This window comes from Canis aureus, chromosome 20 (genome assembly GCF_053574225.1).
Source record: "Canis aureus isolate CA01 chromosome 20, VMU_Caureus_v.1.0, whole genome shotgun sequence".
In the NCBI taxonomy this organism is placed as follows: domain Eukaryota; kingdom Metazoa; phylum Chordata; class Mammalia; order Carnivora; family Canidae; genus Canis; species Canis aureus.
The window spans coordinates 37359612-37430230 of record NC_135630.1 but is presented as its reverse complement, the minus strand read 5'-3'; the positions used below and the strand labels follow the sequence as shown (position 1 = coordinate 37430230).

At 51.0% G+C, this 70619-nt stretch overlaps 1 protein-coding gene and 1 long non-coding RNA gene across 3 annotated transcripts; one reads left to right on the top strand and one right to left on the bottom strand.

Moving 5' to 3' along the window:
- Positions 1-18722: 18722 nt before the first annotated feature.
- Positions 18723-23115, bottom strand: LOC144291706 (uncharacterized). The gene is made up of 2 exons (XR_013359084.1): positions 19527-23115; positions 18723-18964 (listed from the first exon to the last, which is right to left on the bottom strand). It is a non-coding gene; the product is annotated as an uncharacterized LOC144291706 (long non-coding RNA).
- Positions 23116-23303: 188 nt separating this feature from the next.
- On the top strand, positions 23304-67897 carry STEAP3 (STEAP3 metalloreductase). 2 transcript variants are annotated; one of them, XM_077861418.1, is made up of 7 exons: positions 27940-28100; positions 28888-28975; positions 29629-29946; positions 47830-48329; positions 49390-49917; positions 57210-57374; positions 65090-67897. In XM_077861418.1, exons 4-7 carry the CDS (start codon positions 47838-47840, stop codon positions 65369-65371), a joined length of 1467 nt encoding a protein of 488 aa, XP_077717544.1. In that variant the 5' UTR covers positions 27940-28100; positions 28888-28975; positions 29629-29946; positions 47830-47837; the 3' UTR covers positions 65372-67897. The 2 variants fall into 2 exon arrangements, with proteins under 2 accessions (XP_077717543.1, XP_077717544.1); XM_077861417.1 differs by lacking the exons at positions 27940-28100; positions 28888-28975; positions 29629-29946 and adding an exon at positions 23304-23383.
- Positions 67898-70619: the final 2722 nt, after the last annotated feature.

Genomic DNA, 70619 nt, shown 5'->3' with positions numbered 1-70619 from the left:
TTTCTTTGAGAAGATCAATAAAATTGATAAATCTGTAACCAGGTTGACCAAAAAAGAAAAGAGAGAGAGAGAACAAAAATTTCTAATATCAGGAATGAAAGAATGAAAGCATAGATGAAAAAAAAAAATCTGGGATCCCTGGGTGGCGCAGCGGTTTGGCGCCTGCCTTTGGCCCAGGGCGTGATCCTGGAGACCCGGGATCGAATCCCACGTCGGGCTCCCGGTGCATGGAGCCTGCTTCTCCCTCTGCCTGTGTCTCTGCCTCTCCCTCTCTCTGTGACTATCATGAATAAATAAAAAAAATTAAAAAAAAAATCTATGAAACATTAGCAAATTAAATCCAACACAATATAGAAAGGACAAACATGACCACATGGCATATATCACAGGAACACAAGACTTGTTCCACATTCAAAATCAAAGTAATTTACCAAGTAAAAGACTAAAGAAGAAAACATGTATGTTAATCAAAATAGATGCAGGACAAGCATATCACAAATTTCAACACTTACTCATGATAAAAAGAAAACTCTCAAAAGAAGTGGGGGATCACCTGGGTGGCTCAGTGGCTGAGCATCTGCCTTTGGCTCAGGTTGTGATCCCTGGTCCTAGGATCAAGTTCCACAATGGGCTCACCATGGGGGTCCTGCTTCTCCCTCTACCTATGTCTCTGCCTCTCTTTCTGTGTCTCTCATGAATAAATAAATAAAATCTTTAAAAACCTAAGAGAGAGAGAGAGAAAAGAAAACTCTCAGCCAACTAGGAACAGAAAGGGATGTCTTTAACTTGATTAAAGGCATCTGTGAGAAACATACAACTAACATCATGCCTAACAGTGAAAGACCGCAAGTGAAGACCCTGAATTCAAGAGCAAGGAAAGATTGTCTACTCACCACTCCCACTGAACACTGTTTTGGCGTTCCTAGCCAATCCAATTGCTTGTGTATACAGACATACAAATTCAAATATGTGTGTCTATATACATACATACTCTCACACATTTCTTGTGTGTATGTACACACAAATGCAAACGTGCATACATATGCACGTACATACTCTCATACTCTGCTTATATATATATGTATACATACAAATACGTGTGTATATACAGAAATATTCTCACACATTACTTATGTGTACATGCATACAAATACAAATACGTGTGTACCTCTATATATGCATACACACAAACTCTCACTCATGTCTTGTGAACCATTCAAAATGGTTCAGCCACTGTGGGAAAGAGCTTGGCAGTGTCTTACAGTGTTAAGCATAACTCATCACATGGCCCAGCAATCCCACTCCTTGGGACTTATCCAAGAGAAATAAAACATATGTTCACACAAAAACCTGTATACAAGTGTTTATAGTGGCTGTATTCATAATCACCCAAAGCTGGAAACTACCCACCATGTCCTTCCAATGGTGGATGGATAAGCGAACGGTAGTCCAGGCAGACAAGAAATTCCTGCTCAGTAATACAAAGGAGCGAACTGTGATGCCCAAGCAGCAACACAATCACTCTCCAACGCCTTACACTGAATAAAAGAAGCCAGACTCGGAGGGCTGCATATTGTATGATTCCATGACGTTCCAGGAAATGTCATGGACATTTTATGACATTCTGGAAAAGACAAAATTATAGGTACAAATCCTCGGTTGTCAGGGACTGGAGGCTAGGGGAGGAAAGGGCTGTCCTATAAATTGATTTTGGGGGTGAATACAGACCTACATGCATTTGTCAAAATTCCTGAGCCATGAAAAGTGTGGATTTTCCTGTATGTAGATAAGTGTTGAACACAAAGATGAATAAAAGGAATGTGGATCCTGGGAGCAAAGGGGCAAGAGTTGGGTCAGCAGGACTTAGGAGGGTTAGGGTGACAGTTCAGGCCCACCATACGGAGCAGCTGTAGCAGGGGGGCTCAGGCTGGGCGAGGACTAGGCAAAAGGACTCATCGGGGCTCCGCCGGAAAGACAACCTCAAAGCCTGAGACAGATCTCACACGTCACGTCCACGGCTTCCCCAACTTGATGTGTCTCAGAACCAGCTGGAGAGCCCATTAGAGAGACAGAAGCAGGCGATGTTGCTCTGGTGCTCCCCTGGTGCAGAGGAGGAGGTCCCAGCGCAGGCCACAGTCCCTGAGGACAGGGACAGTGTGAAAGGGGCAGGAGGTTCTACAGTGAGGCTTTCAGTTAAGAGGCACGAGGTTCTCAGTTAAGAGCTTTACTGAGCCTGGGTTCAGGCTCAGACGGATAAAGGAGGTGGAAGAGGCCCAGCTCACCCAGCTGCCCAGGGAGGGTGTGCGCAGAACTGCGACATCCCAGCCACAGGCAGGAGCTGTCTGCCACACGCTGATGCCCCTGCCATGTGCTCTCTGCCCCTCCACTTCCTGTGTGGTACCGAAAGCCAGTAATGCACTTGCACAAGCGCACTGCGCTTTTTCGTTTTTGCTACGTGGCCAGCGATTTGTTTGGATGGACATCGAACGGACACGGGCGGGGAAAAACTGTTACTGGCTGGCTCGTCCTGCTTTTATCTTTATTTTTCAGTAAACTGTTTTTGCTCCTGCTGTTTACCAAGAGCGGACCCTTGCATATCATATTTGGAGAGTTTCAATGTTTTTCACTTCTTCCACAAAGCCAGCGACGATTTCGCCCCTTTTTGTGCGTGGGGCTGTTTCCTGTAGGGTGTGTCTTTAGGAGGGGACACAACCCTCTAAGCAGAGACTTTCCCCTTAAGTCAGGCATATAGTTATTTAGCGACAGTTCTGGTTCTGGGGTTCCAGCTCTTGGCCCTGGGGGAGGCCTAGTAATCTGCATTTTGAACACGTGTACATGAAGTGAGCCTGATGCTGCAGAAGCCCATGAGCCCGAGGGACGTGCTGGTCTAATCTAGAGATGGAAAGACTGAGGTAGGGCAGCCCGGGTGGCACAGTGGTTTAGCGCCGCCTTCAGCCCAGGGTGTAATCCTGGTGGACCCGGGATCGAGTCCCACATCGGGCTCCCTGCATGGAGCCTGCTTCTCCCTCTGCCTGTGTCTCTGCTTCTCTCTGTCTCTCATGAATAAATAAATAAAATCTTAAGAAAGAAAGAAAGACTGAGGTGTAGTACTGCGTGTTTGACTAAAGTTGGAAAGCTCTGCTGGGGGCAGCCCCTGACTTTATCTAGAGGGAGGAACAGAAAATATTTTAAAAATTTAAACAGAAAATATTTTAAAGATTTAAACAGAAAATATTTAAATATTTAAATTTATTTTAAATATTCAGCACTTGCTGACACAAAGGCCTTTAACAATTGGAGGTGGGAGCAGAGAGGCACACCAGAGTGGTTATTCTCTTACAACAGGAAGGGTTCCTCATATAGGATTTGGGGTCCTGGAAAGGGAAGGGTTCCCATCTACCTTCCGAGCACCCCCTCGGCAAGGAAACCAGTTCTTCCTCCGAGGGCTGTGTTGTGGATAATCATAATGCCAACTTTCTGTCCACAGTGCCCAAGGAGTAGCTCTGGTTTGGTGCGTGTGCCGAGAGCAGAGCACGGGGATCAAAGTTTCAGGGGCCGAGAGACAGGTACATTGACTTGTGGGCCGAGAAGCCTAAGCCACCTCCTCCAGCCCCACCCTGCCCCCATGGCCTGAGTGCCTCCCTCATCCCAGCCCCCTGGCCACCCCCCCAGGTGGGGTGGTGAGCACTGCCTTGCCCCGACTGGGAGAAGTTGTGGGGTTTCGGTTTCACATTCAAGCACTCCTTATGGCCATCCTGTCCTCCCTTCCCTTTCTTCTCACTCCAGGAAACACTCAGGTTTGTTTGGGTTTTTTTTCTTCCCCCTTCATTCTGTGCAGGAGACAAAGGCTCTTCCATTGTCACGGGTAATTTCAGGCTCTTTTCAAGGCGGAGTTTCTCATCACACCTAAGCCTGACGTCCTTACTTGCCTGGCTTTGCAGATTACTCAGAGGGCACAGACAACAATAGCACAGAGAACAATTCTACTCCTTCCGGGCAGGGATCCATTTTCCAATTATTTCTTTATCCCATTTACTTAATGACCAAATCCAGTGTCATCCCATATTTTATGGCTATGAGCAGACCCATGATGAGGGGAAATGGCTTCGTGCCACTGCCAACAAGGGGCCCTGCTTCCTCCGAGCCCAGAGGAACCCAGGGATGCTTCCAGGCTCTCCCTTCACTGCACCTGTGCCTTTGCCACCCCTCAAGGATCAGCTGCCCCTTCCCACCTTTGATTCTTCAGCTCTACCCTCTCCTGGGCCCCTCCCTCGGTGTAAACAAAGCCTCCAGCCATTCTCACCCTGGTCCCCTTTAAAGTATCCTCACTCCCCACCCCTACACTCCCCAGAAGCTGCTCTACCTGCAGTAATGCCACCTGCCAGTGACTGCCACTCCCCACAGCAAGGTTCTGTGCCAACTGCTCTCTCAGCTCTGGGTCCTTTACTCTGCGTGAGTGCATTGGTCTCGAACGGAGAGCAGAGAGGTTAGATGATTTGCTCAGGTCACACAGGCAGCAAGTAAAGAAGATACAAGCTGAACCCAGCTCTGATTTTAAAACCCGTGCTCTCAATCACTGCCCTAGCCAGCCTTCCAAAGGCCACCGGAGGCCTCCCCAAATCAAACCCCTGCTCTCCTTGGCTTCAGCCCCTTGACATACAAGCAAAGTTTGACCCTTCTGACTTTGGACACCCCTTTGGCTGTCCTCCTCTGTCCCTCTTCTCCTCAGCCCTCCCTTCTTGGCCAACATCACACTCTTCCTCCATCTCCTCACCCCAGGTTGGATCTTCAGGCTTCTCCCCTCACTTGGATTTATCCAGTTGGCTTCCTGAGTTTTGGCTTTTATCTCTACCCCTATGCCCGTTCAATCTGTGAGTCCAACTGTTCCCGAACTTCTCCTCAGCTCCAGAGGTGTGTTTGCAAAGGCTTCACCCACTGTCCCACACATCCTCTACCAGAAGCTGCACTGGAGATAACCACGTGCCGATCTTCCCACTTAAAAGGTGGGACACCCTAGGGTCAGCCTGCCTCCCTCCACATGACCAAACTTTTCACTGTGGAATCGACTGTCCATGCTTCTTGACCTGTGAATTCTCATCTACCATGTTGCAGCTTAGAAGGCACCAGGAGCTTGGAATCACCACCCTCTTCAGGAACCTGCAGCACCCAATGGGTACCATTCCTGGAGCTCCTCACCTGAGCTGAATCCTCTGTACTTAGCTGGCTAGTCAAGTTGGTACACATGAGGTTGGCACTGGACTCAGCTCAGAAAATGCCACCCCCTGGAAGGCAATCCTCTTCTGTGGGCATGTTCTCCAGTTTTCTAGACTGAGGCAAGAGGACTGGCCCACTTTCATCCCCTAGAACGTGGGCTGCTCCCAGTGAGGGTGTGGGCTTGGGCAAGGCAGCTGCCTCTCACTGAAGGCAATTGCCAGAGAGAGCTGCTCCACTGTACCATTGCAGCCCCTACTCATGGTGGCTGAGGAAGCAAGTGCCTCTGTCCGAAGGGTACAACCACACCCCCCCCCCCGCCACAGCATCCATTCCAGGGTATAAGATGCCTATAGAGGGGTAGGCCAAGTCTAAGCTAAAACGAAATAAGGGATCAACAGGAGATCTTCCCATTTGGTCTGGGTCCTGAATTACACATTAGGTTTTTGTAAAGTAGACGTTCAAACATCATCAGTTCTTTCCACCCACCCCCACCTGCCTCATAGAAATACATTAATAATGGCTAGTGTTTCCTCTGCATGTATGATGTGTCAGATCCTATGCTAAGCTCTTCACTTGCATAGCTTACTTAATCTTTACAATACCCTAGAGATGAGTATGGTTATTGCCCTCCACTTACATAAACAGAAAGTGGAGCTTAAAGAGGTAAAATTACCTGCCCAAGGTCAGGTAAGACAGGCAAGCCTCACATAGGAGATGCCGAGGGAGGCTGAGCTTAAATCCTGAGGCTCCTGACCTTGGTAAAGACCTCCAGCTTCAGCCTGCATGGAAGCAGAGGGACCACACCTGCTGGAATGGGAATTTAGCAGAGTAACCAACGGGAGTGTAAGACCAGAAGGCTTTCTCCTGAGTCTCCACCCTGGCTGAGGCCTGCCCCAAACACGACAGATGGGATTTCTCATCTATCCTGATAAATGGGGACTTGCAGCCAGTTTAGTCTGATTTAAGGCAGATAAAATAATATGACATTCTTTCGCCACCAGCAAGAACTTATTCCTTTCTTTAGTGCTCCCACAGCATGGAGTACATTTCCCTGATAATGGTCTTTAGATGACTGTCCTTCCTTCCTAGGAGACCCTGATCTCTCCTTAGGAGAGAGATGGCAACTTTTTCACCATTTCTGCATCCCGTGTACCTAGCAAGGGCCCAGCATACTGTGGATCTTCAATAAGTGGGATCTATTGGAACCAACTTTCCTCCATGAAGACATGACAGCGTTGTTTGCATTTGCATTTCTATCTCCTCTCCTCTTCCCCTCCCCTCCTGGCTCTCCAAGCACACAGGACAGTGCTTAACCCAGACCAGGTGCTGCATGGTTGCATGTGTGGCTGCAGGCATGCATGGCTGGATGCATGTAAGGGTGCATGATGCATATGTGCATATGTGGCTACATGGATTGGCAGATGGAGCTAGTGAGCAAGGGGAGGAACGCCGGTTGTGGCATCACCTGCCTATTTCTACTGCTATTTCCTGTTGGCTGAGCAATAAGCTTGCCACAGGGCCAATCAACTTTAAATACAAGACCTGGATGGCCAGAGGAAAGTTTTGCTTTCTCTCCATCACCCTGACAGCCTTCACCTTGAGGGCTAACAGAGGCCCTCCAGACCAATTCTGACATCGGGAAGGAAAAGCCCTGACAAAACAGCTTGCATTCAGAAAATTAGCATTTATAATGCAGCCAAAGAATTATGAAATATTTCCCCAGGCAAACACAGGACAATGCCATTTTGGTAGGGTCTGAGGAGCACTAGCAAACTTACTCTACCTTCCCTACCTCACCCACATTCCAAATACCCCTGGTGTGGGACAAGTGCTCTCATTCTTGTGTGTTGCTCTCGGGCATGCACACTGATACCTCTACTCAAGAGCAATTTGACTATATCTAGCAACATTTCAAATGTGCATACCACTTGATCCATGCAATCTATTCCTAGGAATTCATCCTGCAGATAGAGTCACATATAGGTATAAAACAAACAAACAAAACCCAAGAAACCATAAACATTGTTTGTAAAAGCAAAGGATGGAAATCATTGAACTTTCCATCAAAAAGGAGATAAATAAATAAGGCATATTTTGCAGCCACCACAAAGAGTGAGAGTTTTACTGCCCTAATATATGGAGCTATCTCCAGTACTCAGTGCTAAGAGGGGGAAAGCAAGGTGCAAATCCATACACATCATTCGACAACATTTGTGATGGTCTTATTCAGCACAGAGGAAGAGAAGGCACTGTATGATTTTTCAGGCCCTCCAGTGATCTAGGGTTCCTCAAAGGTTCATTGGAGGGTTTGTGGGTGGAGTGAGCTCTCCCCTACTTTGTAGCATGTCCTTCTTTCCTCATGAAGTTCTTTTTGGTCCTGGCCTCTTCTGGATGCTTCAGAGCACCAAGGTGAGAGCGCCCATTGAGACACTCTCTGGAGATGCACTGAGCCACCCTCCCCTCTCCAGTGCTTCCAGAATGAAAGAGACCAGCCCAGTGACCACGCTGGTGTCTCCTGGGGACTCAGTCTCAAACTGCCTTATCATGGTCTGTGAGCTCTGTGAGGCCTGGATCACGGCCCACATAGGTGGGGATAGGGAGGCCAGGAATGGACAGAATGCACAGTAGGATGGACCTCGTATCTGGACCACTTCCCCATGTGCCAGGAATCGGCTGCTGGGTGAGTCCTGGGGAGGGGTGGCCCTACCTCCTGCAGAAGAGCTTCAGGGGTCTGAATGTGCTCTCCTTAGCCTGGGCAGCTGGACAGCAGCAGGTGCCTCAAGTTCAGACAATGGATGCTCCTACCAGCAATTTAGGCCTAGAGTGAATGACACCCAGAAGCAGGTCAGGGCAGAAGGCCTACTGCCTGAGGTGGCATCGCTGCCCCCAACAGCAGAAGTGGGCCAGTGGTGGCACCTGGTGTCCACACTGATGACCACATTGTCCTGTCACATGACCTTAGCTCTCTTCCTGGCAGCCCATGGTCCCTGCCTTTTTCTTCAGCTTCCCTAGATGCTGTGAGGGCCCATATTCTGCTCTAGATGTTCAGAGCCCAGGTCTATTGTAGGCAGTGTAAAACCATGATAGGGGCGGGGAGTGGGGAGGTGCATGGAGGGAAGGAAGAAGGAAATATGGTGGGGCAGATCCCTCTGTGGCATCTGGGGAGATTTAAGGCTGTTTTTTGCCCAGTTTCCCACCACCACCCCGTCCCAAGCAGCCTGGACAAATTGCATCACGCCTCTTACTGCTTGCGTTCCTGGCACACATGTCTGTCCTAACATTCATCACCTCATACTGGTTAAACATCAGCCACCTTTATTTGCTTGTGGGTGTTTGGAGGGCATTTTGTTCTCCCCCTCCCTTGGCCTAGGTTTCCCATCTTTAAACAAGAGAGTGGAGAGCATTAACCCCAAGGCTGCTTCCACCGATCATTTTATGGGTTGGTTCATGCATTCAACCAATCAGCTCTCCTGGAAGACTCTGGCTGGGTTAAAAACTTGGGGAAACTCCCCAGAGAGAGGAAAAACAAATCATCCAAGGTTAAACAGAACCAGAAGTGCAGACCAGAGTATTCATATTACCTTAGGACTCTAAATTCTATAAGAATTGATGCCTGTTCTGTAAACAGAGCCCTCTTCTCTTGCACTTAAGCATTTGTTTGCAGATCAATACCCATTAACAACTGGGGGAGATGGGCAAAGACTCTAACAAGGGCCCCAGGTCTCCCTGGCTGTGTCCAAAATAGCAGGGAATCACTGTCCAGCAGAGGGGCTGTCGCTCTCCCAGCCCGTCCTCTGGGACCCCCTCATTGGACCCCTCCAGGACCTCACGGTGAATCACTGAACACATAGGCCACCTTCAGAGGTCACTTAACTCCTCTATAACAAAGATGGCATAGCTGTTGACTGAATGAACAAATGAACCTCAATCTTTTCATCTCTAAATGAGAAGGTTAGACTAAAATAAGACTCCTTGAAATTCCTTCTGGCTCTAACATTATCACCATTGATAAGTGGCTGTGAAACTGGTTTATGCAGGGTCTTCTGGCCTTACCAACTCTTTAGAACAATTTTATCTTTTCCCTCAGCTAGGTAATGATGTGCCTAAGGGCAGGGAGGGTGTGTAGGCCTGCTTCAGTGTCTGGGAATTGTGTGGTGGGGGTCCCAGCGCTGGCCCACAGGGTCTGTCCCTTGCTGTACCTCTAGTGCCCATCTCATAGCCGCTCAGCCTCTCCTTGGAGCACAGCTGTGCTGGCCTACACCCTGCAGGTGTTCACTCCCTCTCCTCTCTCAGGGCTTCCCTGACACCATGACATGAGTCACCAGGAGAGCCTGCCCCACAAGCAGGCATGCACAGTCCAGAGGCACAGGGCACTTAGGGATCCTCAGAGCAGCCCTGGGCCATAGCATGGGGGTGGCAGGGCACAAGCAGACATACTCCTCAGGGGCTTCCAACAGACGGGAGACCAAGTCAACAATGTACCCTTGATTTGGCTTTTCCTCCTCATACCCCTACTCAGCTCCCTGGGCTCCCTTCCCAAATAACACATGCATACACAGTAGGCCTGAGGCTCTGCCCTTAGTGGAGACTCCAGGCTGAGAAACAAGCCCTGGGGATCCGAGGAGAGCCAAGAGAAGGTGGGAGGGCAGTGTGCTGCCACCAAGGAGGGCTTCCGGGGTGCTGAGTAGAATCTCAGGCAGGAGAGAGGGAACCTGCCATGGAGTGAGGAGAAACACTAAAGCAGAAACAATTGAACGAGGAATTATCTCAGACAGCAGTAGGGGGGCTTTGGTTAATCCAGGGTTTCACCACCCATGGATGTCTATAAGAGGACATATCTTTGTTGTGGAGGGTCTGTCCTGGGCATTGCAGCATCTCTGGCCTCTACCCACCAGACACTGGTAACACCCTCCCAGTCAAGACAACCAAAATTATCTCCAGACATTGCCAAATACACACACACACACACACACACACACACACACACACACACCAGTGGGGGGGTGGGGGGGCGGGGAATGAGAACCACTGGGTTAATCAGAAATGATTCAAGAAACACACTCCAGGGGGCAATTTGAGAGCTATTTACTAGGGAGAGTGGGTAAGCCCATGCATTCTGGAATGCCTTGTTTTCTTCAACTACAAAATGAGGGTGATAGTAATGGACCTAGCTCATGAGTTGGCCAGTAGACTTTGATGAGACCCTTTATATATATTAGGACACACATGACAGAGTCTGGTACATGTAAGGGTCGTGGACCTCTCATTATTTGTCTGTCTTTCAAGGAGAAAGGACCCTAAGGCAAAACAGGAGTGGGAGCTTCTTGCAGGGAGATCTTGCTTTCTCCTTACTGATTTCCCAGCCTAAAGGAAACACGGAGGCAGGGGAACCAGGGTGGTGCAGTTGGTTGAGCACCCAACTCTTAGTTTCGGCTCAGGTCGTGATCTCAGGGTCATGACATTGGCCCCTGTATGGGCTCCGTGCTCAGCAGGGAATCCTCTCTCCTTTCCCTCTGACCCTTACACTGTACTTTGTCTCTCTCTCCAATAAATAAATACATTTTTTAAAGAAAGAAAACACGTAGGCAGAGTTAGCAAACAGTGAGCAAAGAACGATGGCAGGCTATTCTGTGGGAGGCAGCAAGAGGCACGGTCACTTTAAAAGTCTGACTAGAGAGACAGCCACAAAGCCAGAGGTGGGCCACCTGATTGTTCAGGGACCAGGGCTTCTTGGATGTTTAGAGGCTCATGTTTTCCTGGCCAGTCCACCCAACAGCCTGCCCCCAGCCATCACTGGGGCTATTCGCCTCAGTTTCTGTGTCCTCAGGCCCCAGGGACACACATAGCCTGCTCTCTTTTCTGAGCCTCCAAAAAACCTGCCCCCCAAAAGTAGCTCCAAAGGCAGGCATTCCAGACAGGCACTCAGTGAGGTCTGGGAACACTGGTGCATTACCGACATGTGGGGCTGGAAAAACTTGTAGCAGAATGTCTCACAGTGCACTCTGTAGAAAGAAGCTCCTAGGTCCCACCTTGTTTCAGGGATCCCTTTCTTTCCAGATCTTCCTCCTATCCAGCTTGGAGCGCTGACTTCTCACCCTTCCCTTCCAGGTTGCCTGAAATTCAAAATCCCTTTTAAAGGACACCTGGGTGGCTCAGTGGTTGAATGCCTCCCTTTGGGCCTGGGCGTGATCCTGGAGTCCCAGGATCAAGTCCCATATCGGGCTCCCTGCGTGGAGCCTGCTTCTCCCTCTGCCTGTGTCTCTGCCTCTCTCTGTGTCTCTCATGAATAAATAAATAAATAAAATCTTTAAAAAACACACACACACAAAAATCCCTTTTAAATAAAAGATGGGACAATTTATCTCCCATGAGTCTGGTCCCTCTGCCCCTGGTGGGGGTGGGGGGTGGGGTTAGAGGGGAGTTTGCCTTTTGTGGCAAACTAGGTCCCAAAGGAGCAGATCTCTCTCTCTCTCTCTCTCTCTCTCTCTCTCTCTCCCCCCCCCCCTCTCTCTCTTAGAGAAGTTTTGCTTCCTCCTAGCCCAGGTGGTTCAAATTATTGCCTGTCTCTAAAAATAAGGTAATTCTTCTCATTAAAGAAACATTCTCATGTACCAATAGAAAAGAGATGGATCTCTAAGTGGTGAAGAGCTTTCAGAAGAGCAGGGTGAGCTGATCTGAAGCTCAGGCCCCAGCTTATGATTTAGGGACATAACTGGCTTCTGCATTCCTGCATCCTGGAGGTCGACGTCTAAAGGGCTGCAGAAGACCTGGCAAAAAGGAGCAGCGCTAGTAGCATGGAGACCCCTCCCCAGCAGGCAGGTTTTACACCTGCAAAGCTTCCTAGAGTGCTCAGAGCAACAGGAAGAAGCCTCAGGCCCCTCCCCTCTCCCACCACCTTCCTTCCCTGTCCTCCTTCCTCCCACCCCACCCAACCCCCCAGCCCTGCTGCATCTCACTGGGCCTCTGGTGGCTCAACTCTCCCTGGCTTTGGTCTCTAAGAAGCAGGATTTTACAGACTGGGAAGCCAAGTGTAAGTAGGGGCCGTCCCAGAATGTCCAAGCTGCAAAGCTCCGTGAATGTTTTCAGCTGTAAGCTCAGTGCTAGGAGAAGGAAATGGGAGCAGGGAGATGGAGATGACTAAATCAAGGGCACATGGGGTGGGGGAGGGATTAGGGAAGTCTGGTCCCTGCTGGATGCAGAGTAGATCTCTGACCCCAGCATCGCCCTCTAGTCCTTGCTCCAGAGGGTGTGTGGCTGGGACCATCCTCCACGTGTTTCTCACTTACTGGGGCCTCAGTGTACAGATCCCCAGAGGCCACAACCCACCAGATTGCAACCACCATGCACTGGCGGCACCACATCCTGACCCTGCACATGTGGCCGCCAGCCAGCGTTTGCAAATTTCAGTTTACAGCTTTATTAGAGAATTGGGCCAACAAGCTTTTTTTCCTTTAATGAAATGGAATAGAATTAAATTTAAAATATCAGATATTACCACGTGTCACAAAGGTAAGTCCTGTCTCTTAACGCTTCTGTTTCAGTTACGGATCGATGATCTATATTTAAGTGTGTATGTACTGGGTCAGGCTGTACAACCCTGCACAAATGCTGGAAAGCCTTTGCATTGTAGCCATCTGACAAATCAGACACCCAATAAAAGCTTTCAAAAATGAGTATTTGCCAACCGAAAGGAGACACTGTGAGCCTGGGAGAAATCTACTCAAGTGCCATCACCGAAGCAAGAAAGGGATCGGGGCCAGACTCCCACTCCCACTACACTGAGCTGAGTTGCCCCTAAAACACTGTCCACCGCACAACTTGGTTTGATTCCTCTTGTTAGAGGATCAGTGTTCTCATCAGAGACACGGGCAGATGGAAGACCAAAGAAGTCAGAGGCAATGGAAGTGGAGAGCCTGCAACCAGCCAGTGTTCCACAACAGGATAGCAGCTGGCAGGGGAGCAGGCCCAAGTGAGGCAGAAGGAACTCGGGAGTCTTCTTGGCCCAGCAAGGTCTCCTGCCCAGGCTCAAGCAAGACCTCTGTGCAGCAGTGTTTGAGACCAGACTTCTGTTACAAGAAAGTGCCTTTGGGACTGATAGGGAAATGAGGTCCTGCTCTGAGCAGGTGCAACAGTGAGACGCCCTCAAGGAGAGGGCAAAGCCTTGGAGTAGAGTCAATGGTGGGAACCCCAAGTGGGGACCGTGCAAGAGACACCTCATGGGGGTCACTGCCTCAAACACACTGAAGGAGGAATGTGTGGGGAAGGCTCCATGCCTCGCTCTTCTCCTTTTTTCCAAAATGCCCTGCCTGCCTCCAGGCCACCTCTCGGGTCAACAGCACGCATTTGAGCACCTGAGGGGATGCTCCTCTCCAAAGTGCATTACCGAGCCCTGTGGTTAATTTTTCAGTAGCTGCTTGCCTCGCTAATGGTCTGGGAAACCAACTGGGCCTCCCCTGCTGCCTAAGTGCCCAGGCCTCCCCCACCCCGGCCCTGATTGGGCAGGAAGCCTGGCGCTGCCCTGCAGCCAGGCTCACCACACCGCCACCGGCTCCCCTTTGTCCTCTACCAAGGACTTGAGCCTCTGCTGTGGGGCCTGGCATCATATTTTACCGGAAATTTTACCTAGTCCCTGCATGATAAGCCTGGGAGAGTGAAAAGTTGTGTCTTAATTTCACCTGGAGAACCAGTCACATTCGGAAGTAACGGCTGCGTGGGAAGAAATCCCAGGGCTCCCAGGTTGATGGGAAAAGGAAACTGGCTTCCCGGGTCTAGAGACTCTGCACTGTCACCAGTGCCATCAGGATGCCTGGCCCCTGACAGCTCTGGCTATTTCTTCTGCCGCCACCACACTGGCCTCAGTCGGGGTCACCATACTGTGACTGGCCAGGCCCCAGGCCAGAGACCAGGCTGGAGTATGTAGGTCTCCAAGCCTATTGTCCTGTGACCCCCAAAAGAGAGCACCCTTGGTTTCTTGGCTGCAATCATTATAGTATAAGTCCCTACCGCCATCTACCCAAAGGTACCTGTCCCACCCCTACCACTGTTTTTTTTAAAGGGTTCCCAGGAGACCACCTGCAAGGGCTCCCGACTAAGGCCCCTCCTCCAGTGTCTGGTCTTGCCACCATGTTGCAATGACCACATGAGGTGGCCATATGCCCACTTGTGCAGGTCTGGCTCTCTCCACAGAAACCTCTGATGCCTCCACTTGAGGGGGAACAGGATCCCCAATGGCCCACAGCATAACCAGGCCCAAGCATCCCTGGGCAAAATGCCCCACAAAGCTTGTAATTAACCCAAGTCCAGCCCTCTGGGCTCACACACACCTTGGTCTGACCGTGCCACTCCACTGGTCATGCCTGTGCCAACGTGATTCCCTGGAATGTAAGGGTGGATCAGGGTGAGGGGTGGGGTGTTGCAGCTCAAGCTGTGGGAACTCTGAGTTTTCAGGCCAATGCTCTCCAGGTCCAGAGGGGATCTCTGTGCCCAGTTCTGAGGCCGCCTCATTTCCCACCCGAGGGGAATGAGCAGCTACTAGAACATCCATGCTCTACAGCAAGAAACCTCCAGGGTGTGGTCTGGCCTGGACACTGGCTGACTTAAGAACAGTAAGTACCCAGGTAGCTGACGTAAACTTCAAGTACCCAACCTTAAAGGTAACTTTCAGGCCTCTGTGAGAACAGTTGCAGAGCACCTGCCACGCCAGGCACTGCGTCTGGGAATGGACGAGTGCCCTGGGGCTTGCATGTTAAGTGGGCCTGGGTCCCGCTGCAGGGGTCTGGAGGGTCCACGCGGCCGCATGCCCCCACAAACACACACAGCAGGGCATTTAGTTCTGGCGGTGGGGGTGCAGCACTGGAGCTGGCCGTCGTCGTGGGGAGAGGCATGGAGTCAGCATTGGGCTGGCTGAATTCTGTCCCTTCCTATGGAGCGAGGACACTGACCCAGACCAGGCCGTCTGTTCCTGGAACCTACGTCTCTGTGTCCCCTCAGTTCCCCCTGGTGTCTTCCTGCACAGTGGGGCCTGGGCATGGGGACAGCCGATCACTGCTGGTCTCCTGCATACCCTGCAGAGCAGAGGGAAAGCGGTGGGCTGCTCCCTGTGAAGTCCTCAGGAGCCTTAGGCAAAGTCAGAAGTGACAAGGGCACCCCATCCCCCACCAGCCTCTATCCCAGGGCCCCCAGCCTAAGGCCAGCTGTATTTGCATTCTATTTACATAAATTTGCATAAGCACCACAAACGTGTATCTTGTAGCCAATTATTTCATTCAGGCGTCTCTGCATTCCAGGAAAGGGCACCAGGAGAGATGTGGCCCTGTGGGCTTCATGTCAAAAGGGCACCCAAAGTCCCTGCTCCATCCCCAGCCCCCCTCCCGCACAAAATGTCTCCGGTGGGCCTGCACCTTCCCTCCCCCATCACCTGCTGACCCTGAACCCTTCTCAGGAGCTACTGTCTCCTGCCTCTGGCTGTGGCCACCCGAAATTCCAGTTTCCTGGGGAAGGCTGAGCCTTGACACCTACAATCCTCCCCTACTCTTCAGTGGCCCTAATTTAACCAATCAGGAATCTTAGATGTGGAGGGGACTTTTGGAATATCTGACACAGGGATGGTCAACTTGATCCCACCTACAGATAGTTAAGAGGGCAGCTGCTCTGGATAAGGGGAGGGTGGGGCATGGAGGCCCACCCTTGATCTAGGCCCTCACAAAGGCGTTTGTAACCCACTGCATTTCACCTCTGGGAAAATGGAGGTCTGACGAGGGGAAAGGTCTCAGCCAAGGTCACAGTGGCTGCAGCAGAGCAAGGACCAGAACCCAGGGGAGCTGGGATCCTCATGCACGCAGCAAGAGTGGAGAACATGCCCAGGAGGCTGCAGGCCTCACAGAGCAACTTCCAGAATCAGAGCAGCCAGATGGGCCTGGAGGAGAAGTAGAGAGACAGGGGTCCCATACTCCCTTCCACCCAGGGAGAATGAGGGTTTCTGGAACTTCAGGAAGACTGTGATCCTGAATGGGAGAATGCAGGAGAGACTGGGCCTGGCAGCCACCAAATCAGGCCCTCCAGCCCGGGGCCAGTCCAAAGGACAGAGCGCACCCAGGGTCCTAGGACTCTTTCCAACCCACCTTGTATACTGCTTCTAGATAGGGGTAGGTAGGGCCTGCAGGTGGCAGTCCCACTGTTGGCCTAGGCCTAGGGGATTGATTGTGGCAAAGGACAAGGAGCCAGGGGAATCTGAATGAGGGGAGGCAGGGGGTTAACATGAGTTCAAGTCTCATTGTACCATCTGCACTTCTGCTCTTGCTTCATCATCCCATTTCACAGATATGTTGAGCTGAAAGGTGTAGGAGGCCCAGCAAGGCAGAAATTTGATGGTCAGCTCCATGGCCAAGTCTCTTGACTCCCAGACTAGGGTGCCATGGCACCCACAGACCTCTGGGACAGGGGACAGGGGAGGGGTGGCGGGCATTCATTGCCCACTGGTCAGAGCAGAAAGAGTTTCCTAAGTGTTTCTCGGGGAAGGAGGACACAGGACAACAAAGAAGACTTTTCCAAGGGGGAAGACTTATGGAACTGGCTTTTTTCAGTGGTCTGTCTTCCTCCCCCTGAACCCTTTTCCTCTCAGATTGGCTGGCAGTATTTTAATGAACACCTACTAAGTGCCAGGCACTTCCTGGCAATTTGTCACTTAATTCTCACATTACCTGAGGCAGTATATTCTCTCAGATTATAGCTGAGGGGATCCAGGTTCTGTGGGGAGACCACAGCTGAACCCAGGTCAGTGTGTTTCTTTAGCCTATGGATGCCTCCAGAGCCCCAGCAGGGCCCCCTCCTCCTCCCGGGAGACCCCGTGCCCCGCTGACCGTGGCTCCTGGCCCTTGGCACAGATCACAGCTCTTGCACCATTATCCACCATAAGGTTATCCTTTTCTGCAGGGACCCTGCTTTTTGCACGCCACCAGGGCCCAGCAAACCTTTGAAGGTAGCTCTGAGGATGACAGCACACTGGCTGGCAGGTCGGTGAAACCGACCCTACTTCAGATACAAGCAGGCTCTTAGAGGCCTACCTGGCAGTCCACAGACCTGCTCCGGACAGGACGAGGCAAATCTCAAGTGAACAGAGTCGTGGGGCTGCCACTGACGTGGAGGCTGCGGACAGCCGCGAACCTCACTAGGCTCGGCAGGCAGGCACTGTGAGGAGTGCTGGGGAGGGAACCCCGCTCCCCAGCTCACGTCCCCTCTGGTCACACCACGCAGACTGCCTCTGTTCCTCCCTTGCATCACGCCGGCCCCAGTCCTTGGCACTAACGGGGGTCACAGGAGCCTTCCATTAGCGAGGCAACCCCAGCAGAAAGGCCTAGGAGCCAGGCAGACCTGGTTCAAATCCCAGCTCTGCCACTTGCTCCGTGCATGAGGCCAAGCAGGTCACCTTCCCCATCTGAAAAATGGAGCTGATCCCATTTACCTGGCAGGGGCCAGGGAGGCTTGGGGGGGAGGGGCTGATTTATTTTTTAATTTTTTTAAAGGTTTTATTTATTTATTCATGAGACCCACAGAGAGAGGCAGAGACACAGGCAGAGGAGGAAACAGACTCCTCGCAGGGAGCCCGATGCGGGACTCCATCCCGGGTCTCCAGGATCAGGCCCTGAGCTGAAGGCAGATGCTCAACCACTGAGCCCCCCAGGCGTCCCAGGGGGCTGATTTAAATGTGGCACAGTGCTGGCCTCAAGGTGGGACCTCAACAAATGTCACTTCCCTTCCCCGACCCTTCCTGGAGAGCCAAGGCTCCCGGAACAGAACCAAGCAGGTTGAAACACATGGGGGGGGGGGGCAGGGCTTATCTCAGCTGCTGACCAGCCTGTTTGTAGACGTGCCTGAGGTCAGTGACCCCACCTCTGCCCTGCGGAGCTGTGACTCCTCTGTCCCGGGGCCGCCTCAGCTGACTGTCTCCTCCGCCCACACCCTGCACCAAGTGAGCTGGGCACAGACCACCTGCCTGGGGACCCAGCAGAAGGAGCAGCGCATGCTGAGATGGCAGCGGAGGCCTCTGGTGAGCAGGATCCCTCCACCCCAGCCTGCGGAGAGTCCCCCAGCATGAAGGAGAATACCTTGCACACCGGATCAGGTGAGACATGCAGATAGACATAGGGGAAGCTGGGAGGGGCAGGGTGTGAGCACCCCATCATGATTTCCCCCCTGGTTACCCCTAGCTGGTTGGATTTCCCTTCCTCCACAATGCCTGCTGGAGTGCAAGGGCATGTCCTTCTCCCTACCCCTCAGTCTTCTTAAAATTCCAGCAGAGGATATGCCACGACCCTGCTCTTGCCATGAAAGGGCGATGGCCGCCGAGGGGGAAGAGAGGATTGGCCACTGTCGCACACCGATGTTTCCTATTTAGTTTGCTTACACAATTGGCTTTTTCCAAAAGCAACTTAAGATAGCTTATAGTGAAAAGTTGAGCGACAACGCTAATTGTAAACCTGACACACATAAGATCATGGACTGGAGGGAAATAAAGTAAAACTTAAATATATTCAGGGAGGATAATATAGTCATGAATATGGGTCTGAGTATCCGAGTCACCACGGTAAGAAGAGAAATAAGGTTAGTTCCTGGAAAGGAGTAAGCACACTAACATTTTTCTTCTCAGAGCTCTGTAGAACAGGCATGGAGTGTCGTGAAGGACAGTCAGTGACTTCCTATTCATAAAAATTCAGAAGCAGATCGAGTCAGGCTGTTTGGCTCATAAGAACCTCTGAGAAAGCAAAGGGTAGAGTGTTAAAATGCCACCCCAGTAGGGTGAGTGTAGTCCTGTACAGACTTCTGATCATCAGCCGTGGCCCAGGTGCTCAAGGAGTTGCTGGTTTCATTTGGACCTCAGACCAGTGCTTCTCGAACTAGAATGTGCACATTATTTCTTGTGGATTCTTGTTAACATGCACTTCTGATTCATTAAGGCTGGCTGGGGCAGGAGAGACTGCAATCCTAAACCACCCCCTGAGGCCATCACATGCACCACAGTTGGAGCAAGGTCCTGAAACCCAGACTTCTCTAGTTGTGTGCCTTTGCAAACTCCCCCAACTTAAAGACGATGTGATGCTACCATGGACCTACAGGGAAGACCTGCTTCTGGGCTCATTAAATGCTCCCTGGAGGTACTGGGCCAGCTTCCTACATTCTCATTGGCCACCGGTGGTCTAGTCACAAGCCGACACCGGATCTTACACAGAGTTAAGTACCTGCTATGTGCTAGTGAGCTCCCTTAGGGGAATGGTTGCTCCTGCCCACCCCATCCCCAGTCCCTTATCCACACCCACCTTTTAGCACTTGCCTTTAGAACCTTCTCCGCACTGTTGTGCTGGTCACGGTTAAATCTCCTGTGGATCCACAGTTCATTCCAATGAGCTCAGAGAGTTCTTCCTCTTGGGAGAGCTCATGTTTCTTTTCTTTTTCTCTCTCTCTCTTTTTTTTTTTAAGATTTTATTTATTTATTCATGAGATACACACACACAGGCAGAGGTGCAGGCAGAGGGCGAAGCAGGCTCCATGCAGGGAGCCCGATGTGGGACTGGAGCCCTAGACTCCAGGATTACGCCCTGAGCCGAAGGCAGGTGCTAAACCGCTGAGCCACCCAGAGATTCCTCAGAGTTTCAACAGAGGACTGAAAGAAGGGCAGCCTTATGCCAGAGTACCGAGCTCTGGGGTGCAGGGGCCCCAGTGCCCGCGAAGCCAAACCTTATCACATCATACAACACTGGTTCAAAATAAGGTGCCAAGTGGAGACAGAGTTTGCAACTCCAATCCCAGGCCCCAATCACACTTTTGCCAGCCTGCCTCCCCACTCGGTGGCTCGTCCCCACAGACTATTCCCACAGTCCGCTGCCACCTCAGCTCTGGGTGGTTCCGACAGGCTTTTACCCACGAGGTCACCACAGTGGCAGGGAAACTCCTCCATTTGCCGCACCAGGATCACCTGCGGGACTGCAGCCTCGTTACCGGTGCACCCTCCAGGGCCTCAGCAGCACTAGATCCAGGCGGCCTGGCTCCCAGCTGTCAGAGTGCATGGGCACATGGCTTCTCGTGGCCATCTCCTCATAGTCAATGAGGGTGTTTATTCTGGAAATGGATGTGTTCTGTCCTAGCCTATAAATGTCGGATCAATCCAAGAAACTGAGAGTGCACAACGGTTCCTCTCCTCTCTGGCCCAAGGAGGAGATGAACCTATATTTTCTTCCTGGATACTCTTGTCTTCTTCGCCAAAGGGCTAGCCTTGTCTCCAGAAAAAGGGGCAATCTCAGGAGGCTGACACCAGCGGCTCCATAAAGAGAATATTTGGCAACCCTAGGCCCAGACATCCAGCAGTGCATGCACCAGGCACATCCTCTGTCCCAGCACCACGCCAGCTCTGGGGCAGGCAAGGATAGCAGAGATGGTCAAGAGCCATGGGGGAAGCTTCCCGGAGAGGCTGAAGTTGGTGATGAAGGGTAAGAATGAGAGTGCGTTCACTCAACTGTGTGCCAGACACTGCTCTAGGCACTGAGAATACAGCAATGAATGAGACAGACCTAGGCCAAGGGGGACAGTCCTTGCCACAGGGGGGCTCACATTTCTGTGGGAGCGGACAGTTAATATGCAATAAACAGGAAAGTGGGTTTACGGCATGTTAGGAGAGAAACACTTCTAAAAAAACAGAAAAGAAATAGGACATGGTGCATGGATGAGGGATGAGGGATGATGGGGTGGGTCTCACAGAGATGATGGTATTCAGCAAGTACCTGAGGGAGGCTGGGAGGGCCACAGGGATGCCCAGGGTCCAGGCAGAGGGAACAGCAAGGACGGCCGGCCAGCTGGCCTGAGGACCCCGCCTAATCTCTTTGAGGGGAAGAGAGGAGGCCACCAGGGGAGAATGGCGGTGGGGTGGCATGCTGAGCAGAGAAGTAACACGATCTGCCAAATCTCTTAAAGGATGGTTCTCACTGCTCTGCCCTTGGCCTGATCAGACACGAGGCTGGCAAAGAGAAGGCACTGAGCCAATGTCAACACACCATCCTCTCCCCTAGATCAGGACGGGGCCCATCTGCTTCCAAAAGTTTGGCCCCCAGAGTATTCAGGAGACATTTTTTGAGCCCTCACCCCCACGAGACCCCTTGCCAGATAAGCTTCCACTCAAGGCACTCCCAATCCAGGGGGAGACAGACCAGCAAGCCACCGAGGCCAACAGAGCCGGTGGGCCTCTTGGACTTCAGCAGGGCATTCACCTGCCTACTTCCCTGTCCCCATGAGGGCTCCGATGTTCTCTTGCAGAAGTTCATGCTCCCTTTAGAATATTCTTTCCACTATAGTCTTTGGTCAGGTCAGCCTTCATCTCTCTTCAGTTCATGGGGAGCCCCACAGAGAGGCCCTCCAGGTCTCTATGGAAGGCTGCTGGATGCATCCAAGGGTCCTTCCAAGAATGCCACAAGATCTCTGAGTGCCTCCATTTTTCAAGCTCAGGCTCCTTGTGCTGCTTGCTGGCATGGCAGGAAGGAAGCTCAGAGATCACCATCAGCCAGAGACATTCAAAGAGCACCTAGTGTGTGTGTGTGTGTGTGTGTGTGTGTGTGCGTGCGCGCGCGCACGCGCGTGTGTGAGAGAGTCGGTGGGGGGCGCCAAAGGGAGCTAGGAACTGGTTCTGTCTTCCTACAGTTTATAACCCACTGCAGCAGCAACCCACCATCCAAGGACAGGGACCAGGCATTGGGCCCCTTGCTCCCTGGCACTCAGAACGTTGTGTGGTATTCCGTGAGCATGGAATGGAAAAAGGACCCATGAGAACTGCCATGGGAACTCAGAGAGGGTGTTGCCCGTGGGGCAGGGTGGAGCTAAAGGAGGCAGAAGAGGATCTGGGCCTTGGGGACAGGCAGTGGAGAGCTGGGGACAGAGGGTATTCTAGGCAGGAGGAAACCTATGGAGGTGAGCAAGCACAGGTGCTCATGGGTGGATCCCCTGGTGGGGGGCAGGGGGAGTGGGGAGAAGAGGCCCTTCACAGCAGCAATCCCACCCCGCTGTTGTGCTCTTTGGGGTCCATTTAGTAGGGCCCAGTCCCCTGAGTCTGGCCTCAGGGCTCAGATAAACCTCCCTAGGGCTTATCTCCCCTGCCCAGTTAGGCTCCCTGGGGTAATCTGAAGCTCTTTATCGAGGGCTGCTGGAATATGCCCCCCAGGGCATTTTCTAGATGGAGTCCCAAGGGTATGGGAACCCCCAGTCAGTCTCCCAGAAGATGAGGGACCTTAACACCAACAGCACCTCACCTAACCAGAGCCTCCTCACCTGTAAAGGGAGGGGAATAACTCAGCACCTGTTGTGAGGCTGCATGTGAGAAAGGGCTTCAGATGGGCATACACCCCTCTAGAGAGACACCCCAAACATGCTCACCTTAGAGCCACCTCACTGCTGTGCTGTGATGCCATCCACATGGGGGTGGGGGGCAGCAGTCAGTGTTGGGGGCCACCTTTCCCGGGGGCAGGGTAGTGTCTGGGGGCCTAGGAGGCCTACACAGGAAGGCGACCTCCAACGTCCTCAGCAGTTCCTCCCAAGGGCTCCCCACCAGCTTCCAGGCCTTGGAACCTGAGGCTCTGGGCAGGGACCAAAGGTCCTCCCTGTGCGTGGACAAGGGACAGCAGAGGACCAGGACCACACTGCCTGGATGCTGCCTCGTGTCGCCCCCACTTCCGCGGCAGGAAAAGAAAGAAGCCGTTTTCAGCCTGACAGCTTGGCCTCTCACCACCTGTGCACGTGTCGCCGCCACTTAGCCTCGGTCATAAAATGGCAGCGGATCTGGGGTGTCCCTCGGATGAAGGAAGTCACCGGCCTGCACGCCCTCGTCCCGGCTCGGCGGCGGCCCCGGAGCCCGCACGCTGGGGCGGGGCGCGGCGGGGCGGGGCGGGGCGGGGAGGAGCCGACACCGGTCGGGACGTGGGCGGGCGCGCTCGGAGCGTGGGCGGGGGGCGCTGCGGCTCCCCGATTGCGCGGGGGGGGGGGGTGCGGGCGGGCGGCCACGTGCCCGCAGGGCGGTCCCCGCGGGCGGGGCGGGGCGGGGCGGGGCGCGGCGCGGCGGGAGGAGGGGCCTGCGGCCCTGCGACCGCCTCCAGCGCGGACCTGCCGCCGCCGCGGCTCCGAGCTGCGGGCCGCCTCGGTGAGTGACCCCCAACCCGGCCGCCGCCCGCCGCGCCCCGCCCGGACCCCCCGCCCCGCGGCCGCAGCCGCCCGGACCGCGGGGGCCGAGCCACGTGCTCCCGGCTCCCCCGGCCCCCGGCTCCCCCCGGCACCCCCGGCTCCCCGGCCCCCCGGCCCCCGGCTCCCCCCGGCACCCCCGGACCCCCGCTCCCCCGGCTCCCCGGCTCCCCCGGCTCCCCGGCCCCCCGACCCCGCGCCCGCCTGCCCCGGGGACGCCGGCCGCGTGCGCCGAGGGGAGGCCGGGCCCGGGGCCGCGCGGGGCGGGGCGGGCGGGGGCGGGACCTGCCGGTCAGGCCTCCCCGAGCCTCGCAGCCCCCGCCGGGCGGGCCGGGCCGGGCCGGGGGCGCCGACCTTGAGCGCAGGAGGCCGGGCCGACCCCTGCCCGCCACTGCCACTGCCACTGCCACTGCCCGCCGAGCTGTTGCCTTAACCCTCTTGACCGTTTTCCCCGAACTCTGGGGCAGGCCGCCCACAGGGGTGCGGTTGGAACTTTGGGCGCTCTGGGTGGAGGAAGGGGAAGGTACTAATGTCCTCCGGGGGCCAAGGGGCCACAACCGGGGAGGAAATGCGGGCCCGTCCTGCTGGAGCCCTGACGGAGGTCACCCAAAGGCCTCCCAGGTGTCCAGGGCCGCGTCTGAAACAGGCTCTAGAAGTGGGGCTCTGGAAGTAGCCCCAGGGAAGTATTTCTGTCCATCAGAGCGCCGTGATGATATAATTAATAGCAGACATTTATTGTGCACTTATCTGTGCCAGGCAGCTTGCTTTGCACACACTGCCCTGGTTAACCCTCAGGGCAGGAAGGAACGGCTGTCATCTCGTGACAGATGGGGAAACTGAGCCTCGGAAAGCATGGGTAGTTGGCAAAGATACACAAGTAGCAAGTTGCAGAAATAGGGATTTGTATCCAGATTTATCCGACTCGGGAGCCCAGAGGAGCCAGCTGATGGGACAGAAAGGACATGTTCTCAGAGGTGGCAGCCTAGAGAATGCAGTGTTGGGGGCCAGGATATCCACAGGACCAAAGGGTCTCACGTGGGTGTGCCCCTTCAGTCACCTGCATGGCTTGTTAAAAGTAGAGATGCCTAAAGCCTACCCGTGGCTGACTGAATCTGAGTCTGCGTGAACCCCCGCCCAACACCCAGCCAGGAGGGCTGGAGGACTAAGCCTGTGTCTGTCCATCCTGGCATACGGGGATGGGGGGAGGGGTGGGAGGGGCAGCTTGGAGCAGGTGTTTGATCATGGTCTGATGGAGAAATGACCTACCTTAGTAGGGCAGGGGGCATCACTGGGTACAAAAGGTTTCCTGAAGGAGGCCTTGAATGATGGGCAGGTGGCCTCCGCCAGGCAACCTAAGAGGAAGGCCTGGAGTCGGCATGGGGTGACGCTGGCCTCAGAGCCCACAGGGAGCTCAGCCCAGGCCACCTGTTCACTATCAGGGAGTTCAGCCCAGGCCACCTGTTCACTAGAGGGTCAGACAGCTGGTCCCAAGCCTGCTGAGTTCCCCAGGACCTGTGGTCACTCTGGGACCACAGGTGTGCCCCCTCCAGCCTAGAGATGCCAAACAGGTAAATTACTCTCCAGCTCATGTCTCCTGTCCTTGCCCCATGGCCCTTCCCTCCTTGCGCTCATCAGAGTATTGGGCAGGGCTCCAGATAGTAAAAAGTGAGAGTTAGGGACTCTAGTGCAAAGCCGCATACCCGAGCAATGGAGCTGCCTGACTGTAGGTGAGAGCCCCCGGCTTTGCAGTCAGATGCAACCGAGTGGAATCTCAGCTCTTTACCATGTGACCTTGACCAAGTCCTCAACTCTCGCACTTGCTTCTTCATCTGTAAAACCTTGCTAAGGACGCTGCACCTGATATCTCTATCAAACAGTGACAGTAATGCCTGCCTGGGGAATTAGCTGTGTGAAGTGCTGAGTTTTAAGAGTGCAATAAATTAAATATCAGAGCCCTCTCTCTTCCCCCATGATTTGAACATTAATCAGCTGGGGACCTTCTAGGTTCATTGCTCTTCTAGTCCAAGCCCCTCAGTTCCCTAGAGAAGGTAGGTAGCTAAGGCCCAGGGAGTGGCTTCCACCACCCTCTTCTCTGTTGCAGAGCTGGCCATGGGCCCAGGCCTCGAGGCTCCCTGCTTGTTGTCCTGGCCAGTGCCTTCCAGACTGGGAGAAAAGTCTGTGCTCCTGCTTTATTCCCTGGCCAGTCTGCAAAAAACACCTCAGGGGCCGGAGTGATTTTCAGGCATGTTGGGACAGGCCAGGGAAGCAGGTTATGCAGTGATGTCCAGGCTCCCTGAGGCTGGATCTACCCCTTCCTGCCCTCCCCACCAGTATAGTGGCCACGACTTCCTTGGCTGGGCATTCCAAGCTGGGCCTCAAATGGGCGCCCCATGAAATTGCTTTCTAGCATCTGGACTGAGAATGGGCCTCTCAATTTAAAACAAGGAAGCTTGCCTTTATAAGCAGTTATTAAAACTTAAGATCAAGCTGGTTCTTTCCCTCCCTCCTAGGGGCTGGAGGGGTGTGTGCCTCTTTTTCTACTCATATTCTGACGTTGCCAGCCCAGTCCCAATCCAGGGGGCTGTGGAAATTATAGGACTTGGAGAGAGGAATGAAGGGGTGGGGATAGGCCACTCTAATGTGGTTTTCAAACATTCGACTACAGAATTCTCTTTTTCTCTCTCTGTCCTCTGCAGCTGGGCCTACCAGCTGTCTAACCTACCCAGACCTCTGCACATCAGCCCTTCACATCCTTGGCATGCCACAGGCACCTCATGGATCACACCTGATATGACAGTTATCGTCCCTGAACGTTTAGTTCCCCACATGCCAGGCCCTGGGCTGAGCACGTTAAGCCTGTGAGCACATCTGAAACTTCAACCCCCTTAGGAGGTAGATAATATTGTTCTCCCAACCATAGGACTTTTCCAAGTAAACATGAGGCTTCAATCCATTCTTCCCACCAAACTGGAGGCTCCTAACCACTAACTCCAAACGCTTGTCCAAATTCTGCCTCATTTACTCATTCAACAAACATCTAGGGAACACCAGTCAGGCGCCAAGTACTCAAGACCGAGTCCCACTGCTGGTGGGATGAGGGTCCATTGTCATTTTTTTAAAAATATTTTATTTATTTATTCATGAGAGACACAGAGAGAGAAAGACAGAGAGAGAGAGAGAGAGGCAGAGACCCAGGCAGAGGGAGAAGCAGGCTCCATGCAGGGAGCCCGACATGGGACTCGATCCCAGAGCTCCAGGATCACGCCCTGGTGGAAGGCTGCGCTAAACCGCTGAGCCACCCGGGCTGCCCTCCATTGTCATTTTTAAGCTTGTGCGAACCCACAGCCTCCACTCACTTCTGAAGAGAAGTAAGGGAATTCAGCAGCACTGAGGCCCAGGTTCCTCAGCTAGTGGGAGCCAGGGCAGGTGTGTGCATGCGTGGGGCTGTCAGGGCGGGATCGATGACTGCTGATATCAGGGATATCAGGGTTGTGGCCTGCATTGTCACTTCATCCCAGGGCAGAAGGTTTCCCTCCCCCTCAGATGTGGACCGCAGTCGCCTGGGAATTATTGGCACCAGCTCTTCCCAATCAGCCTGTCCTCATAACTCACCACAGTCCCTTGGCAGAAAGTGCAACAGGTGGGCGCTAATTGTCCTGCAACCAGGCAGTAACTTCCTACCTCCCACTTCCGCCTAATGCGAGCCAGGTGGGATGTAAGCAAACGATTCTTAAGCCTTCCAGAGCTATCAGATTAGGAGATGAAACTGGAGAAGCTACAGGCCCCAGATGATAAACTCATTCACAGGTAAACATAAAGGAATTTGCAGGCCATCTCGGTGCCCTGGGGGACAGCAGGTCTCCCAAAGCCCATGTGCTGGGCTTTCCTGTTACTATAACATCCGCTGTTTGTCCTAAGGCTGTCAGGCTGTGAGGAGGGTGGGCTCGGGGGGTGCCAACATGCCCAGCAGTAGTGCTGAGGGTCCCGCTAAAGGTGAATCATTCAGGACACACAGTGGGGGGGTGGGTGTTGGCTGTGACATGGGCCCTACAGGTGGAGTCTGTGTGAAGATAGGGTGACCTGCACATCGCCAGGGTAGGCTTTTTGGGATCCAAGGGGCCTGTGCTGGGGCAGGGTGACCAGCGAGCTCTGTGCATGGGACACTGGGGCAGGGAGGGGGAGCCAGTGACCACTGTCCAGTGAATCAGCCACGACCTGGGCGTGGGACCGAGCAGCTAAAAGAGGTGGGCCAAAGCCCCTTGTGGTTGGTCCGTGCAGATGGCTTCAGGCTGGCCAGAAATAAAGTGGTGCCTGGAGCTGGAAGGAAAGGGAAAGGGCCTGTGCCGGGCGGGGCAGCCAAGGATTGTGTTGGGGGTTGGGGACTTCTGTCCAGGAAAGCCCTGCCCTCCCGGTGTTCCTGGATTGGAGGGCTGACAATGCTCTGTTGTGTGTTGCCTGTTGGACCTGTTTGTCTTCCTCTAACCTTTGCTACAGTTCTTCTTGAATGTTCTGATCTAGCATGGCTGTGTGTGGTGAAGGTAGAGGGGGAGCTCAGGGCACAGTCGAGGGCCCATTGAAAACCCCAGGAAACCGGGAATCACAGCCGACCTGGACCCCTCTCGGATCCATGGGCATACTCTTGTCAGCTCACACCTGGAGGGTTTGCATTCTTACAGAAGGTGAGGTCCTCACAGTACAGCTTCTTCAAGGGGATGGGAGACTGCCCAGAAGCTTTGATAGGGACAGAGAATGCTGAGCCCACCCCAGCTACTGAATGGAGGGCTCTGGCTGCCTGGAAACCTGGGGTCTGAACTCCCCCATGATCCCGTGTTCACTACCGTTTGAGAGCACTGCCTGAGCCCCCATGGGCCCAACAGGCACCTGCGGCCTCACGGTGAGCAGAGTACCATGAGCAGGGCCTTGTGGATGCAGAGGGGTGGGGGGCACCAGGTCCCTGCCCTCAGTGAGCTTGCAGTCTCATTGGGAAGCTGAGGGACAATGCAAGGTACCACCAGGCAGCAGAGGAAGAAGATTCCAGGACATCATGCAGTGGGTGGCTCACAGCAAAGCACAGGAAATGTGTGAACCAAAGCAGTCCGATGATGCGGTTTGGGGGGGCTTTCACGTTCACCATTTAGCTGAATCACAGAGAAGGACAGGAATCCGTGCAAGGTCACACAGCTGGGGTGCTGCCAAGGTGTGACAAACAGCAGCCAAGGTGAACTTGGTCCCAGGAGAAATGGTTGCGAGGCTCTGGGGGCTGGGAGGTGTCTTCAGGGCCCGAGGAAGGGATTTGGCTGGCCAGGGGGATGTCAAGAGGGATAAGCATTGGCAAGTGGGGAGTGGCAGGGAATGGAAAGAGGGGAGTGGGAGCTGAGTGGAGGGGAGGTCGGTCTGCGTGCTCACCTCTGCTGGACTCGGGAGATTCGAGAATACCCTTGCCCACAGGAGGTTTCTCTCTGGCAGAAGAGACAAGACACCATGCTGTGGTCTGACCGCAGCACAGGCTCTGTTCTGCTGCTTGCAACTTTGGAACAACCTGCCGAGCCTGGAGGTGTGTATTCTGGTTATGAGAATGAACAGGGTTACTCAAAACTACCATTTTCCAAAACCATCAGTGTGCAAACACGTGGAAAGCAGTTGAATATACTTGTTCTAAGACGGGACTTGGCATAATTAACTTCAACGATGAAAAAAACCTCCAAACCTCTGGCCTCCCTTTGTGTTGCCTCCAGGGTCACTAGGAGAGCCATGGGCAGCAGGCAGGCGCATGCCCATCCATGCTTTGCCCGTGTGACAGTGCTGCCTTCTGCCTGTGGGTCCTTCTGTCTGTCTGTCTCCCCTACTATGGGCACCGACTAGCAAAAAAGATGACCATGAAGCCTTTGTTGGCACAAAAATGCTGAGAAAGTGATCCCTAAGCCAATGACAGCCACAGTGATGGCAGTAAATCACCCCCAGAGCGGTTGATAAATTGCCACTTTCTGCAGCCATTATGTTTGGCTTCGTAACCCGAAGAGTAAACACCCCCCCCATACCGCCCCCCCCCCCCACACACACAGGGAGGCAGCCTCCACCCTGCACTGGATGACATTTACTCACTTTATGCATCCTGGGTTTTGCTGGCTATCCTACCTCAGTTCCTGTGGCAGAGACACTTGAGTCTGAGCCACTAATTATCACCAGTGACGTTTCCTTCCCAAACAGGAAGTATCAGTCAGAAGTGCTCTCTCGCAGTGCACTCTGCAACCGAGCATCAGCCACCACTCCCGGTCCGGGAGCTGGTCCCTGTGGCCAGGAGCTGGAGCGTAGGCTGAGGGGGCAGCAGCCCAGCTGTCTGAGCCCGGCAGGTCCCCCGCCTTTGAGGGTCAGCTTGAGGCCTGACTTCAAAGACAAAGTCAGGCTGCCCACACATCAGAGGAGGATCCGAGCAAGAAGCAGTGGCCGGGATCACAGTGGGGCTGGCAAGGGACCTCATGCTTCAAACACTGGCATTGGCCTGATGTCGCAGCAGCCCTGCCATTGGTAAGTCTGGTTAGGGCACACAGATCCACCGTGGCATGGGTGGTGTGTGGGCTTCCTCCTTCCGTGCTACCAACCCCAGGCCTGCCTCCGTGTGCACCCCAGCATCCCGGGGAGTCCAAAGAACCAGAGCTTTGTGGCCTCAGGGCAGGCACCCCTTATTTGGAACTGGCAGCAAAGGGCGCAGTGTGATGGAGCTCTTGCCAAAGGAAAGTGGGAAATGTTATCATCTGTACATTAAGTCAGGAACCTTTTTCAAAGTAAAGGGTTTAAGGATTTATCACACACGGTGCCTTTGGTTAGTGAGAGCAATGGTTTTGTGGGTTCTGGTGTATTTAAAAAAAAAAGATGTTAATGTTTACGATGCAGGTCTGTGGAAGGCTAGCCCATTGGGAATTATAAATTTTACTTCTTGGTCACCATTTCTGGGTTGGTTTAGCTCAGAACTGCTGCTATAAGTAATCAAACCGGATTTTTCTAGAATGATTAAAAAATCTAGATGTTTGTAAAAAGTCCTATAAATTATTCATTCACTTCTATTTTGCAAAGTGGCATAATGATAAACCTCTCTTTGCTGTCACACTAAGCTGGCACATATGTATACTTGTGTGTGGACCGGCTTGTGTGTGTTGTTTGTGTGTGTGTGCACGAGCTTTTTGTATTCTCTTTTGTAGGAATTCTCAGCCTTTCTTTTAAAGATATAATGATTTTTTTATGATGTCTAAATAACGATTCCAGGCAGTATTACAAGAAATATAGCAGTAAAATGTTTGTAAGAGTCCATCAGAAAGGAAGAAATGCCCACAGAGAAAATAGAAACGCACCAATTAAGATGTGTGTGGCTCTAACCCAGCTTTTAAACCTGGCGTCCTCTATCCTGTCCCCCCTCAGGTCAGCTGTGAGGGATCAGAGGGGGTGCCTGGACTCAGGTAGAAACTTCTTACCACCTCGCCCGGAGAGAAAGAGAGGGAGGGCCTGGGACCTGTGCTGCCATTGTTTGGAATCTAGGATAGAGGGCGGCCCCGGATTTGCAGAAACAGCTGAGAATGAGAGGCTGGAAAGTCTGAGTTTGGGCAGCTCAGCAGGGCAGAGAGAGAGCCGGGTGGAAGGGAGCAGACCACCCCAGAGCCCCATGCAGACCAGGTGACTGGCTCTTACTCATACCCACAGCAATGAGCTGCCCGCCCTCACTACCCTGGAGGCGGCTGGAATGCTGGACCTGGATGGGACTAGGGTGAGAGCCAACTTTGGGACCTTACGGGAATCCTCACTGGACCTGTTTTCTTGTCCATAAAGTGGAAGTAATCATAAGCCTGAGCGTGCAAGTCCATGGTCAGGATCTTTCCACAGTGTGAGCCTGGCCACACCTCCCAGTGACTGCTCTTCGTTTGGCTCCTGATGATTGCAGATGTGCCCTGTGCCAGGCTCTGGCTCGGTGGTGTGATGTGACTGCTCAGCTGCCCCTGTAGGAGTGAGTGGACCTCGCAGCCCTGGGGAGGCCCAGAATTTCTACATGATGTGGCTTTAGGGGCAGTCATGTGGAGGGAAGGGGGAACTAGGAGACTTCCCTTCAGCTGCTTCTCTTTGCATAGCAAGCAGCCAGCTTTTTACTTAGATTGTTTCACATTCATACAATGAGAAAGGTTTTACAGAAGCTATTATTCATTTTACCTGGCTGGGAAATGTGAATTATTTATATCAAAGGGGATTAGTTTTAATGTCAACATTAGCAGCACATGGGGCAGGGTGGTGGTGAGAGGGTCAGGGACCTCCCCACTGTCCACCCCTTGGACCTCACATGGACAGTGCCCACCTTTGTTCGCTGGTCCTATCCTGGTACCTGTGCTGCAGAGAGCCAAGAGGACCAGAGGAGGGATTGATTCTGTCTGGAAGAGGAGGTACTGTGAGGGCTTCACAGAAAAGGTAGCCTTTCTGCTGAACCTTGAATTTTGTCATTTGAGGGGAAGGGCCTTTCTAGGCAAACAGATTGAATCCATGACTGGGGCAGAGACAAAGCATGCAGTCTGAGTCAGGTGGCCACAGCTGGGCCTCACCTGCCCCTGGACACCCCTCCCAGCCTCCTGGAGCCCGGGCAGACCATTTTGAATGATTGTCTGCCACCCTCCCTGTACCCACTCTGCCTCAGGCTCAGGAGCCCACGGGCCCTAGAGCCATTGACCCAGCATCCCTGAAGCCCTCTTCTGGGCACCCACATACCAGGCTGTACCCCGATAGGCCTCACATCTGATGTTTGATTTTCCACTTTGGCCAGGGCTGCATGAGTCTATTTGTGTTTTTCTGTTTATTTTCAACATTTAAACTCCTCTGTGCATAAGTCTTCTACGTGATTAAGTTTAGCAAATAGTGAAATGCCTGGCCAGGTCTAACAACATGATCAGGCTGTGGAAGGGACTAGAGAGTCCTGGTAGTATTTAATCACCACTGGGTACAGGAGGGCCCCTAAGGTTCCATGGAGAACAGCCAGGACTCCTAAGTATGCTCTGCCCTTAGGCATAGAAACTAGCAGGTAGGTTACTCAAGCCTCAAACATTAATTGATTGGGTACCTAGTTGGTGCCAGGCCCCAGGCTAGGTGCTAGACACCTAGAAATGAGTATGAAGAAGCCCCTATGGACAGAAAAGCAAATCAGCATGTGCAGTCAATGGTAACATGCCAAATGCAAAGTGAGGCCCAGAATGCGAGATCCTCTCTGTTTTAAGGGTCTAAGCAGAAATCAGGAGGGCTCCCAGGGCTGCCTGGACCAGCCTTTGAGCTCTCAGGGATTCTTGTAAAAGTCAGAGATCTGCATGGAGCCAGCCCCTGGTGGGTAGGTGGGTGCGTGGGAAGTAATTGCACGATCCTACCCACACAAGCATTTGGAGAGTGGAGGCTGACTTTCAGTGTCCTTGGGAGCCCAAAGGGTCCAGGGGGGCCTCTCAGAAGCTTCTTTGAAAAAGTGGCCCATCAACTGGGCAAAGCCGGGGAAGCATGCATCCCCAAGCAGGCCCAGGAACCCTGCCAGTGAGGTAGGCTGAGTTCCTTGGCAAAAGCCCCTGGAGCAGCCCTCGTTTGTCTTGGCTGCTTCTGCTGCTTTCCCGGCCCCCACACCTCCTTCTGCCTAGGAATAAGGGGGCTCTGATCCCTTATGCTGCAAACCTACACCATGGCTAGGGGAGGGGGTCAGGGGCAGCCACAGCCCACAAGACCCATCTGGCCCGGGGCTTCGCAGCTCTAGGTGTCTCTAGAAAGCAAGAAGCCACCCAAGCCCAGACGCAGATTCAGCGGCTGCCACCTGATAGCCTCCAGCCTGGCTGGATTAACCAGGCCATAGGGAGCTGGCTGCCCCCACATGCCAGCGCCCTGAGCTCACTGGGCAGAGATAAGCCACTCTCTGGCTCCCACAGCACCTGGCAGGCCCTCACATGAGCACTTAGCTCCTTACCGTAGGGTGTAGCTGGCCTTTCTCCAAAGAGCCCCAAGAGGATAGATCCATCTTCTGGGTAGTTGCCAGAATGCCTACCGGGTACATAGTAGGTATTCCAGGAATAACAAATGAGGAAACTTTTCAGACTAGGATTGGTAGGACCAGCTATTGCATAACCCGGTACAGAGTGTGCACTGCACAACTCCAGAGCTTGCTATTCACGTGGATTACAGCGTGAATGGTCCCCTCTGGGGTTGTGCAGCGGAAGGACCCTAAGGGCTTGAGCATCTTGAGCATCTTCCCTACTTCAAGCCGCTGGCCTTGGTGCTGACCACGGAGACTTCCCCTTCCACCTCCTCCCCGGCACTGACCACCATCCTGCCGCTGTGCTGGCAGCGAGTGGTAATGAACTGGCCCAGTGAACACTTCTTCCTGGCCTCGCTGTCAGACTGTGGTAGCAGAAGAGCCCCAGATGCAGAGTCAGGTCATATGAATCCTTGGCCATCCAGGAAACTCGGTCCTCTTGGAAGATGTTCCAAGTCAGGGTGTTGGGGACTCCTGAGTCCCCAGAATCTGTGTGGAGACAGCCCAGTGCTACCCTTCTCTTTTCCCTTGGCCTGCAGCGGGCCTGGTGACACATGTGAGGGAAGGGGGAGGGGCCATGGGAGCACCTCCTGGGGAGTTTGCCTCACGGGCTCAGGGAGCAACAGCACCATGGCCCCGACCCCCTTCTCACCGGAAGGACCCAGCCCTGGGCTGCCAAGAGGTATTCAGAGATGGGGCACATTCATCTGACCCCCGAGGCTGAGAGGAGCAGAGGGAAAGAGCGTGGATACCAGAGGTCCCAGAGGGCGGGGAGGACTTAGGGAAGAGGCAGGCGAAGAGCTGGGCCTGACTGTAAAAACCCAGGAAAGAAGTCACGTCTGGAGTTGTTCATCCCTCGCACAGCACCGTGTCCCACCCCCTCCACCCCCACCCCCCCGCACAGCACCTTTTGCAAGCATTTCCCGCAGTGGTTTTCAAAGTGTGGTCCTGGGAGCAGCAGCATCAGAAATTCTGGGGCTAGAGCCCAACAGTATGTTTCAACAAGCCCTCCAGATGACCCCAGGGAGGCTCAGGTTTGACCTGATATGCGTCTGGTGCCAGGCCAAGTGCTGGGCTTACAAAAAGTTTAGGTCTATTCCCACACCTGAGGAACTTAGAGTCTGGGTAGAAGACAGACAGGAGAGAAAGCAATGCTGTCAGTGGGAAAGGGGCTGCTCTCAGGGCTATGGAGGCAGGGAGGCAGCTGGTGTGAGTTTATCCAGGAGCTGGGGGTCCTGGTGAGGAAGGGTGGCCTGGGGACACCAGTGACATGAGGATTATCCTTTACAGGGAGCCGAATGTTAGGACTAAGAGTCCATAGAGAGCTCAGAGGGCCCACTGTGCAGTCCCAAACCACCCTGGTGCCCCACTCCTGACCACGAGCCTCATCCTACTATTCCCTCATCCCCATTCCACCGCCCCCTCTCCTCCTCACTCCCCGAGCCCCACAGAGCCACAGGTTTCTCCCTGCAATTGCCTTGGTGGGAAATGTGTGCATTCCTCCAGGCCATTATCTCAGAGCACATTTTTAGAAAATTTTAGACTAAATTTCTCCATTCAGCAGAGTTCTCTGCTGTACCATGTATTGATTTCGTTGCATCTATTTCTGCTTTACACAGACAGAAGGTTTTTAAAAGTCCTAGACAGAGAGGAACAAAATGAAAAGGGAGTGAACTTAACAGGCTCAGATCGGGGCACTTTGCTGATCCTATATAATCCTTACTACATCTCATTTAAGTAGGTAACATTACTCTGCAGTACAGATAAGGAAACCGAGGCTCAGAGAGGTCAAGTGACTTGCTAAGGCCACCCCACTAATAAGGGGTAGGGCTGAAATCTAACCCCAGCTGTCTCCAAGCCTGTGTTCTCACTGGCCTACCTTGCAGTTTACCAAACCTCAATAAATTTGGAATATCCAGATGTCTTTGAGCTCATGTTCTGATGGCTGCACTCAGGAACCAGCCTAGCCTGGCCGGACAAGCTCCTGATGACCATGATGGCTCTCATGGGCTGATCCTCTGCCTAATTAAGGAGGGGATGGGTTTGGTTGGGAAAGGGAAACAAATCAGACCTAATGTTAGCAGATTAGCAGCTATGTGCTGGTTTCCAGCCGCATGTCCTTATATAAACCTTCTACCACTTGAGAGAGTAGTGGATGATGCTTCCTTACCCCCTCTCATTGGAACACCTCTGCCTTGTTCATTGACCTGCCCTGGGAGCTGGAAGGGTGGGCCTCATACCCCAGCACCTTCCTTGCATTCTGTGTACCAAGGCCCTTGGCTGTCTGCTTGGGCTGGAGTGCAGGGCAGGAGCTGCATGAGCAAAAGCTGCAGAGTCCATGCAGAAGCTAAGAGGAGGACTAACCTCTAGTACCATCTCCCCTTTAACAGTTGTTAATCATGTTGACTACACACTACACGCTTTTCTAGAGGTCGTGTGGCTTAGAAACTCAGATATATGGGAAACAGGCTAGAGAATAATTTAGAGCCACCAATGATGATGTCACAGGTTCCATGCTTTAAGCTCATGAGGAGGCCTTGGACTCTCACCCAAAGCGTTTACTCTTCGTTCACACATCAGGCGGTGCTGTCTCAATTTCTTTTTTTTTTTTTTCTTTTCTTCAAGATTTTATTTATTTATTCATGAGAGACACACAGAGAGAGGCAGAGACACAGGCAGAGGGAGAAGCAGGCTCCATGCAAGGAGCCTGATGTGGGACTCGATCCAGGATCCCGGGATCACACCCTGAGCTGGAGGCAGACACTCAACCGCTGAGCCACTCAGGCATCCCACAATTTCTTTTTTTTTTCTTTAATAGCAACTTTATTGAGCTGTAATTCACATACCATACAACGCCCTCATTTAAAGTATACAACCCAGTGGTCTTTAGTATATTCATGGAGTTGTGTGGCCATCACCATGGTCCATTTTAGAATAGTGTCCTCACCTCAGAAAAGAACCCTGTACCAATGAGCACTTTCCGTTTCCCCTGCCCTCACCACCACGCCATCCCCCTTCTTGGCAACCACTAATCTACTTTCTGTTTTTGTAGACTTGCCTATTGCAGGCATTTCAGAAAAAATGGAGTCACACAACATGTGGCCTTTTGTGATTGGCTTCTTTCATTTAACGTAGTAGTTCCAAGATTCATGGTGCTGTGGCCCCGTAGGGGCACTTCCTTGCTCTTTGTTGCTGAACGATGCTGCATCGTATGGAGAGAGTACATTTGGTTTGCCCACTCACCAGTTGGTGGACGTTGGGTGGTTTCTACATTTGGGGTATTATGAGTAATGCTACGAGAAATGTTGCTGTACACATTTTTGTGTGTTTTTGTGTGGACAATGTGTTTTCAGTTCTTCCAGGTGTATACCTAGGAGTGGGATCGCTACGTCATATAGAAACTAAACTCCCGGGATCCCTGGGTGGCGCAGCGGTTTGGCGCCTGCCTTTGGCCCAGGGCATGATCCCGGAGACCCGGGATCGAATCCCACATCGGGTTCCCAGTGCATGGAACCTGCTTCTCCTTCTGCCTGTGTCTCTGCCTCTCTCTCTCTGTGACTATCATAAATAAATAAAAATTAAAAAAAAAAAAAAAAGAAACTAAACTCCCTGTTCAACATTTTGAGGAACTTCCAGACTCTTTCCCAGTGGGTACACATTTTATATCATTGTTACGTCAACGTTGGATGTGGGTTCCAGCGTCTCTACATCCTCACCGATACTTACTCTGTCTGCCTTTTTGGATTAAGCCATCCAAGTGACTGTAAAATTGCATGTCATGATTTTAATTTGTTTCCCCCAAGGGGTTAATGACGTGGAGCATCTTTGTGTGTTCTTCATGATGACTTGTGTATTTTCTGTGGAGAAATGTCGACTCAGATCCTTTGCTCATGTTTATATAGGTTATTTGTCTTTTTAATACTGAGTTGTGAGAGTTTTAATACTGAGCAAAGAGTTCTTTATATACCTGGGAGCAAAGCCCCTTATCAGATAAATGATTTGCAAAATTTATCTCCCATTCTGTGGGCTTTGTGCTTTCTCAGTGGTGTGTGGCCTGTATTTCTTGTCCACAGCAGGACCTGGGCGGGCTTTGAGAGGCAAGCAGGCAGAGAGAGAGAGCTGTGATAAATGTTCTCACAATGAGGGAGGATTTAAACCTATAAACTTATAAAAACAAGGGCAAGACCCAAGGACATCCCCTCTTGCAGTTTGGGGTGATGCTGAGGTTTTCAGTGAGGATCTGACGGCTTCTCTTGAAACATGCACTGCATTTTGGAAGGATTTTTGGTCCCCAAGAATAAACAGAGTAAGTTTTGAAGCTGAAGATCCAGGATGTTTGCCTGTGGTCGGAAATATCCATGAAACCTCTATGCTGTGCCCAGCCTGGGGCTGGGTTTCAGGGTTACAGCCATGCAACAGAACATGGCAGTCTCTACCTTGCCAAAGCTGACAGGAGGGTAGAGAAGCTCACTGAGCACAGGAGCCACCAGGCAATGACTCTCAGAGAAGTCCCAACCACCGAGCAAGGCTCCAGGCACATCTGGCCCCCAACTGTCTCATGAGGGAAGCTGGGCAGATACTGGTCCCTTTGGGCTCAGGTCTCCAGGATGGGTATGGACCTCCCAGGGATTGTAAAGGATCATTCCCTGGGGCCAGGAAGAAAACTTAGAGCTTCTATAAATTTTAGCTTTATCCTTTAACATTTATCTATGTTGATGTTTATGTTAATAGACGATTTATTCTGTGTGTAACATTATACAGCACAAATTACAACATTTGAAATAAATTTAACTTATAAATAAAAATAGCAGTAATAGGAATGTGTCCCCGCCCCAACTTAATTTTATCGACTAGATAAAACTTCAAGTTAGAAGATAACTATGGGCCACTTGCTGCTAAGAGCTTTGCCGTAGAGCCTTCTCTCCATCCCCAAGGCCAGGCAGGGCCAGAAATATTAGGGCAAGTCAGCCTCTGCATGGGAAGGGGGTGGAAGCCACCCTTCCTCCATCCAGCTGCAATGTGCCACAGCCCCCCACCCCCCCACACACACACACTTATGATTCTACTCTGACCCCTTCACGGACATCAACTGCCCTAGCCACTTGAGTCTGAGGGTTGGTGGCCGGCTGCCCTCACAGAAGAGGCTGTAAAGCCATCTGTGTCGCGACTGGCCACCATTAGTGGCCTGCCTGAACGCGAGTAGCAGCGGGCAGGAGTGGACAGGCCGGCCAGTGGGCCCCACATGGCTCCCAGCCACGAACACAGCCCGTGTCATGACCTTGCTGGGAAGTGGGAGGGCCCAGGCAAGCCTGGGCAAACACCCAGAGAGGACCAGGACCTGTGGTTTGTGCCAGTTCCTGCCCCACTAGCCTCAGTGCTGTTTTGTCCGCAGCTTGGTCCGAGGGTGGGGGGCAGGTCTGTGTGTGGCCTGCGGGGCCCAGCCTGCCACTCGGACTCCAGCTGTAATTTGATCCACACCCTCCTCCACCCTCCAGGTCTGTAAATAGAACAACCCAAACAACCAGAAGCCAGGGCCCAGCCTGGATCAGTCACTGTCTCACCTTTAGGCCATGTGGACAGGCAACAGGGGCTCCTGGGCCCCCCAGGGCCTCTAGAACTTGTGCCACCTGTCCTCCCTTCTCTGGCCTTCATGCCAGCAGCAGACCTTGTGCTGGGCCCTGGGAGGGCAGAATTTTGAGAGGCGACCCTGGCCCATGAAGCACCCAGAGAACGGTTTCATACACTTGTGCACCGATACACAGAGGCACAGGCATCCGTCAGAAAACCTGGCTCTGAGCTCCTGCACGTAGGACCTCATTTCCTCCTCAGAGCAACCCTTGTGGGAAAGTACAAGTAGTGTCCCCATTTTAAGGAAGGGGACTGGGGCTCCCAGGTGGCTCAGCCGGTTAAGCATCTGCTTTTGGCTCAGGTCGTGATCCCGGAGTACTGGGATTGAGCCCCGCATCGGGCTCCCTGCTCAGCAGGGAGTCTGCTTCTCCCTCTCCGTCTCCCTCTGTACCCTCTCCTTCTCTCAAGTAAATACAGTCTTTAAAAAAAAAATATATATAAAGGAGGGGGCCTGAGGCATGCCCAGTAAGTGACGCAGGGCCCTGATTTGACCCCAGCACCCCCTCTTGGCCTGGTGGCTCTGTCCCTGCCATCAAAACTGTAGAAGAAGGAGCTGCCCCTGGGATGGGGGTCTCACAAGGTGGCATTATAACCTAGCATTTTCCTGTCCCGGGACCGAATCTTGATGGCAAGAAGCACTTCAGGGTGCTTTGTGCTTAATTTCCATTTGGCCTATGGCTGAAAGCAGTCCCCTGGGTGTGGGACCATTAGCACACTGGGAGGCCGGGGATCCCTGGGTGGCTCAGCGGTTTGGCGCCTGCCTTCGGCCCAGGCCGAGATCCTAGAGTCCCGGGATCGAGTCCCACATCGGGCTCCCTGCATGGAGCCTGCTTCTCCCTCTGCCTGTGTCTCTGCCTCTCTCTCTATGTCTATCATAAATAAATAAATCTTAAAAAAAAAGATTTCATTTATTTATTCATGAGAGACAGAGAGAAAGAGAGAGAGGCAGAGACACAGGCAGAGGGAGAAGCAGGCTCCATGCAGGAAGCCCGATGTGGGACTCGATCCTGGGACTCCAGGATCATGCCCTGGGCCGAAGGCAGGCGCCAAACCGCTGAGCCACCCAGGGATCCCCAATAAATGAAATCTTAAAAAAAAAAAAAAAAAAACCCACACTGGGAGGCCGCTGGGGCTGCAGGGGCTCGCAGGTGATTTGGTACAGCAGCTGGATTAGAGAAGCCGCCCAGAGAGGCTCAGCGACGCTCCTGTGTCCCATAGCCAGTTCCAGGCCCAGCCCAGGTCCTCTCAGTCGCTGCCTGCGGCTCCCTGAAGGGAAGCCAGTACTGAGTCAGGTTCTGAGCAAAGAGCCTCTTGGGAGCCAGCCCCAAATAAGTCCTCCCCTGCCTCCACCTTGGGATGCTCAGTCTGGGGTTGAAGGTGGACAAGATTCAAAGTCTAGGTGTCACTGACTCCCTCCCTATGGCTCAGTTGGTGGGGGCATCTTTAAGAGCCAGCTGATGCCACATGTGCCACAAAGCCTTCCCTGGTGTCTATTCCTGGGCTCCATCCCCTGGTGCTCTGTGTCCAGTTATGGGTGGACATGTCCTATCTAAGGTGTCCCCAGCATGTTACATGCAAACATACACACGATTGTAAACCATCCAGGAGTGGGGGCCACGTCTTTCTCATCTTTATTCTCTTAGCACCTGGCAGTTACTGCAGTGATGGGAGGAAGGGAGGAGAGAGCAAAGGAGAGGCTTCTGGCCAGGAGGGACCTACTTGGGACCTTCCAAATTGCTAACAGACATGGAGAAGGTGGTCTGATGGCTTCCGTGTCTCCCTATAAATGCAAGACTAACCCCAGAGTTGGTGTCTCCAGGTGGCTGATGCAGTTACCCAGAAAGGCCCCTGTGTATCTGTCCCAGCCTTGACTGACCACAGGGATACTGGGGTCCCCGTGGGGGGAGTTTATATTCATCTCAGCCCAAATCCACCATGGAGGCCTGGCAGCCCCAGGCCACCAGCACAGCCCCTGTCCTGACTCTCCCCGTTTTCCCAGGGCTAAAGAGGGTTGGCAGGGGCTTCTGCATCTTCCCTTTGCCTTGTCCCTGCCACTGGTAAAGTGCTGGCACCGGTTATTTGCTTAGGTTTGACTGACACCTGCCGAGTGCCGAGCTGCTCTAAGTGCTTTATATATATAGAGAGAGAGACTTATTCCTATAATCTCCCCTTAAGGAAGGTGCTATGATCGTCTCCCTTTTATAGCTGGGGAGACTGAGGCACCACAGCCACAGCTAGCAAGTAGTAGTCAGAATTAGAAACCAGGCCAAGTTGGGTGCCCAGGGCAGCCTTCCGTGGATGCACGACTCCAGGTCTGTACTCTAGGGATCATCCGGAGCCCCACTTCCATCTACAAAGGCTAGTGCATCACCATTTGGAAAAATATCCTTGTCCTCAAAACCAGGCAGAAAACGCTCTCCCATTTTGCAGGGAGGGACTGTTGCCATCAGAGCATTCAGTCGAGTCCCACATGAGCAGGATGGGGGTCCTGGGTGCAACACGTGTCCCCTGACTCTTGGAATGGATGGTCAGTGCATCCCCTTCTACCCTGACTCCTTCTCAGCTGCATGGTCACTGGCTCTGCCACTCACTGGGGAATCTCTGGGCAGGTCTTCTGTCTGGGCAGTAAGACTGTTGGTGAAGCTCAGCTGCTGAGGCTGACAGACCTGCACCCCATTCTACTTTCCCCATGACCCTCTGTGCCACCTGGAGCAAGGTCCTCAACCTCTGTGAGCTCAGTTTCCTCCCCTTTAAGTTGGAGATAATAATGGGACCTACATCGTGGGGTCCCGTGAAGCCTAAATGACTGTCCCTTGTGGAAAGGCTTTAGAGCAGTGTCCAGTACATGGTGGGCATGTTGCTGCCTTGTCCAATGTCCGGTCACAGTTTTCAAAACCTTTTAAGATTGTATCATATGTCATCTTAGAGCTGAGGTCATGACCTGCGTTTACAAGGGTGGAAGCTGGGGACCCAGAGAGGCACAGGGGCTTTTCCAAGGACACAACTGGTCTGTGACAGAGCTGGGGAACAGCCTCCTGCTCCCCTGGTCCCCCTTGCATTAGACCCTGAACCCACCATACACACATACACACAGCTCTCACCTGAGAGGCTGCTGTGGAAAGTGGGAAGAGGGGGTGAGAAGCCATTCCTACTGCTCCATTGATTGTAGCAGTGGTTCTTACCCCTTCTCCACTGAGTATATCCATAAGATGGCGGTTCTGTTTCCTTTGGATACATACCCAGAAGATGGATTGCTGGATCATGAGGTATTTCTATTTTTAATATTTTGAGGAGCCTTCATGCTGTTTTCTATAATAGCTGCACCAATTTATATTCCCTCTTTTCTCCACATCCTCTCCAACACTTATTATCTTTTGACTTTTTGATAATAGCCATCGTAACAGGTTTGAGAAGATATATCACTGTGGCTTAGATTTACATTTCCCTAATGATTAGTGATGTTGAGCATCTTTTCATATACTTGTTGGCCATTTGTATGTCGTCTTTGGAGAAATGTTTATTCAGATCCTTTGCCCATTTTTTAATGGAATTATTTATTTTGGGGGGATTGTCTTGATTTGTTTACTATTGAGTTGTATGAGTTAGGGAGTCCTTTACATATTTTGGAAATTAATCCTTTATTGGATAGATGGTTTACAACTATTTTATTCCATTCAATAGGTTGCCTTTTCATTTTGTTTATTGTATCCTTTACTGTTCAAAACCTTTTTTTTTTAAAGATTTTATTTATTTATTCATGAGAGACACACAGAGAGAGGCAGAGACACAGGCAGAGGGAGAAGCAGGCTCCACACAGGGAGCCCAACATGGGACTCAGTCCCGGGTCTCCAGGATCACAGCCCTGGGCTGAAGGCGGCGCTAAACCGCTGAGCCACCGGGGCTGCCCTGTTCAAAACCGTTTTAGTTTGATGTAGTCCACTTACTTGTTTTTACTTTTGTTGCCTGAGCATTTGGTGTCAAATCAAAAAACAAACAAAAAAATCATTGCCTAGACCCATGACAAGCTTTTCCCCATGTTTTCTTCTAGGAGTTATACAGTTTCAGGTTTTACATTCTTTTTGAGTAAGTCTTTAATCCATTTCAGTTTGGTTTTTGTGCATGGTGTGAGATAAGGGTCCAGTTTCACTCTTTTGCATGAGTATATCTAGTTTTCCCAGCACCATTTATTGAAGAGACTGTCCTTTCCCTATTGAGTATTCTTGGCACTCCCGTTGAAGATTAGTTGATCTTATATGCATGGGTTTATTTCTGGACTATTTCATTCCATTGGCCTATTTTTATGCCAATACTGTACTGTTTTGATTACTGTAGCTCTGTAATATAATTTGAAATCAGGAAGTGTGATTACTCCAGCTTTGTTCTTCTGCTCAAGATTGCTTTAGCTATTTGGGGTCTTCTGCAGTTTGATACAAATCTTAGGATTATTTTTCTATATCTGTGCAAAATGCCATTGGAATTTTGTTAGAGATTGTTTTTAAATCTATAGATCATTTTGGGTACTATGGATATCTTAACATTAATTCTTTCAATCCATGAACATGGGATATCTTTCTATTATTTGTGAATTAAGTACTTGAATTTCTTTCATCAGTGTTTTATAGTTCTCAGTATACAGCTCTTTCACCTTTTTAGCTAAATTTATTTGTAAATATTTTATTCTTTTCAATGATTCTGTAAATGGGATTGTCTTAATTTCTTTTTCAGATAGTTCATCTTCAGTGCTTAGAAACACAACTGATTTTTGTATGTTGGTTTTGTATCTTGCAACTTTACTGAATTAGTTTCTTAGTTTTAACAGATGTGGTTTGGGGTTTTTTTGGTGGGGTCTTTAGAGTTTTCTATATGTGAGATCATATCATCTGCAAACATAAATTTTACATTTTCCTTTTTATTGTGTATGCCTTTTCTTCCTTTTTCCTGTGTAACAGCTCTGGCTAAGACGACTTGTACTATGTTGAATAGAAGTGGCAAGAGGGACATCCTTGTCTTGTTCCTGATCCTAGAAGAAAAGCTTTCCACTTCTCACCATTGAGTATGATGTTAGGTGTGGGGTTGCCATATATGATCTTTATTGTGTGGAGTATACTCCTTCAATATCAATATTTTTGAGTTTCTATCATGAAAGTCTGTTTAGTTTTGTCAAATGCTTTTTTTTCATGGGTTGATATGATCACATGATTTTCATCCCTCATTCTGTTGATGTGCATCTCTTTTATTTATTGGTTTGTGTATGTTGAACCATCTTTGCATCCCAGGAATGAATCTCACTTGATCATGGTATAGAATCTTTTTAATGTGCTGTTGAATTTAGTTTGGTAGTAGTTTGTCAAAGATTTTTTCATCTGTGTTCATTAAGGATATTAGCCTGTAATTTTCTTTTCGTGTAGTGTCCTTATCTGGCTTTGGTATCAGGGTAACACTAACCTCATAAAATGAGGCTGAAAGTGTTCCCTTCCTTTGATTTTTTGGAACAGTTGGAGAGAGGCTAGCATTAAATCTTGAAATGTTTGGTGGAAGATTTCTTATTACTGATTCAGTCACCTTACTCATTATTGGCTTGTTCAGATTTTCTATTTCTTCATGATTCAGTCTTGGTAGATTTTAAGTTCTTAGGAATTTATCCATTTTCTCTGGGTTGTCCAATTTGTTGCCATATAATTATTCATAGCTGTCTCTTATGATCTTTAGTATTTCTGTGGTATTTTACCTTTCATTTTTTATTTGGAGTCTATTTTTTCTTAGTCTAGCTAAAGTTTTGTCAATTTTGTTTATCTTTAAAAACACAGGTCTTAGTTTCATTGATCTTTTATATTTTTTTTTAGCCTCCATTTCATTTGTTTCTACACTGATATATGTTATTTCCTTCCTTCTGCTAGAACTTTGACTTGTTCTGTTTCTAGTTGAGGTGTAAAGGTATGTTGTTTGAGATTTATCCTTTTTTATAAGGTAGGCATTAAGCTATAAACATCCCTCTTAGAGCTGCTTTTCCTATATCCCATAAGTTTTGGTATGTTGAGTTTTCCATTTCCACTTACTTTCTAAGATTTTTTATTTTTTGGTTTTCCCTTTTGATTTCTTCTTTGGCTCAATGGTTGTCCAAGAGTGTTACTTTTTTGGGTATTGAGTTTAATAAGTTCTTTATGGATTTTGGATACTAACTCTTTATCAAATATGTCATTTGCAAATGTCTTCTCCCATTCCGTAGGCTGCCTTTTAGTTTTGTTGACTATTTCCTTTGCTGTGCAGAAGCCTTTTATCTTGATGAAATCCCGGTAGTTCATTTTTGCTTCTGTTTCCCTTGCCTTTAGAGATATGTCTAAGAAGTTGCTCCAGCTGAGGTCAGAGAGGTTGCTACGTGCATTCTCCTCTAGGGTTTTGATGGATTCCTATCTCACATTTAGGTCTTTCATCCATGTTGAATTCATGTTTGTGTATGGTGTGAGGAAATGGTCCAGTTTCATTTTTCTGCATGCATTTTCCAGTGACCCCAAAGCCATTTGTTGAAGAGACTGTCTTTTTTTCCATTGAATATTCTTTCCTGCTTTGTCAAAGATTAGTTAACCATTGAGTTGTGAGCCCACTTCTGGATTTTCCATTCTGTTCCATTGAACTATGTGTCTGTTTTAGGAGCCAGAATGTATTATGCTAAGCAAAATAAGTCAGTCAGAGAAAGATAAATACCAAGCTATTTCACACATATATAGAATTTAAGAAACAAACAGATGAACACATGGGAGGGGGGTGGGGAAGGGGAAAAAAGAGAGAGAGAGGGAAACAAACCATAAGAGACTCAACTCTTAAAGATAATGAATAAACTGACAGTTGCTGGAGAAACGTGGGTGGGGGATGACTAGATGGGTGATGGGTATTAAGGAGGGCACTTGTCATAATGAGCACTGGGTGTTGTACGTAAGTGATGAATCACTGAATTCTACTCCTGAAACCAATATTGCACTTTATGATGACTCACTAAAATTTAAATAAAAATTTGAGAAGAAATAAAAATGTATTACTTAATTTCCACATATCTGTGAATTTTCCCGTATTCTAGTTCTATGCCATTATGGTCAGAAAAGATACTTTATATAACTTCAATCTTAAATTTGTAAGGCTTATTTTATGACTTAACATACGATCTATCCTGGAGGATGTTCTGTGGATGCATAAGGAGAACCTGTATTCTGCTGCCGTTGGATCGGATGTTCTGTGTCTGTTAGGTTTGTTTGGTCTCAAGTATAGTTCAAGTCCAGTGTTTTTGTGCTGATCTTCTGTCTGGATGATCCATCCATTGTTGAGAGCTGGGCAGAGAAGTCCCCTATGTTACTGTGTTGCCATCTCTCTCTTCACATCTGTTAATGTTTGGTTTATATATTTATTATATATTTATCCTATCTACCATAATTTTTTAAAAAGATTTTATTTATTTATTCATGAGAGACACAGAGAGAGGCAGAGACACAGGCAGAGGAAGAAGAAGGCTCCATGCAGGGAGCCTGATATGGGACTCGATCCTGGGACTCCAGGATCGTGCCCCGGACCAAAGGCAGGCGCTAAACCACTGAGCCACCCAGGGTTCCCTCTACCATAATTTTAAGTGAGTGATAAGTTTAAATAGCATTTGAAGAACTGTTTCACAATTAAACTTGTGATATGATCAGCACTGACTACCAGTACTATTGTGTTGACTACCAGTACTTTTATGGTCTTCTGCTTACATTCATACTTGAAGGAAATGGCAAATTTCAGTTCAAAGCTACTAACAAGGCCAGCAGAATTTTTTCCATCCAAGTTCACTCTGAACTCCTGGCCTAAGCCCAGGTTTTCTACCATGTTTGCTCCTATGTTAGGCTCAGTAAAGGAGATCCCAGGGCACCCACCCAATCTCAGGGTCCTACTCACTGTCATGTCCCACTCCAACCCTACCCTCATAGAATAGGGCATCAGTGTTCCTTCATTCACTAAGCAAACATTGAACACCAGTGGTGTTCTAGGCCCTGTGACAAATGGTGAGACCCAAAGTCAAATAAGATGAGGTCCCTGTGGGGTGCCTGGGTGGTCAGTCAAACATCTGCCTTCAGCTCAGGTCATGATCCCAGGATCCTGGGATTGAGCACCGTGTTGGGCTCCCTGCTCAGCTGGGAGTCTGCTTCTCTCTCTTCCTCTGCCCCTGTCCTCACTCATGCTCTCTCTCTCTCTCTCTCAAATAAATAAATAAAATCTTTAAAAAAAAAAAAAAGTCCTTGCCTTCAAGCTGCTCATCGTCTACTAAAGGAAGAGTACAGAAGTACCTTCCCCAAATGCACAAGGTGACCAAGCACAGGCACACATCACCCTTCCTGGTAACCAAATAACACCCAATGGTGAGAAGGTCAGAGTGACTGCTGGCAGTACCACCATCCATCTATGACATACACCTTTGACAAGAAGTATGGCACCACATAGCACTCATCATGAAGGTTCCATACACTTCTTTCTCAGCACTCTTGCAAATTTGTCCCAAGGACATAATTCAGGACAAAGGACAGAGGGTGGAGGGCAGAGGTCCTTCCCCCTCTTCCTGGGGCGCTAGGTCTCACTCAGCTTAGCCCCCCTGTGCTGGCACATGCCAACACTCATGGAGGTCAACTCATGTTGGGCCACCATGTGGTTACAGTGGACAAGAAAGAGGAAGGTGGTATGAAGGACAGTCTGGGAGCTCTCCAATGATCAAGTTCCTGTTTTCTTTCCAGCCACTCAGATGTCAGGAGAGATGGACAAGCCGCTGATCAGCCGCCGGCTGGTGGACAGTGATGGGAGCCTCGCCGAGGCCCCCAGCGAGGCCCCCAAAGTCGGCGTCCTGGGCAGCGGGGACTTTGCCCGCTCCCTGGTCACACGCTTGCTGGGCTCTGGCTTTAGCGTGGTTGTGGGGAGCCGCAACCCCAAACGCACGGCTGGGCTGTTCCCCTCAGCTGCACAAGTGACCTTCCAGGCGGAGGCAGTGGACTCCCCTGATGTCATCTTCGTGGCCATGTTCCGGGAACATTACTCCTCCCTGTGCGGTCTCAGCGACCAGCTAGCTGGCAAGATCCTCGTGGACGTGAGCAACCCCACGGAGCAGGAGCATCTTCGGCGCCGCGAGTCCAACGCCGAGTACCTGGCTTCACTCTTCCCCACCTGCACGGTGGTCAAGGCCTTCAATGTCATCTCCGCCTGGACCCTGCAGTCCGGCCCTAGGGATGGGAACAGGCAGGTGGGTACCGGGGTGTTGGTGGGGGCAACCAGCGGCCGTCAAAACAATAAGTGGAAATGACTAACTTTTGTTGCGGGCCCTCGGTGTGCCAGGTTCGTCTCACGTCACTGCCGAGTTCCATTTCACAGAGTGGGAAACTGAGGCTCCCTGACGTTACCCACCTGACTCACACCAAGTCCCACAGCCTGTGTCATAGGACTCCCGTGTGTGGACAGGCAGGGACCAGTGTGTGAGGGCCCAGTGGCAGAGCTGACTTCCAGGTCAGCTTATCATATCGTCAGGTACAGGGAGCGGGGAGGACATCCCAGGCCATGGGGACAACCTGCACAGGTACAGAGGTGAGAAATGATGCTCCTGGACCTCAATCTCCTCACCTGAGAAATGGGGATGTACCCACCTGTGGACTTGAGGCAAGGCTGAAGGACTGTGTGCTTAAAGCCTAGCACGTAGTAGGTGCCCCGTCAGTGTCGGTGGACCAGACTGACCATAGCAGCGTGGGTGAGGCCACAGTGTCCAGAGATCTGAGGAGACTAATATGCCTGCGTGGAGCTCATGGTGGGAAGCAGCGGGCTGTGAGGCTGGGGCTGGCTTCTGTGTTGGCTGAGGGCCATAGGGGGCCAAGGGACACCATCGCAGAGGACACTTGTGGCCTGAGGGATGGAACTGCACCCACCACTGCATGTTCTGGGCCATATGCAAAGCCCAATTACTGAGTGACCCCCAGAGCAGACCACCATTCTCAAAGCATCTATTCTTGGGGCTCCTGGGAGCTGCCTAGGTGGGCTCATTGCTTGTGGTTGCCTATGGCAATGAACTGGACAAAACATTCCCTGTCGGGTGAGCCCCAGGTCCTCTCTTTGCATCACGGGCATGCTGGACCAGGGCCTGGGAGGCTGTAGCGGGCTGAGGGGAGAGCCTGCCTGGGAGTCAGAGCCACCTTCTGCTCTGGGGTTCCCTGGCCTCAGCTTCCTCCACCGCTTGGTGAGGGGTTTGGCCTAGCCACTGTCTGAGACCTTGCCCACCCCTGTGACCCCATCTGCTTCCCCCTACCTCCCCCCAGGTGCCCATCTGCAGTGACCATCCGGAAGCCAAGCGGGCCGTCTCGGAGATGGTACAGGCCATGGGCTTCATGCCCATGGACATGGGGTCCCTGGTCTCGGCCCGGGAGGTGGAGGCCATGCCCCTGCGCCTCCTCCCAGGCTGGAAGGTGCCTGCCCTCCTGGCCCTGGGGCTCTTCATCTTCTTCTATGTCTACAACTTCGTCCGGGACGTCCTGCAGCCCTACGTGCGCGATGGCAAGAGCAAGTTCTACAAGCTCCCCGTGTCCGTGGTCAACACGACGCTGCCGTGCGTGGCCTACGTGCTGCTGTCGCTGGTGTACCTGCCCGGGGTGCTGGCAGCCGCCCTGCAGCTGCACCGCGGCACCAAGTACCGCCGCTTCCCCGACTGGCTGGACCACTGGCTGCAGCACCGCAAGCAGATAGGCCTGCTCAGCTTCTTCTGCGCCGCCCTGCACGCGCTCTACAGCTTCTGTCTGCCCCTGGGCCGCGTGAGCCGCTACGAGGTGGTCAACCTCGCCATCAAACAGGTACGGCCTGTGGGTGCCACCCACCAGCTGCTCTCCAGGCGCCCGGGCCCGCGGCCACCCCGGATGCTGAGCACCAGTGACCCAGACGGGGAGATACGACGCACATGGGCACGGCCCGGGGTGGGAGCGGGGGTAGGGGGGACAAACCAAGCCAGCTGCGAGGTCCCGAGGGCTAAGGAGAAAAGCCAAGCAGCTCCTTGTGGTGGAATACGGTTTTTTGTTTTTTGGAGTTTTTTTAAGTTTTTTTTGTTTGTTTTTTTTTTAATTTGAGAGAGAGACAGAGACAGCATGAAAGAGAGAGAGAGAGCACAAGCAGGGGGAGGGGCAGAGGGAGAAGCAGGCTTCCCACTGAGCAGGGAGCCCAATGTGAGGCTGGATCCCAGGACCCCAGGATCATGACCCAAGCCAAAGGCAGACGCCCAACCAACGGAGCCACCCAGGTGCCCCTGGAATATGGTCAGGGGAGGCCTGGCTGAGGGGGTGATGGGTGGGCAGAGGCGGGAAAAGGTGAGAATGGCCTGTGGCAGCCAGCCCAGGGAGCGGCAAGGGCAGAGGCTCTGAGGCACATTCCAGGAGCCTCCAGGACCCCAGCGAGGGGTGGTGGACCAGGCCTGAGATGTTGAAGCCAGGCCAGGGAGGCCCTGAAGGCAGGGGAAGGGCTTTGGCCTTAGACTCTGAGTGAAACAGGGAGCCAGTGAAGGGTTTCAAGGAGGGGAGATGCTGTGCCTGCCCCTTCAGCTGGCTCGCTCTGGCTGCTGCGTGGATAACAGGCAGGAGGGGTCAAAGGCACGTACTGGGATGGGTTCCTCCAGAGGAACTCAAGACGAGAGGCCACAGGGGCCTGGAGTGAGGTGGGAGCCGCAGGGGGCAAGAGAGTATTGAAGGCATGTTTTGAAGCCAGAGGACACAGAATTTTGAAATAGACAGAGGGTATGCCAGGTAGTCAAGGATGACAGAAGCAGTCGCCCTCAGCCGAGGTGGGGAAGGCCCCAGAAGCAAGGTATTTTGGCAGGGGACTGGGGGGCGGCGTTAATTATTCATTCATCTGGGAAACCCATGTGGTGTTCTTTTGCTACCAGGCTTCCTGGGCAATGGAGGGCCTACAGGCCAAGCCAGGTAGTAGCATAGGCAGACCAGCAGGCACCCGTACCCACAGAAAAGGGCTCCCCGATGCTCCCTTCTGGTTTACAAAGTTCACAGGGTCTGATCCTGATGCCCAGGCTCAGGTCTATAAGCAACGCTGCCTGTCTTTTCCCCCCCACATGCTTCATCCTACCTCCAGTCCCCAGGCAGGTACATGGGTCCTTTCCCCTGCAGGACAAGTCAGCCAAGAGTTTGGCCCAGGTGCCAGTGAGCCCCTCATTCCAGCCCAGGTGACCTCTGCAGTTTCTGTTCTTGCTTGGGAGGCTGGGCCCTCCGCAGGTGTACCCACCATGCAGCCATTCCCTCGGAAGCCAGGCCACCTCCCACAGCAGGACCTGGAGGCAAGGCTGGGCCGCTTCTAGGGAACCACGAACCAGGGCCCCTGCTTCCCTGCTGGCAGCTTCTCAAATGCCCTCGTCCTTCCCTCCCCACAGACACCTGGCATATTGTGTCTGTAGGCTTAGGCTTTTCTGAGAGAAAGGAAGAACCCCAGACTTCAGGCGGAGGAGCAAGACGCCCACTGGAAATGAGAAGAAGGGAAAAATAATAGGCACAAACCCTTAAAAAGAACATGCTGTGTGCCAGGTACCATTCTAAGTGCTTCACATACTCCCCATGAATCCATCTCACCCTTATTCCTCTAAGGCACGTGCTATACCAGCCTTATTTTAAATATGAGAAAATTGAGGCACAGAGCAGTGAAGTAACTTGACCAAAGTCACACAGCCAGTGAGTGGCTGAGCTGGGAGTCTGATCCCGCCATTCTACTCCAGATCCATGCTCCTATCCTTATCGCTTTCTATAGGGAAAATGAATCCAAAGTAACAGCTGAGTACATGATCCCAGGACCCAGGTCATTCCTTCACTGAGCACCTGCTCTCTCAGTCTTGGGGCCCCAGAATGGAATAAGACAGTCTCATCTCCTGCTATAGCTGGTGTTGGGGTGGGAGTGGGGGTGGCGTGGAGGCCTGAAGGCCAGAGCCCTAAACTCTTATCCTCCACCATTCCTGATTAGAACAAGACCTTGACCTTGGACCAGTCCCAGCCCTTGGTTTGCCCTGAAGGCTCTCATGCAGAGGAGGCCTCTCCCACTGCTAATGTTTCTGATGCTCTTTGATGATATTTTCCTACTTCTAAAATGAGCCAGCCTGCTCAGCAGGAGGCTCTGCGTGGCTCCTCAGGGACTGGCACAATGTTTGCTGCCCAGAAGGTGGCAGATCTGGGTGGCAGGTGTTTTACACAGTGGGTGGAGAAGAAGGTAATGCCTCCTCCCCTCCCCAGAGCACAAGGCAAGCCCCTGCACCCTTCCTTCCCTCATCCACCCTCTGATCGCCATCCTCTGAATTCTCCAGCCAATGCCAAGGCTCTGCTTGATATTATGTTAACCCAGTTTCGCCACGATGCAAAATACTAGAGCGAGGAGGGGCTGGTGCAAGGTAATTTTGCCAAGTTCCTAAGCCCTTTGGGGCTGCAGGCTCCCCCACGCCCACCCCATGGAGGTTGCCAGGCAACCATCACTCCCATAGGACAGGATCACTTGGAGACAGTGAAGGCTTCTCATGCAAAAGGGGCTTTAACTTGTCCTGTAGAGTTCTGGAGGGTAGAGCCAGGGCTGAAGAAGTCTGTTGGGGAAGAGTGGTTAGAGAGAGGTGGGAGGGGGTGAGGGAGGCTAACACGGGGCAGGGCAGGCCAGGCCAACCCTACAGTGGTGTCTCCTACACCTGCAGGTGTTGGAGTAGATGCTGGATAGTCTGGGGGTCAGCCACGCCCTCAGGCCCCAAGACTGGGTGGCAGAGGCGTTCCTCATTCAGCGCTGTAACATCAGGCTCCTGCCTGATGACTTTTCCAGCCTGCCCTCTGGCCGTCCTCCTGTGGCCTCCAGGCAGGCAGGCAGGTGCCCACCACCCTAGCTGGCCTGCTGGGCCTTAGGGAGAAGGGACAGCACAGTTCCCCTCAATCCCGAGTCCACAGATTTGGACAGAGCTGCATCCCAGCCACAGAGGGAGTCTCTGAGACCGTGTGTATTGCCAGTAGTATCACCTACAATAACTACTATTTGTACAGCGCTTTCTGATTTGCTTGTCTGGCTGCCCAGAAATGCATCCCAAGATCAAAATCAAAGATCGAAATCAAAGAAAATGTTTAACCCACACCCTGTTTTCTTCTTCCCCTTGCCTCAACCCTCGCCCAGGCTGTTGGAGAGTCTAAAATTTGCATCTTACCCTGTCCCTGCTGAAGAGCGCCCAGTGATCCCCCACTGTCCTCAGGGTAATGGCAGACCCTTCCCGGAGCAGCTGCACTCTCTCCCCACTGCTCCTGTGACGCTCGAGTCCCATGTTGTCCTCTGAGTGGCCACAGCTCATTCCTCCTGGCCTGGACTCCCCACCCTGGGACACCCTGTCTAACATACTTGTATTTCTCTTTTATTTATTTTTACAGATTTTATTTATTTATTCATGAGAGACACACAGAGAGAGGCAAAGGGAGAAGCAGGCTCCATGCAGAGAGCCCAATGTGGGACTCGATCCCGGGACCCCAGGATCACACCCTGAGCCGAAGGCAGACGTTCAACCGCAGAAGCACCCAGGGGTCCCTGTATTTCTCTTTTAAAACCCTATCTCTGTGGGTCACCTGGGTGGCTCAGTCAGCTAAGCGTCTGCCTTCAGCTCAGGTCATGATCCCAGTGTCCTGGGATCAAGCCTGCTTTGGGCTCCCTGCTCTGCATGGGGAATCTCCTTCTTCCTTTCCCTCTGCCCCTTCCTCTGCTTGTGTGTGCACTCTGTCAAATAAATAAAATCCTAAAAAACAAAAACTAAAAAAGCCCCTGCCTCTAAGCTCTCCTGCCTATCTCGCCCATTGCCCATACCCACCTCTGTAATCTGTTGTATTTTGTCCATGCTTCTGTGACGTTTATTGGGCATCACGTTGTAATCACTCCTGGACGGGCCTGTCTTCTGCCCCCACTCAGTTCCGTGACTGGTCCTTCCACCCCTTGAGGTCCATGGTTCCGGACACAGATTCCCAGTGCGTGTCCATGGAGCGGCTGTTAAGTTGGCCAACATGAAGCCAGTGGCAGGCATCTCCTAGGAGGAGTACATGTAGAGCTTAGGGCAAGAACTAGTCCAGCTTCCTAGCTGCCATTAAAAGCAACAGCGCCAACCATTTATTGTGCTAATCACCTACTGTGTGCCAGTCACATGCGACTTGTTTCACAAACATCCTTTTTCCCCCTGGGGTAACACAGCCAGAGAGGGGAGGTGGCGCTCTTAGCCAGAGAAGGGACTGCCCAGGGTCTCCTGACTGCCCCCTAGTGGCAGCATCAGCAGGAGCCCCGCCCTGAGCCTGAAGCCAGTCTCTACTAGGCAAGGCTGCCCCTCATCTGGGTGTCAGCCCCACCCTCTGAACACTCTTGGGACAAGGACAGGGGCCAATGATACAGCCTCACTGGTCCTCCGGCCCCTGGGTTCTTCACCATGTAGCCGGCCAACCCCAGGGAACGGAATTCCTACGTGTGAATGCCACTATTCTGGCTCCTGTTGGCGAGCGCTAGCCTGGTTCTCTTGGTGGCCACCTGGGTTAGCTGTGAACTTGGGAGAATTACCAGGGGAGTGAAGAGCTGTCGCATCGACATTCCAGGTAGCCGTGTGTGACGCAGGTCCCTGGGGAGCCCTGAGTACAGCACAGTGGTCCGGTCAGTGGGTTAAGAATCCCACGGGCTACTGCAGGCGGCCGGGCTGCAGATCCTCACCTGGGTCCGCGCCACCCATTGCTCCCCTGCCCACCTCACCCCGCCGCTTCCCAGAGTCATTGCAGAGTGGAAATATTGGAGGAAAAAAACAAGACATTTTGCAAGGAAGTATGGTATGTGTGTGTAATCATCCAGACTCTGACTTGTGACATTAACTGCCTGGTCTTACCGAAACACGGAGAGGAATGACTAATGAAGTCTATCTGAAGAACAAACAATTTGCAGTGAGATGACTTACTTAGTGGCAGTTGTCAACACGGCGAAGGTGTGAGTAAGACTTGGAGCCACATTACGCAGAAGACCCCTCCACCCTCTGCAGGGCTGTGTTGGTCACAGCCTTCCGGCTAATGCAGACACATGCTTGGTACACAGGCCCAGTCATGCGACCTGAGACGTTACCTCTTCCAGCCCGCAGTGGGGAAACAGAGGCCCAGGGCCGGAGCTGCCCAGAGTCACATACACCCTACAGCCAGGATGAGAACTCAAGTCCCCAGGCTCCTGGTCCTTTTGTGGCTTAAGGACAGCGACGTGAGCCACCTGCCCTAAAAGAGAACTGGGGGGTCATGTTTCTCAAATTGCAAGAAAAGCACCCAGTGGATGGCATTTTCTCAGTTTCTTTAAACTTTGTCTCATCAGCTTTTCAACAATTTTGCTCAGCCCACTAGATTCATTTTTAATAGTGGAGCTGGTAACTGGGCCTGGGTTATTTTTTTTTTAAGATTTTATTTATTTATTCATGAGAGACAGAGAGAGGCAGAGACATAGAGGGAGAAGCAGGCTCCCTGCTTCTGTGCGGGGAGCCTGATTTGGTACTTGGTGCCAGGACCCCGGGATCACGCTCTGAGCCAAAGGCAGACACTCAACCACTGAGCCACCCAGGGGCCCCCACCCCCCTTTTTTTCCCTGATGAAATAGTTTCTCAAAAACTTGTATGAGTCATTCTGTTTTGCAAAGACCTGCCTGCTAAAGCAGAGTCACATTTCCTAATAGAAAATACTGTTCCTTGATCTGCTGCTAGAATGAAAGTACCATGGTGTTTCTTCAGCGGACACTAACTTCCAGGAACTCTGCTACCTAGTCCAGTTGGCAGTGATGGTTCCAATGGAAGGACCTTAATAAAAGTTTCCTCGTGTGTGCACCATACAAAGGAGTATGGGCAGGGAGTGGGAGCCGAGAGGGCACGGAGTGGGGAGGCGGGGGCCAAGATCTCTGGGCTCACAGGGGCTCCCTGATGGTGTGTGCCTCGAGCTCATTGGGTTATCCCAGAGCTCTGTGAGGGCAGGTGCCCTTGCTCCCTGCAGCCTGGGGCACCGCACGCAGCAGGTGCTTCTTAAGTGCTCACAACTTGGTGATGGCTGTCAATCTCTGTTGCCTGGCAATGGCTGAGCCAAAACTATATTCCTCAGGCAGAAATAGGGAACTGCATGGGAAGATGGGAGCTGGTGGCTTTGGGTCAGCAAATGTTGAGGGGTTTAGTGTCTATGTGTGTCTTTTTGTGTCCTGAATGGAAGCCTATGGTTGGGGCAGCTTGGAGGACCAGGAAGGCAAAGTGTCCAGGATAAGACAGGCACATAGGGAGCCTGGTCACAGAGGCATGAGCCCATCTGGTTGAAGGGATTCCGAGCTAGGAGACCTCTTCCCTCCTTTTGGGGATTTGGGGACCAGAAAACCATGTGATATGGTCATATTTGAAGGGTCTGTATGTCTTATTGACTTCTCTTACTCCTTTTTTTTTTTTTAAGATTTTATCCATTTATTTGAAAGAGAGATAGAGCGAGGACAAATGAGGGGGGCACCCCGTCCTCTCTGACTCCTTACTGTTAGCTCAGGGGACTGTGCTGGTTGACTGGCCCCAGAAGGATTTGAGAAAGCTGAGACCCAGACTGCCTGGGTCCCAATCCCAGCCCTGCCATCTACTACCTTGCGTGTGACCTTAGGAAAGTTACTTGATCCTCATGCCTCATTTCCCTCATCTGTGAAATGGGGATAATAGTGCACCCTACCTCACAGGGTTGTTGTGAGGATTAGATGAGCTGATGCCGGGCAGCCCCGGTGGCGCGGTTTAGCGCCACCTTCAGCCCAGGGTGTGATCCTGGAGACCCGGGATCAGGTCCCACCTCGGGCTCCCTGCATGGAGCCTGCTTCTCCCTCTGCCTGTGTCTCTGCCTCTCTCTCTTTCTGTGTCTCTCGTGAATAAATAAAATCTTTAAAAAAAAAAAAAAAAAGGTGAGCTGATGTCTAAAAAGCACTTAGAGACTTAAAGCAGGACTAGGTGCATGTCAAACGTGGTGGGAATGTTCACCATTGCGGTATTTCTCCAGGCCGAATATCTCCTCTCACTGATACCCCAGGGCCCCAACCTCGGCCACTGTGCCCATGGATTTTCTTCCATCCACTTCAGGTCTTGGCCAACAAGAGTCACCTGTGGATCGAGGAGGAAGTCTGGCGGATGGAGATCTACCTGTCGCTGGGCGTGCTGGCCCTTGGCACGCTGTCCCTGCTGGCTGTCACATCACTGCCGTCCATTGCAAACTCACTTAACTGGAGGGAATTCAGCTTCGTTCAGGTAAAGTACTTCTTCTACCTCTGCTGGTAAGACTCCGCTAGCTCAGTGTTGGCCCTGACTCTCATGTACAGCACCTTCCCCTCCATCAACCACCTTGGCTTACGTAATCTTTGCAGCAGGATGGCTCGGTCAGACGCTAGGGCCTTCTGGAGCCTTGAGAGCTCGGCCACACCTGATGAAGAGGCTGTGGGATAAGCTCGACCTCATGATGTCTAGGGAAGCCAGATGTAGATATGGGGAAAAAAATTAGACGATGGAACACTGAACCCTGGACTAAACATTCTCAGTGTCTATGGTTCTTGTGCTTCTCAGACAAAATTCCATGATGTGCAGTCACTGCATATCTCACTGGTCTAGCTGAGAGCCAGCGAGCTGGTGAGGGAGCCTCGCCGACCACTCAGCAACCTCACCTCAACTGGCTCTGTTGTGTCCCCTTTAACCTGTTGGTTCTTATGGGGCGAAGAGGAGGTAAGCATTAGGATCACCAGTTTATAGGGGATAAGACATGGCATGTCCCAAAGGACACCATGCCTATGAGATATTCAGAGAAAAGGAGGTCCGTAGTTGAATAAATCTGAGAAAAGATTTGCCTTCCCTAAGAGATTCACAATGCCCTCTGGCACATCAAAATTCTAGTAATGGGGCAGCCGGGTGGCTCAGTGGTTTGGTGCCTGCCTTCGGCCCAGGGTGCGATCCTGGGATTGAGTCCCACATCGGGCTCCCTGCATGGAGCCTGCTTCTCCCTCTGCCTGTGTCTCTGCCTCTCTCTCTCTCTGTGTCTCTCATGGATAAATAAATAAAATCTTTTAAAAAATTCTAGTAATGTCTACAACCAACCTGTTACCCAGACCTACTTGAGCATTAACACCCTACCTCTCCCCACTTTGTTGGGTTTGTTTTTTGTCTTGCAGATAACATTCCACCAAATACAGTTTAGGAAATGCTGTTAATGGCCCAGGATTTTTTGTTTTTCAGGGGTTTTTTTTGTAAAGATTTATTTATTTATTTTAGAGGGGATGGGGAGGGGCAGAGGGCAGAGGGAGAGAGAGAATCTCAAGCAGGCTCCATGCTCAGCTTGGAGCTCTATCTCATGACCCTAAGATTATGACATGAGCCAAAATCAAGAGTCAGATGCTTCATCAACTGAGCCACCCAGGTGCCCCAGGCACAGGGTCTTCACACATGTATTCATTCATTCAGTACGTGTTTTTTGCACACTTAAGGCATGCCCGGCATCATGTTAGGCCTCCGATGGGATAGGGAACAAAACAGGCATAGCCACATTTCAGTCACAAGGACATCTGAGACAGGCACATTTTTTTACATTGCTTTGGCATTTCCCACCGTTCTCCATACAGAGTACGCGGTCAGCCCCCAAATGTTGGTGGATTAACTCATCCCCTCCATGGATAGGTGCTGACTAATACTGGTTTCTGCATTGATACTGTATCAGGGCAGGGAACAGCTCTCATTTCCACCCCCAGTATCAACAAAAATCTGTCACATATCCTCCCTGTGTGGTGAGGACACAGTACGGGATTCACAGGGGGACGCCGAGGCGCCGCAGTGCTCTTATGTAATCCAAATTAATTGTCCCTGATTGGGGATGCTTACATACCCTAGAACAAAACACAGTTGTAGTTATTTGGGGTTTTTTGTTTTTTGCTATTTTGTTTTTTAAATATGTCTTGTTTCTGAATCTCAGTGGCTCTGCTCATCTCGGACCGTCTCGGGGGGAGTGCTCAGGGCTGACACACGCCAGCAGCAGAGGGGGAAAAACAGAATTTTATTTATCTGCCATTAATCCCCATGTGTCGCACACCCAAATCTCGGATTTTCCTCTTCCTGCTTGGAGTATCCTGGGGTGCATGGTTTATCCACAATTAAAACAGACTGCAGGCCGCTCCCCTAACCAGAAAGCTGCTCCGTTAAGCAGCTGTAGATTACAAGCCCTGGCTCTGGCTGCCGGAGAAAGCCAGAGGATTTGATTTTGTTAGCGAAGGCTGACTGGAACCTCAGGAGCCACGCTTGACTTTACATATTGAAGAGCTGAAATGTAAATATGGAAGTCCCTCTCCCACTGCAAGAGCAGGGGGGTTGCAAGGCCAGGGGATGGGTAGAAAGGCAGGGTTTTACTTACAGAAGTCAAACGCCCACATTCTGTCCACGAAAACAAATGCTCTATCTCCCAAGGGTGCTAAAAGGGAGAAGGAACTGTCAGCGCCCAGAGCCCAGGTCCAGCTCTGCCTCCTCCTGTCCCAGCTCTGGAATCATGGGCAGGTGACGAACGCCCCCTGAACCTCACTTTACACTCTTGTAAGATGGAGGTAATGCCTACAGAGGTGAGAGACGACAGGTGGAAGAAAGTAAAAAGCATTTTGCATTATTCTTAGCATATGTGGCCACATTTCCATTACTCCTAAGATACCAATCACCCATTTCTGAGCTCACAAGACACTGGGAGACTCCAACTTTGGGGATCAGAATGATCCAGGGTGGTGTTTCCAAACTATAGCCGATACCCACTGGTGGGTCGTGAAATCAATTTGGTGGATCATAACCAGCTTTTAAAAAAATGAAGTAGGATAGGATGTTACAAAAATTCAGAGTGCTTTGCATGTCCTAAGGATAGTTTTTGCAGTTATATTGATTCGGTAGTTATATTTACATATGTGGTATGTCCTGGGCAGTAATGAAAAGCATGTTTCTTCCTGCGAGCCACCATCACGAAGTTTGAAGTCACAGAGCTCTTTTGGAGAAACACAGATACCCAGACCCACCCCCGACCTGTGGACTCAGATGCCCGAGAAGTCTGTTTTTGTTGTGTGTGTGGTAACCGTTGGGGTGGCTGACACAGGGTGTGGAGTGAGCAGATCTGGGTTTCAGTCCCAAGACCGCCGCCGCCCCATGAGATAGTTTTCCTAGCCTGCTGGAGCACCAGTGTCCCCATTTATGTCCTGTGGTCCTCAGGGAGGTGTGAGCCGAGGGCATGTCAGACGCACCATACATGCACCTGATAGTAGCTGGATGATTTTTTGAGGTTAGCACTGCCAGCAAGGAGCTACCCAGGCCCCACTTCCTCCCGCTGCCACACACAACCACGACAGGTCACCAGGGCTCAGCAGCTGGCCGGGGAGAGCTGCAGTTCTCCAGGGGCTTGGCCTGACTCCTGGGTCTGTGATGATTTCTGGAGCTGAAAGCCATCAAAACAGTGTGTTGACTCTATAGTGGTGACTTGTGTTTATCTTTATCCTTTTGTTCCTAAGGTGGTTTGCAAAGGTTTAAATTCTGGGTTTTGTGATTACGGCTTTGGTTTGGCCTTGGCTGTGCTAACTGCTCAAAGTAAGCCAGTTAAACATTGTTAGGTTGCAGAATAGCCAGGTCGGGGCCGCTCACCTGGACAGAGAAATTAGGGTTCTGCTCTAGCAACTCGGTTCTGCCTCAGAGTTAGAGGGACTTCCCGTGACCTTGGCCGCTCCGGCCACCTGCCTGAAATAAGACACAGACCGGCTCTGATGGCAGCTTCATGAGCGATTGTCCACGGCCCCTCTACGCCACAGTAATTGAGCAGGAGCAAGAGCCACAGACAACCTGGCTGTTTCTTTTTTGCTAACAAGCTTATGTACAATATAAATGGCCTTCGTTTGGGGAGTGTGGGTGTGTGTTGGGGTGGGGATGGGATTTTCAAAACGTTCCCAAGGAGAAAGAGCTTGAGGAAATCAAACTCCCTGGAATCATCCAGGTGTCCCATTGGCACTGGAAAGTCCAAAGGCCCTTCATTACTGGCTGATGTTTGGCTGTCAGCCCTCTCTGTAAACCATTAACCTGGGACTGGGGCTTCCTGCCATCTGTCATCATGGAATTTGGGATGGCAAAAGGATGGGGATGCAGGAATGGGAGCAGCATCTCTGTGCCCTCCCAGGGCTCGTCCACATTCCTACCACAATCCAGCACTCCAAATTAGGGGCTGGGGATGGTGGGCCACGTGAGTCAAACACTGGAGCTCCAGGGCATGTCCCTGAGGGAAATGCTGAGGCCTCCTGGGGGCCACCAGGGCTGGATCTCTAGGCCTGGGTGGGTTCTCATTGCTGCAGCATCTGGGGAAGCCCCACCATGCAGGTTGTGGGCCCTTTGAGGCCTCAGTGGATCTTTGTGGAAGGCACATATAAGATCAGGTCCATCCTAATCAAATAGCCTGGGCAGAGCGGCACATGCGGGCTTCTCACCGTGACCTCAACTTCAGACTTGGGTGATGAGAGTCTCCTAAATTTTTGTTCTTAGTCCTCACTGCATATTAGCATCGTCACTGAATTTCTAAAAGCTCATGATACCCGAGCCCCACCCCAAGCCAACCTCATCTGCATTTCTGGCCCAGGCTAGGGCATTTCATATTTTTCCTAAGCTCCCCATGATTTTACCATGTAGCCAGGTTTGCAAACCACAGTCTCAGACTTAGGGGTAAAACGCACTTCCCAGCCATCTGAGCAAAGCCGAGTATATCCACGTGAGGAAGGGGAAGCAAGGATTTGAGGCCAGGCAGCCAGTTGGGGAGTATCAGCATAGTTGTCCAGCTTGTTCAAAGATTGATTCCTGATGGTTGGTGCTGGGGACCTTTTCTTCCTCCCTCAATTTTTTTTTATTGTAGTAAAATAACACAAAATTTACTCTCTTAACCATTAAGTGTATGACTCAGTGATATTAAGCACATCCATACTGTTGTGCAACTGTCCCCACCTTCCATCTCCAGAGCTCTTTTTATCTTGCAACACTGACACCCTGTCCCCAGTAATCACTAACCCCCCACCGTCCCCTCCCCCAGCCCCTGACAACCACCATTCCACTTTCCGTGTCTGTGACCTGACTGCCTCATAGAAACGCGATCATACAGTATTTGTCTTTTTGTGCCTGGCTGATTTCATGTGCATAATGTTCTCAAGGTCCATCTGTGTCACACCATATGTCAGAACTGCCTTCCTTTATAAAGCTGAGTAATAGTCTACTGTTTAGGAATATCCCATTTTGCTTATCCATTCTTCTGCCGGTGGACACTTGGGTTGCCTCCATGCTTTGGCTCCTGTGAATAATGCCACTGAGAATACGGGGTATACATGTATCTCTTCGGGACCCTGCTTTCCATTCTTTTGGGTGTATATCAGAAGCGGGTGGGCTGGAGTGCGTGGTAATTGTATTTTTATTTATTGAGGAACCTCCCCCCCAACCCATCTTCCCCAGCAGCTGTGCCCACCCAGTGTGCAAGGTTTCCGATTTCTCCACATCCTTTCAACACTTGTTTTCTGGGTTTTTTTGACAGCTAGCCATCCTAATGGGTGTGAGGGGACATCTCATTATGGTTTGGATCTGCATTTCCCCGATGACGAGTGATGTGGAGCTTCTCTTCATGTGTTTATTAGCCATCCGTAGGTCTTCTTTTGGAGATAGTTCTATTTAAGTGCTTTGCCTATGTTTGAATTGAGGTGTTTGGTTTTCTGTTGCTGAGTTTGGGAGTCCTCTCTATAGTCTGGATATTAACCCCAAATATTTTCTCAGTGCTCAGACCTTTTTAATCCGTCTTCAATATCAATAGATCAGAACTTAGAAAAATTTGGGGTGGTTCAGAAGTTGCCAGGAGGTTTGGAGTTCTTGATAGATACATCTGCAAGTGACACAGATCTGGTTGTGACTCGCAGTCAGGGAGCCTTCCATTTGGGGGCTGATCATTTTAATATGGCATACCTGTGGGTAGTAGCACAGAACCAACCGTGGCTTTTCCCACCAGGCTGTGTTGACCCAGGAGGTTGTTAAAGATGAGATAAAAACATCTTTGAAGTTACTAAAAGCCAAGAAGAAAACAGTGGTGGCCAGGAATGATAGACACTGGGGATCTTTTGGCAACTAGTATTTTTTAGGGTTCAAAAATGCTATACTTGGCAACCTGTTTAGGAACATATAGAATATAGCCATTAGAAAATGCTTTGTTTTTTCATAAAAGTATTGCAAGCAATTCTTCCAAACAATGTTCCTCCACATACTGAGGTTCACTGTCTTGGTGTCTGTACTAGAGTGGGTATAAGCAAGGTGTCCCCCACACTAGGGAGGAACTAGAATAAGGCCTGGTAGCAGAATCAGACCCACTTAGAACCATGCCTGAGGGGAGTACAAGCAAGACAGTGTCTCTCAACCCAGCCCCTGGATCGATGCTGACAAATGGGGCTGGAAGGAAATCCAGGAGGCCCAATTGTGGCTTCTCTGTGGAAAGCTCAAAACCACCCTATAGAGAGTACCCCGAGGTACCCTCATACTGCCACATTTCCATTGAACCCTTACAGTGTCTCCTTAGAGAAAATGCATATGTGTTCATGGCTTGATGAGTCACTGCTATTTTCATTCCTTATGTAAGAAACACAGGGCTCTCCTGCCCAAAATCTCAATGGTTCCTCAGTGCTTATGGAATGCAATCAGAACTGCCCAGTGCCTCTCCTCCATGCCTGCCACACAGCTCTGCTCCTTGGTACCCTGTGCTCTCCATCATCCCTACCTCGTCTAGGGGCCGCAGAATGCCCAGCCATACAGCACTTCCCTCACATCTCCCAGCTTTAACTTTGGGGACCACTGACTTCTCACTGAGGCTGATTTAGTGGCTTGCCCAGGGCCACAGTGTCATTCAAGACTCTAGCCCCCACAAGTGGACCCTAGAATGCCTCATTTGATGTCCACAAGAAACCTGACCTGCCAAAGATTCCGAGGCTAGAGCTACAGATCAGCACTTCCCAGCTATTTACATGCCACAGCTCCCAGAGAAAGTCAGGATTGTATAGCCCTTGGGATGACGAAGAGCTGCTCTTGGCTGGAGGTGGTGCATAAGAGCCACCCATGGCTCGAGGGCTGGGATGCTCCCCTTCCCTGTAAAATGGCCTAAACTGCTTCTGTTTGGGTTTGTGACTGTCCCGATCTCCACATAGTACCCATTCCCTTCCAGGTAAGAGAGTAACCTGGTGGGGTTTTCAGCTGAGGTGTTCATGAGTCAGGGTGTAGGTGGGAGGGGAAGGGCCAGCACCCACCAAGAGCATCTGTGTGATGCTCTCAAGCCTCGGGCTTCACAGATAGTGTCAGGTCACTCAGCCCACATGCCCTTGGAGCCACCCTCACTACCGGTGCCAAATCCACATGCCAAGTACACTTGTTACTTTGTGTTTATGTGTAAGTCAGCTTAAAACCACTTTTTTATCTGGCCTCATCTTAGGCCAAATATTATTAGCAAAATTAGGGCTTTGGTATGCTGGCAGACACTCCTTACTCAAATATACATTAAAATATACACAGAACCAGTAAAATGTTTTTAAACTTTGAACTTCATTGCATCTGAAGTCCTCCGGCAGCCACCAGAGGCACGAATAATGCAGTGGGGCGGGGATGGGGGCAGCATTACTTTGTCAAGTCCTCATGATGCAGTCAGCCCTTACACACCTGCAGGGTAGAGACATTATTCTCATCTTTTCTGTAGGGGAAACTGAGGCTCCAAGAGTTTAGGTATGATGAAGATCCTGCAGAGAGGGAGTGACAGGACTGGGATTGGCACCCAGACTCTTGACTATCAAAACAGCCCTCCTTCCTCCCCCTGGGCCAGGCAAGCAGATGAGCCACAGGTGGGATCCCTGTGTGTCACCAACCACCCCCACCACCACTGGCCATAACTCCATCTCTCCTTTCTTTCACAGTCCACGCTGGGCTTCGTAGCCCTGGTGCTGAGCACCCTGCATACACTCACCTACGGCTGGACCCGCGCCTTCGAAGACAGCCATTACAAGTTCTATCTGCCGCCTACCTTCACGCTCACGTTGCTGGTGCCCTGTGTCGTGATCCTTGCCAAAGGCCTGTTCCTGCTGCCCTGTTTCCGCCACAGGCTCTCCAAGATCCGGAGGGGCTGGGAGAAGGATGGTGCCATCAAGTTTACCCTGCCAATGGACCATGCCCTGGCCCAGAAGACGAGCCACGTGTGAGCTGCCTGCCTCTGGCCCCAGAAAGCAGACACAGGCAGGATAGTGCCCTGGGCCTGTCAGGGCCGCTTCTCTGGATCGCCTGGTACGGTGAAATTGTGCACAAACTGCTAGGTCTCTGGTCTGAACTCCCAGGACACCAATGTATGCAGTGATATTCCGAATGGCACACATGCGTGTGCGCTATATACGTTCACATATATTTCATATCTATAACAGGATTTGCATTTATACTTACTTAGTTAAAAAAGCTGAGTCCCTGAGATCTCAACTTGTAGATTTAAAAGCCAGTGCCAGATGTTAGGAGAACAGGAGCTCATGCTAGTGGGATATCTGCCAAGACTGACATATACTCTCTGCACAGAAAAGGCAGTGAGAGGCTTGTCTCTTGGTGGATTTGATCCATTTGTGTCCTCACACCCTTTTTGCTGCTTTCCCAAAGCTTTCGCAGAGCCGGGGCTTTAAGGGGGGCAGATGAGAGCTCTGCCTGGAGCTGGATTCAGTGCACAGGACGAAAGAGTGGCTAGTGAGCAGGGCAGAGGGGGTGGGTCTCCTCCCTCATTCACCTCCAGCCTAGCAGGAGGTCAGGCGGGAGCCAGGGCCCTTGGGGAGTGAGCCTGCTGCCTGTAGATGGGTGCTTTGCTAGGTAGAAGGGGGTAGGGGGTGTGGGCCAGGCTGATCTCCCCAACCCTCTCTGAGCCGGGGAGATTTTTTTTTTTCCCCTGAAAGCCAGAAGTCACCACAACGGCGGCACATTGATCTCTTGTGGGAGTGTGAAGTCACCTCCGCACAGGAGCCACTAATGAACCATCTTGAGAACAAGTGTAATTTCTTTCCTTCCTTTAAGTTGGTGATGACCGTTCTTTAAACCACTGTGCCTTCTCACCTTTCAGATCATTAGTTTGGATATCTCTTACAAAGGCCCAGAGCAGGCCCTTTGAAAGTCAGTTTGAGGGGGAGGGGAAAACAAGGCAGACTGGCGCTTAGCATCCCAGGGGTGCCTTCCCCAGGCCCTACCCAGGGCACTGAGGGACTGATGGTCTCCACCTAACTGGTCCTGTGCAAAAACACTGGGGACCTCGTCCAATGTCCTCTGCTCCTCCCGGGCAGAGAAACTGCCAGAAAACTGTACTGGCACCAAGCTCCCCCACTGCTCCAGGGAGACAGGGAGAACGTGGGCAACAGGCCCCAACAAGAATCACCAACCCCAGGTGGTCATACTTCAAAATAGTTGGGAGGGTCTTTTCTACCAAAGCTACAAACTTGAAGTGCTGCTACCCTAAAGCACAAGAGGCTGGACCACAGTCAGGGCCATAGGACATGTGTCCTCAAATCCCATGCCATCCCTTGCTTGTTCAGACTGAAACCGCTTTTATTTCCCCTGTGGAGAAACAGCTATTTTTGGCTGAGCCCCCCTGCCAGCTCTAGAACCAGGATGATCTGTCATGTTCACAGAAAAAGCACCTTTGGGTGCTTTACCCACTGGGGGTGAAGTCCCAGTGGAAGACACAAGTGAGGCTGACACTGTACTCTGCTCTGAATGGGGAGCACTGGTCACACTTGTTATGTCTTAGGTCTTCTGGGCCAGAGGGGATCTTAGGAATAGAGGGTTGAGCCAGCAAAGGCTGACAAGACTGTGCTACAAGGATGCCCCTGCTTCCCCCCAGGGAGGCTTCATGAGCTCATGTCTGTAGAGCACATTAGCGTCCTTTAGTAAGGAGGGGGGGAGAAAAAGAAAGCCAAGTGTAAGAATATCTCATTAGGCCAGTGAGTGATGGAGGGAAGGCAACGCAGGCAAAACTTTGCTTCCTGCAGATGTTTTCCATCTGCTGCTTCAAGGCTGAGCAGCAGAATCTTTTCTTCCAAATGGGACCTGATGGAGCGGCCACTGAGATCCTCGGAGAAGCTGGCTGAAAAAGGAGGTGGGCAAAGCACAGATCCTGGCATTTGCTTAATGAAATGAGGGCCCGTCAATTTCCTGCTGATTGGAAGCATGGAGAACAGGGGCAACTGAGATCCACCAGGTCTTCAACCCCAGTCCCAGTCAGTATTGGCTGCCTTCCTTCTCCAGCCCTCCCTGGGCCCAGGGAATTTCCTTATACCAAAGATGCTGACATACAGCAAAATCCATTATGCTCCCTCCCCTCCTCCCCACCTCCTGCTGCAGGTGCTCCCAGGGGAGGGAACTGGTGCAGCAGAGGACCTGGCCACCCACCAGCTGGACAATCAACTCATGAAAAGCAGGGTGGACTGTGTGCTTGGCCTTGATCTGGTGTTTGCTGCTCTTCCCTACCTCACCGGGCAGCTGGCAACAGCATCCCCATGAAAGCAAGTCACTCCCTTTCAGCCTGGTAAATTCTATGTGCCTCTGGGTACAAAAGTGCCTGAACCAACATGCTCCAGAAACCCTAAATGCCATGGTCTGAGGTTGATGTTCAAAATCAATGCCATTGAAACAGTTTGTGTATTTTGTGTTTACCTCGTAGAGCTTGTCAAAGAAGCAGCAAAAATAAACACCTAACCTGTGAATTTCAGGCTTTTATTTCTGTCCTGCTGATCACCTACCTGCCCACTCATTCATTCATTCATTGGCTCAATGAGCCTTCTGATTGACCTTTGCTCATCATCAGGCAATGTACAAGGTGAGCACAGGATGATCTGGGCTAGAGCTTACCTCCTAGGAAGGGTAGGCACGCAGACCCACAGCAATAGGCAGGGAAGGACAGACAAGATCCAGGTGATGATGTGGTGGTGGTGGTATGTATGTGTGTGTTGGGGGGGACTTGTTTGTGGTGTGAAAGGAGCACCCAAAGCCAGTAGAGTTGGGGAAAGGCTTCCTGGAGGGAGCAGTGTCTGCTGTGGTCAGAAGGCTACAGCTCAAAATGTAGGTGAGAGCACCTGCTTCTCATACTAGAATGTACACAGGAGTCACATATGGATCTTGTTCACACACAGGCTCTTAAGTCCTGATCTAGGATGAGGCTGACCCTGTGCATTTCTAATAAACTCCCAAGTAACATGGATGGTGTTTGATCCTCAGACACTCTGAGTAACAAGGGCTTAGATATCTTCCTTTGTCCCTGCTGTGCTGCATTGCTGCTCTATTAACCTTCCCCAGGACATGGGTTCCCTGGCCATGCTGGAGAGATATGCCACTGCATGCTGCAGATGTGGCTGCAGCCCCTGTTCTCTGAAAGGCAGAACACCAACCTATTATGCAGTCAAGCTTTTCTACTAAAGCAAAACTGTCTTACTCTATAGGGGGAAAAAGAGAAAAAAGAAATCCATGTGCACAAAGTAGTCTAATACCTAAAAACCATTTCTTGGGAACAATAACCAAAAGGTGGCCTTGAGCCCATGAGAAGAGTTTTCCAAAGAAAGAACCATGGTCAGAAAACAACTTCACTTCAAATAATTTTCAACAGCAACAAAAAAATCTCATGCTTGGAGTTTTGTTTTTTTACTCTGTGTCCTCCCACACATAATGCTGAGAGAGTTAAGCTTTAAAAGAAATGATGAAAGAATGTCCATTATTAAGGTGGTTCACGCAAGAACTAAGGAACAACCAAAATAACTCATACAAGTTTAAGAGAAGATTTGTCACTTGGCTATTTGACAAGCTGAATCTTTTCCAAAAGCAATGACGTGGGCCCCTGGAAGCACAGAAGCTTGCTTCTACTGGGTCACTGCCCTGGTCTTTGTCAAAAGAGGAAGCCGGCAGCAGTAGAGCAGAAACTCTCAATCCCACCAGACCGGCATCAACTTATTCTAACATATTATTTGAAAACCCTTTCTACTAACCTAAAATTAAATTCAGAAATATAACCTACCTATGCTTTTTAAAATCAATATAAGGTCTTAATTGAAATATAAAGTAGAAATAATATCTATAACACTAATAATAGTAATTATTACAAGTGATAATCTTACAGTAATTGGTTTTAGGAGAAATACAATGATACTCAACATTATCAACCAGGTATGACAAAAAATAGAAAATTCAGAAATGAAATATCATTGGAAACAAACCTAATTTGATGGATTTAATGGCCAATTGGAGAAAATTAGTGAATTTTAAAATGGAGCTGAAGAAATTACCCAGGATGCAAAAAAGAGAGAGAGAGAGAGAGATAAAAGACAAATGGACAGAAAATATAAAAGGAATGCTAAAAGAGATAGAGGTTAAAATGAAAAAGTCTAACGTACAAATAAGCAGAGCTCCAGAAAGAAAAAAATGGTAGAAAGGCAAATGTTAAAGAGATAAAGGGTGAGGATTTTTTAAAAGTAATAAAAGACTAGACTCTAAAAAGCAGAAAGCACAGTGCGTACCTCTGAGCAGGAAAGCATATCTGAAAACAGAAACCACACCTAGAAACATTAGGAAGCTCAAAAAGCAGCTGGAGAAAAATGACAGATTATTTACAATTGTGAAATTATAATAATAAACTTAATCAATGGAAATCAGAAAATAGTGATCTCATATCTTGAAAGTACAGAGAGGAAATAATTATCAATTTACAATTATAAATCTAGCAAAATTGATGTTAAGAAAGAAGGAAAAAAAGGACATTTCAGATATGCAAAAATTAGAGAGTTTACCAATAGTTCTTATCTAAAGAACTTCTAAAAAGTATACTTTGGATAGAAGGAAAAAATAATCCCAGGGGAGAGGCAAAAAACAAGAAGGAATAGTAAAAGAAATAGTGACCATGAAGGCAAATCTAAATAAGCCATGTCTATATAAAATAATAATAATGTCTACATATGTGAGTTTCTTCTAAAGGGTACCGAAAGACTGGACAACAATGACATGTAAGGTGACTGAGTAAATGAGTGAGTTAAAATGTTCTGAGACACTTGTATTTGTTCGGGGGTAGAAGAAATTATGGACTAATTAAGGTTTTGTTAAGTAAGTCTGGAAAAATGCTAAGGGTGACCACTAAAAACTAAAAATATAACATCCAAATCCTTAGGAGAGGAAAAAATGAAATAAAGCAAATAAACAAAAATGTCAATTCTTAAAAAGCAATAAAAGAGAGAAATAGCATAAAATAGCAGGAGACATTAAAAACAAAAGTAGAGGGCAGCCGGGTAGCTCAGCGGTTCAGCGCCGCCCTCAGCCCAGGGCCTGATCCTGGAGACCGGGGATTGAGTCCCATGTTGGGCTCCCTGCATGGAGCCTGCTTCTCCTTCTGCCTGTGTCTGCCTCTCTCTCTCTCTCTCTCTCATGAATAAATAAATAGAATCTTTA

Excerpts from the sequence above, each read along its gene's own strand:
- STEAP3 (XM_077861417.1), top strand. The coding sequence starts at position 47,838 with ATGTCAGGAGAGATGGACAAGCCGCTGATCAGCCGCCGGCTGGTGGAC. Across the intron at positions 48,330-49,389 it reads CTAGGGATGGGAACAGGCAG|GTGCCCATCTGCAGTGACCA; the intron begins GTGGGTACCGGG and ends ACCTCCCCCCAG. Across the intron at positions 57,375-65,089 it reads GGGAATTCAGCTTCGTTCAG|TCCACGCTGGGCTTCGTAGC; the intron begins GTAAAGTACTTC and ends TTTCTTTCACAG.